The 58,556-nt window shown below is 43.7% G+C and overlaps 2 protein-coding genes across 2 annotated transcripts in view; both read left to right on the forward strand.

Annotated features, from left to right (window-relative positions):
* Positions 1 to 17,234: 17,234 nt before the first annotated feature.
* LOC120301572 (zinc finger protein 420-like) lies at positions 17,235 to 42,657 on the forward strand. Its single transcript, XM_039328982.1, has 7 exons — positions 17,235 to 18,097; positions 18,372 to 18,552; positions 31,907 to 32,338; positions 34,993 to 35,107; positions 35,218 to 35,285; positions 37,445 to 37,574; positions 39,219 to 42,657. The coding sequence occupies exons 1-7, from the start codon at positions 17,235 to 17,237 to the stop codon at positions 41,201 to 41,203; spliced, it is 3,774 nt and encodes a 1,257-aa protein (XP_039184916.1). The 3' UTR covers positions 41,204 to 42,657.
* Positions 42,658 to 46,538: 3,881 nt separating this feature from the next.
* The window catches only part of LOC120301583 (zinc finger protein 595-like), a 15,481-nt gene continuing 3,463 nt past the window's right edge, over positions 46,539 to 58,556 (forward strand). Inside the window, 5 exon segments of the mRNA XM_039328998.1 lie at positions 46,539 to 46,712; positions 49,681 to 50,338; positions 51,024 to 51,141; positions 51,257 to 51,324; positions 51,969 to 52,098. Of these exon segments, the coding sequence (XP_039184932.1) occupies positions 49,853 to 50,338; positions 51,024 to 51,141; positions 51,257 to 51,324; positions 51,969 to 52,098 (802 nt within the window). The 5' untranslated portion in view covers positions 46,539 to 46,712; positions 49,681 to 49,852.

The following is a 58,556-nucleotide window of genomic DNA, read 5'->3' on the forward strand; positions in this document are numbered from 1 at the left end:
TTCCACCCTGTGTCACATTATGTAATGCAAGTAATAGCTGAGAGAGAAAACCTGAAGAAGAATGGGATTATAGTGATGCTGAATTAGAAGATGCAACTCATAGGCTCTGTGTCCTAACAGTTTAGTGATCTTTCCTCACCTCATGTTGGCTCCAAAATAATAGTAAAGAGAACTAAAGTGTGTTGCTGTAAGAGAAACTGAACTATTAGCAAAGGGAAGGTACTTTCGGAAACTGGGCCCAGAAATAAGTTGGGATAAGCACTCCTGCTATGTGTGGGAGACGTCTGCTACATCTCATCATGCTGCCAATCACAAAATAGTTACTGCTTCTTGGACATTAAAATAATGTCAACTCAAGACTTGTTTCTACTGTGTAAAATAGGGATAAGAGATAGGCAATAGAAACAAAGTATTTTTAAGTGGAAAGTTTTTGGCAGGGTTCTGAATGATGAAGCCAACCAAGCAAACACCTTTGAGACATTCTGATCTCTTAATGTAAATATTAAGTATGTCACTTCGTCACAATTGAAAGCAAAACCAGCTATGGCCTGACCCACCCAAACAAGGTGGATGTTATGACCCAGGAGGGCAAGACTAGGCAGGCCTCGACAGTTGTTTATTTGTCTTGGGAAGGTTAAACAAATGGCCCTCCACCGACTATTCAGGCCCCACCTTCAGTCTCCCAAACAACAGCCCATAGATTACCCAGTAAGCCCCCAAGGCAGAAGTCCAGGTATAAGGCAAGGGCAGTCTTTAGAGCAAGGCAATGCTCCAACTCATACTCTTCTGCTTTTTGAGGGGTTACTGATCCTGGTGGCAGTGGAGCCTGTCAATGCAGACTATTGCCCACTGCCAGTAACAGCAATGACTGATGGAACACTGAGTGAATTCTCATAGTACGCGGCAGAATGAGTCAAAAAGCAATCAGATTGATCACTGCTTCAACTAGAAAGAGGCCCAAATAGCACTGATCAAGCTTTTTGGATGGCTGAGATGTCAGCAGGTACCGCGTGGGGAACCAAACACTGTCGCCCAAGTCTGGGAACAACTATGATGCCGATCTGTGAATCTTTTATAGTCTGCCTTGGGTGTCTTTAGCTGGCTTCTCACCACTTGGTGCATGGCTTGCAGCTCTTGGAGGACAGTATCCACAGTTAGCAGGTGCTGGGAAGTCCAACAGAGCCAACGGGAAGAATTGTTAGTGGAACCCGCAATGTCAACGCTGCAAATATTGTATAGTCTTGCTTTTGACAATATGCAGAACTGTCTGGTATTTATGGGGTTAATACAGAGCAGAAGGGGGGGTGGGGGTAAAGCCCAGGAAAGAAAGAGGAAGAAAACCTTTGACCTTCACACTAATTGGATAATGTGATATATGACGGCTAATTTAGGGAGGGAACATGCTGATAATTTAACTGCTCAGAGGAAGAGAACTTAGATCCTAGCATCCCTCCGTTGTGCCTGTGCCAACATTTTGTAACAATAAAAAACTTTTAGGAAAATAAATGCCTGGAAGTTCTTTGAAGTGTTTCCTTATCTGGAACCATAACACGCAGCTCATGAAAAATGGTGACACTGATGGAGGCATGCTGGGTGTTACAAGCAAATTCCACCAATGCCAGCACCTCGGCCCAATTGTCCTGTTGGTTGCTGAAAAATCTGAGGTACTATTCCAGGATGGCATTCACTGTCTCCCATCGATTTCTAAGTGATGGGCAGAAAAGAAACACGCTTGGAACTTCAGTTTCATTAGTAGCATGTGTCAGAAGCGTGCCATGAACTGCACACCCCGGTCGGACTCTACCCAGTTCGGTTGATCTTGAAGCCGGAATACATGGGCAATGAACAGGTGGGCTGTTGCTCAAGTGGTGGCAAGACCTGCACACAGGATAAAATGAGCTATCTTCATTGAGCATGTCCACAACAACCAGTATTGTGGTGGCACCTTTTGATGGGGGCAAATCCGTAATGAAATCCAATGACACCACCTCCCACAGTGTCTGGCATGGGCAACTGCTGCAACAGACTATGGGGCAAATATTAGGCCTGCTGACATTGCACATGCAATGCCCCATACCCCCACACATGCTGTTGTTGCAGTCACCAAAATGTCCTAGCGACCAGGTATAACATCTTGAAGATCTCAAAGTAGTCTGCTGTCACGCTGTCATGACATTGTCTCAAGATGATATCACAGAGGGGTCCCCCAGGAACACAGAAGCAGTCACTAAAATGCAACAGGTTCTCCGTGTACATCCATTCGTCCTGTCACGGTGACGAGCCACCACGAATGGATTCTGTTGCTGTGCCTTGTGAATCCTGGCCCATATGTCCACAGGCTCCTTCGTGGCCATAAACCATTTTAGAATAGAATAGAGCTGGAAGGGACAATGGAAGTCTTCTTGTCCAGCCCTCTCTTCAAGTACGAGAACCAATACCGTTGCAGCCAAGTGACTGTCTAGTCTCTTCTGGACATGATCTTGTCCTCCTTTCAGGTGAACTCTGGCTAGTGGGACAGCGTGTCCATGCGCTGGATCCACCTGCTAGGAACATATGTCACCCAAAAGTCGAACCTTGCGAATAATAGCGACCATTGCCCCTGTTACTGGTTCAGCATCCTAGCAATCTATAGGTACTCTAGGTTCTGATGGTCAGTTCAAACCTCAACTTGGTGGCGGGCTCCCTCCAAGTGCTGTCACATGTCGAAGGCGACTTTCACCACTAACAACTCCTTGTCCCAAATGGTATAATCTCATTCTGGTGCCAACAACTTCCGGGAATAGTCACACAGGAACAAGGTGCCTGCGGGTGCAAAGACCTGCAAAAGCACTGCCCTGAAAGTCATATCCCACACATCTGTGTTCACCACAAATGGCCTAAAGGGAACAGGATGCTTGAGGATGGGCTCAGAGGTGAATGCGGCCTTAATGGCATCAAAGCCTCCCTGCTCCTCAGCACTCCAACACTTTCTTTAACAGATTTGAAAAGACAGCGGTCAGGGCAGCAAAGCAGGAAACAAATGTGTACTAAGCCCCAGAACAAAGTAAGACACACCCACCTTCAGCAGCCTCTGGTTGCAAGTAGTTTCACATAGTTAGAAGAGTAATTTACTCAAGGCCACGTAGATAACAAGGAATGATACATACATCCAAAATTTAACAAGTCTTTGGAAATACAAGCTTGCCTCCAAGAAATCGGCATTTGTTCCCAACAAATGCCCCTCCCCACAGCATCTCCTTAAGTCTCAGTCTCCACGTATACCTTGTGGAGATGGGCAGGGTACTTTCCTGAGTTGTTGAACCTGCCTGCATTGTTTTCTCCTCCTCTCCACTCTCCGTGCTCTAAGGTCAGGAGGGGGTGGCCCTTGCTCATCACCTGATCTGCCTCTTATGGCTCTCCCTCCACTTCCATAGGGTCCTGTTCCAGCTCATTTTCCTCAGCAGTTTCAGGCTCCGATGGAGGCATGACACTGAGCTTATGAAATGGATGCTGTTTATCATGGAAATTGGCTGGAGAAGGACAGGAAATGCCTTCTCCCTGAACACAAATTATGGGCCCTCTTAAGAAAATTGCATGCCAGCATTCATTGGGATTACAAGGCCATGGCTGAATTTCTTATAAAGGACTATATTTGTCCTGGAATCTATGACAAGGCCCTCACAATGATCAAGCAATGTGTGGTTTGTTAACACAATAATCCTGTAAAGGCCATTAAGTTCCCCTTAGGGAGGCTTAGGGCGGGCCAAGCTCCTGTTAGTTTTGGGGAAGTTGATTTTACTGAGTTGCCAAGGAAACAAGGCTTTAGATATTTGCTGGTTTTTGTGGATGCTTTTTCTGGATGGATTGAGGTCTTTCCCTGCTGTACTAACAGGGCACATGAGGTGGTCAAGGCCCTCCTGAAGGAAATTATTCCACATTTTCCCTTCCCGTACCAAGGCATTGGCTCTGACAATGGACCCCACTTTATTTCTAACATTATCCAGCAGTTCGCTCAGGCCCCTAGGTATTGATTGGCAGCTTCATTCGGCCTGCCAGCTCCAATCTTCAGGATGTATAGAGCAGATTAATGGCAGTCTTAAACGTCATCTTGCCAAACTTGCCCAAGAAACGCACCTCATTTGTGTTCAGGTGCTACCCCTCATTCTTTTGCGTATGAGAATCACCCCTAAGCAAGCTCTTGGCTGTCCCCCTTTGAGATCATATATGGATGACTCATTCTTAACTATTTTTCCTTATCCATTTCCTTCCCTGTTTTTGGAGATCAGGCCCTCAGAGAATATATGCACTCTCTTGCTAATAATGTTTCTTCCATTTCGCAAACTGTTCAGGCCCTCCATCATCTGGGATTAAATCATCCATTCAATTCCTTCCTTCCTGGTGATTGGATATTTGTCAAGTCCTGGACTGATTCTGGCCCTTTGGCTGAACACTGGAAACTCCCCTTTGTTGTTCTTCTCACTACTCACACCACAGTCAAGGTTGCTGGAATTTGTACTTGGATTCATCAGACCCACCTTCACTCTTCTTCCCCACCACTTGACGCTGAGGACCCCCAAGTTGCTTGGATTGTAGCCCCTGGTGCTGAGGATGACCATCGGCTTAAGATTTTGTTTCAAGGACAACATTCACCTGTATGCCGGGACGTTTTGGTCATTTGGCTCCAGCCACTCTTAAAAATTTGGGCTCCAACACCCTCATTCAGAATAGAATTAGAATAGAATTGAATTCTGGAGGGGACCTTGGAGGTCTTCTAGTCCAGCCCCTGCTCAAGCAGGAGAACCTATACCATCTCAGACAAGTGGCTGTCTAATCTCTTTTTAAAAATCTGCAGTGATGGACCGCCTACCATTTCTGGAGGCAAGCTGTTCCACTGGTTAATTGTCCTCACTGTTAGGAAGTTTCTCCTTAATTCCAGGTTGCTCCTCTCTTTAATCAGTTTCCAACCATTGTTTCTTATCCTTCCCTCTGGTGCTTTGATGAATAATGTGACACCCTCTTCTTTGTGGCAGCCCCTCAAATACTGGAATACTGCTATCATGTCTCCCCTATTTCTTTTTTTCTTTAGATTAGCCAAACCCAAGTCCTGCAGCCATTCTTCGTATGTTTTAGTCTCCAGGCCTTTGATTACCTTCTCTGAACGTTTTCCAAGGTCTCAACATATTTTTTGTAATATGGTGACCAAAATTGGTTGCAGTATTCCAGGTGTGGTCTTACTAGGGTTTTATAAAGTGGTACTAATATGTCACGTGATCTTGATTCTATGCTTCTTTTTATATAAACCAGGATTGTATTAGCTTTTTTGGCTGCTGCTACCTAGTGTTGGTTCATAGTTGAGTGATCGTCCACTAGGACTCCAAGGTTCCTCTCACAGTTACTGTTTTTGAGCCGGGTCTTGCCTAATCTGTACTTAAATCTTTGATTTTTCCTGCCTAAATGTAAAACTTTGCTTTTCTCCTCATACAAATTGATTTTGTTGGATAGGATCCATTGTTCAAGTTTGTTAAGATCTTTTTGGATTCTGAGCTTGTCTTCTGGGGTGTTGGCTATTTCTGAGTTTGGTGTCATCTGCGAATTTGATGAGTTCCCCTTCTACTCCCTCATCTAAGTCTTTAATGAAGATATTGAAGAGTACTGAGCCTAAGATGGAGCCTTGTGGTACCCCACTGCTTATTTCTCTCCATGTGGATGTAGTATCATTGAGGACTACTCGCTGAGTTCGATGTATCAGTCAGCTACAGATTCATCTGATGAAGTTGTTGTCTATCCCACCTTTTTTTAGCTTACCAAGCAGTAGGATGTGATCTACTTGTCAAATGCCTTACTGAAGTCTAAGTATACTATGTCCACAGCATTTATTATTAGGTTTATTATTTGGTGGTGCAGTGGTTAGAATGCAGTATCGCATGTTACTTCTGCTAACTGTCTGCTGTTCAGCAGTTTGATTCTCACTGGCTCAAGGTTAACTCAGCTTTTCATCTTTCCAAGTTCGGTAAAATGAGGACCCAGATTGTTGGGTCAATAGGCTTAGAAAAGGCTGTAAAGCACTGGGGAACAGTATATAACTCTAAGTGCTATTAGCATAGTAAAAACACACCTAAAGGTGGTAATTACTAACCTACAAGATAATGAGGTAGAATTAGTTAATGGAGCATTTACTTGGTAGCTTTGTATTGTCATAGAACAGTGGTTCTCAACCTTTTTAATGCCGCGACCCCCAACCGGTCGTAAGTCGAGGACTTTCCCTGCCCAGGAGCGCTGCGCATGTGTGGTGCCGCCCCCTGCGCCGGCCGAGGCGTAGCTGGCAAGCGGCAGAGATGGCGCAGGCTGATCACCAGCTGGGCCACCAGCTGGCCTAGCCCAAGGGAGGTAAGGCACCCGCCGGGTCCCACGTGCACCAGCAACCCTCCCTGCGCCTGCTGGCCTCCCACCTCCCATCCCTGGCCCTCTTTTACTTACATCTTTAGTATTTGCTCAGCAGGGATGGGTGGAAACTTCCAGACAGCTCGCCTTTGCTGCAGACAACTTGCAGCACTGTTTGCCGAATGGGACTTTTGGCAGGCTCAGCAGGGCAGAGACAGCCTAGATAATTTCTATTGGCTTTTGAAAGCCAATAGAATTAAACTATATTCAAGAGAGTCTATTCTATTGGCTTTCAAAAGCCAATAGAATAAAAGGGAGTAGCACAGCTAAGGAAAAGGGGGGAAAATGGGGGACTGCATTGTTTGGCGACCCCCGTGAAATAGTCGTTCGACCCCAAATGGGGTCGCGACCCACAGGTTGAGAACCGCTGCCATAGAATGAGACTCATGTAGCTTTCTAACCAATCAGAAATTCTTAAAAAGCGTGGAAAGAAAGAACTTTAGGATGAAAATTTCCTCTCTCACAAAAGGAGGCAGATTGACCAAAAGCTCCTGAAATGCACAAGCGAAAGACTTTTCAAGCTTTATGGCCATATTTTGCCCTTCTATGATGTGCTAAGGACTAGGACAAAGTATAAATTTTACTTCCGTATGATCAATTAAATATCAATGGTGTATATTTTCCAAGCATGTATTAAATCATCTCTGGTTGCATTAAAAATTACTAATATATACAAATATTTGGAGGTCTTTGGTTGGGGGACTGAAGGCCAAATGTAGCTCTTTTAGGCTAGTGCTTCGGCATGTATATTTTCCAATGAAACAACCCAAGACAGGAAGATCATTTTATTACAATTTATCAGAATATTCAGACAAAAGGGATTCCTCTCATTCAAAGAGGAACCTTGATCTTTAGCTTACAACACCTTTTTAAAATTAGCATAACAAAGAAACATCCCAGAGGAAAGTAGATTGGACAGGATAAAAGTAACGTCCCCTTTGCATAGGAAAGCATGTTACACATTTGCATCCCAACATGTTCATTAAAATATGAGAAAATATATCAAATTAAAATAAATTGTGTTAGTTAACAACTTACAAAATCCAGGACAAATGTCAGGGTTTCAGAGGGTCCTGCTAAGTCAGTGGTTCTCAACCTTTCTAATGCCGCGACCCCATAATACAGTTCCCCATGTTGTGACTCCCAAGCACTTATACATCACCGGGTGCCAGGGGCGTGGCCAAAGAAAAGGGGAAAAAATGGCGGACAGCCTTGTTTGGCGACCCCCGTGAAATGGTTGTTCGACCCCAAATGTGGTCCCGACCCACAGGTTGAGAACCTCTGTGCTAAGCTGAGGCTGTTTTTTTCAAATATTGCTCATTAAAGGTTCAGGGTAAACCTGGAAAATAAATAAACAGATATATAAAGAAAAAAAAAACAGGTTAACCTCATTCTTTTTAAATTGACTTTTAACACTTTCCCCTTCATTTAAATTCTTTGTTTTGCCCAGTAAGGCAACTCCTTTTGTGTGTCATTGTCCATTCCAAACATGGTCAAATCCTGTGATGGCGAACCTTTTAGAGACCGAGCACCCAAACTGCAACCCAAAACTCATTTATCACTGGGTGCCAGGTGGACATGGCCCACTGGTGGGCATGGCCCACTGGTGGGCGTGGCCCACCGGTGGGCGTGGTGGTGGTGGTCATGGCAGACTGGGTTGGTGTGGCCAAGATGGGCACGGTCACCTTGATGTTGCTCGTGGGAGGGATGCCTGTGGGGGACAGGCAGGGCTGAGGGAGATCCAGGGGGTCTCTGGCAAGTGGGGCGGTGGGCAGGAAGCTCGTCCTGCAGGGTGAGGTGAGGCAAGGTGAGGTAGGGCAGGGGTGCCATTGTCGCAGGGCAAGGCGAGGCAGGGGCCGGGGCAGCTGCCTGACACCATCGGTCCCTGCACACAGAGGCCAGTGAGCCCATGGGGCCAACAGTGTCCATCAACAGCCACAGCCTGCCAGCCCCTTGAGTGGTGCACTCTGGGCTCTGCAGCCCGTCGCCAGCAGTTCAGAGAAGCTGCCTTTGAGCTAGACGGCTGGCCGACAGCTGAGGAAGCGATGCAGTGGGCCGTGCCTGGGAAAAGGAGAGCATGCAAGGCCAGGAGGGATGGGACGGGGTGGGGAGGGAAACCAGCCGTGCTGGGATGCATCCGGCCATGTGGGACCTTGGCGAGTTAGCAGGCAGCTGGTTGAAGAGGGATGGTTGCCATCTCTGGGGCATGAGTGCCGCCTTTGGCACATATGCCATAGGTTCACCACCACTGGTCAAATATTTTCACCCCAATGGAGTCTTCAGCTCTTCTTATTTTGCTCTTTCCTTTTCTTTTTCTCTCTTTATTCATGACCTAATGAGATCCCCCTTGCCTTCATTCTCCAAAGGTCTTAAGCTTCCTAGTCCCATTTCCTGAGGTAGATTCTCTACTCCATCCCAGTGTAAAAATATCTTTTCATCTCATGATATTTGAGATTCATATTCCTTTTTATCTATTTTCCTTGCTTCGTTTCTGCAACTCCACTTTTTCTCCAGTCACAGAGGAGGCGCGATTTGCCTGCTCTTTCACTTTCCACCAAGCAGTGTCGTTGTGAGGTAAAATTTCAGGATCATCCACCAGTTTGAGCTTTTTCTGCATACTGGGACTGGTTTTCTTTCGATATTTCTTTTTCTTCAGCATTATTCCACGAGCACAACAAGGCCTTTAGCCTACGCCCATGCCCATCGTCCTCCCCTTCCCCTCAGACCAGCGGTTCTCAACCTATGGGTCGCAACCCCATTTGGGGTCAATCGACCATTTGACAGGGGTCACCAAACAAGGCTGTCTGCCATTTTTTCCCCTTTTCCTTAGCTGTGCTACTCCCTCTTATTCTATTGGCTTTTGAAAGCCAATAGAATAGACTCTATTCAAGAGACTCTATTCTATTGGCGTTCGAAATATGGAACCCAGAATGGAATAAAGATTTTCTTTGAATTCTTTATCGTTCCTTCCCAGACTTCTCTGGTGTTCATAGTATGTGGAGATGTCCTACCAGTTTTGTAGAACATTATTCCATTCATTTCTCCCTCAGTCTCATTGATGGATTTGGGGGGGACTTTCAGGTTGTGTTCAGAGAACAAGAATCCACTTTATGTTTTGTGATGTCCATTAATTCTTCTTTCTCCTTCCTCCTATTTCACTGTGGAGATCAGAGATCCCAAGGGAAAGAGGAATCCATCAAATCCCCCTCAGGAGCTGTTTCTCAGGAGGATCTCTCAGGAAAAGGACTCCTCAGGTAAAACAAAGGTCCTCCCATAATCCAGAGAAGTCCCCAGCTACCTTACTTTTTCTATCTCTTCCCTTCTGTAGAATACCTCCTATTTTGTTAATTATGATGCATTTTAAAATTCTGTATTCCCCACAGAGAAACAAAGAATGGGGTTTTCTGGTGTTTATGATGGAGCTGAAACAGTGGTTGTACCTCCAAATCAAGTAAGTTATGGAAATTAATTGATTAGATTTGTATTCTCCCTTTCCTTCAAGAAGAGAAGCTGGTGTGCAGACCACTCTCTCCTTCCATTCCCCCTACCCCATTTAGACTGGATTATTTTTGTGTTCCTGAGCAACATGGGAAAGGGAATAGCGGGTTCAAGTTACAATGTGGAAAACGGGTTGAAGTTGCTCTCAGCCAACTTAGTTCCCTCAGAAGACTGTCGTGACACAATGATTTGTCATTTCTAGCCTCAAATTCTGTTTAGGATTTTTTTTAAAAGACTACTAGTAAATTCGTTCTGCTAGCTAGTCTTCCAAATAGGCTTTTACAAGAAGTATTTTTTTAGAAAAAGTCCTTCAAGAAAAAGGAGTAAACATATCACAGTGGCAGCAAATGCTAAACAAAGACCCATTCTTTTTGTAATTCTTTCCATAGGTAATTTTCTCCTCTTTGTTTTCTCCGGTTCACTTGTTAGCTCCGACTATGGAGATTCTCAGTCATCTAGGTCATGGTTGTTCCAAAGGTGCTTTTTCAATTGGCAACTGGACTTCTTGTTTTTCTTTGAAGAACGTTTTGCTTCTCATTCAAGAATCTTCTTCAGTTCTGAAGAAGCTTCTTGGATGAAAAGCAAAATGTCTTCAAACAAAAACAAGAAAGTCCAGTTACCTCTTGAAAAAGCACCTTTGGGACTCAGACTATTAGTTTGATAGATTATAGACAGTCAGACAGATCCATTGAGCCAGTAGTAGAATTAGTTTACTGAAAGGCATTGAAAGTTCTGCAGAATCAATTGACTTGATAAAAGTTGCCCAAATAGTTCTTCAGTCAGAAGTTTTTGATTGTTTATTTTCTCACATAAACCTTGGAATCCTCCATTTATTGCCATTTAACTTGGTGCATAACTTTACTTTGGGATTTTGTAAACAATGGACCAGATCTTGAGAATCCTCCTTGGGCTGTTCTGTTCCTTTTTCCTTGTTCAGGGTGACCTTCTGTCCTTTGAAGAGGTAGCTGTGTATTTTTCCAAGGAAGAGTGGACTCAGCTGGATCCTGACCAAAAAGTACTACATAATGAAGTCATGCTGGAAAATCATACAAATGTGGCCTCTCTGGGTAAGGATTTGCTACTCATTAATCAGAGAGTTTCAGAAAGTTACCATTAGCTATTTCTTATTAATAATCCCCAACTCATTTCCTGGGAAGGAGAAGGAAAAATATCTGGCTTTCTCCTGCTCCAGGGAAGGAATAGCAACAGCAATAGCACTTAGACTTACATATCACTCCACAGTGCTTTACCACACTCTGTGAGTCATGTACAATATCAGCATATCGCCCCCAACAATCTGGGTCCTCGTTTTACCAAACTCAGAATGGAATGCTGAGTCAAGCCAGTCAGGATTGAACTCCTGGCACTGCGCCACCAGAGCTCCTCTTATAAGATCTTTGGGACAGCTAAAAGGAAAGAGGTCTATGGTTGTTTAGATGCTTCCTCTGCCACTTCTCATCTGCTGAATTTTTCCATTTCTATTTCAATCAATCAGTGATAAACTAACTTCTTGGCTTGAGGAGATGCTCAGCCACATAACACCAATATCAGCTATTTGAGCCCCGATGCTTTTTCGTATCTGTCCTAGAAAGGGTTATCATTTCTTCTGGTTCTTGGGTTAATAACTTTTGTTCCTTTTCATTTCTATCCTGAGTCTTGGGATTAGGGGCTAACCAGTACAGGTAGTCCTCGAGTTACGAATGTAATGGACTCTGTCCATTCCACTCATGAAAACTCACGGGAATCTTGTACCACGAACGAGATCACTCCCTTGCTCATTAAGATGCATGTGGCTCGTTAAGTGAACATAAGGTATCTCAGAGTGGGGAAGGCGATGGACGGCCTAGTGATGGAATAGGTCTCCAAGGCCTCCTCAACCCACTAAGATACCTTATGCTTCCCCTTCCCTTCCTGCCATGCAGAACTCACCTTGAAAAGATCCGTCTCCTCTGCCACGCTTCCTCCTGTTACCTGGCTCTAAGGCCGGGGACTGCTTCCATGTCTCTCCAATAGTCCGATGCGGGCACCGGAGGCCTTCTCCAGATCCAGGCAGCAGCGGCCTGGAAAAGGCCTCTGGCACCCAGATTAGGCCACTGGGGGGCTTGGAAAAGGCCTCCGATGCTCCGATCCAGCCTCCAGAGAGAGGGGGAAGTGTCCCCTGGCCTCAGATCTGGGTGGCAGCGGCCTGGAAAAGGCCTCCAACGTCCTGATCCAGCCTCCGGAGGCACGTGGAAGTGTCCCCGGCTTCGGTTCTGTTCTCTGTTGCAGAGGTCTAAAGTAGTATGCGATCACACAAGATCACTAGAGATAGATCTCGCCCCAGTGATCTCCCGTGATCTTGCATTACTTTAGGCCTTCATTCTCTGTGAACGCATTGAAAGCCTGTAACAGCTAAGAAAGTGAAGGATTTCAATCTTTGCGGGGTGAGTATTAAAGGACTGGTGCCTAGGGAGACCCGGGGTAGAGGTGGGGAGAGAGGGAATAACCAGTGTGAATGTTGCAGAGCCTCTGCAGTTGCTCATAAGGGCAAACGACTGCCGTGCTGCTGCAATATTCGTAATTTTGGGACTTGCTTATAAGCACTAATAGAAGGACCCCTGTTTCTTGCTCTGCAGCTATGTGATTTTGGCAAGACAAAATGAATAGTAAAGGGAAATTAGTTTGGATAGAAAAAAAGGACTTGTTACAAAATTGTTTCAGTTCTCAGAGGTCTCTGCTGAAATTAACACACTCCAATAAATCTTACGTTATCTCCTAATAGCTCCTTGACTGTTTTCCCTGATTATTCCTTAACTGAAAACTGACTTTGAGTGAGATTTGCATTTCGGGGTGTTTCCCTGAAAATAAGCATTAGCTTGATTTTTATCCATGCACTGAATATAAACTGTATGCCAAAAATAACCCCTAGTTAAGCCTCTATCCTACTGTCTGGTTATTTGCGGCTGCAATGGGGCAGGAGTGTGCATAGCACCACCATGAGATTAGGTGAGGCAGATGGCGGGGGAGGTGCCCCATGCATCCCATACCCGCGTACCTCAGGGCCCCCGCAACCAGGCCATTCCCCACTGGTGAGCTCTCCCCGCCTATTCAATGACCTGGCTGCGTACCTGCTTCTTTCCTTTCACTTCTTCCTGAGGTGGAGTGCCATATTACAGAGTATGGGTGGGAGAGAGGCTTAGTCCCCTCACCCGGTCCCCCTCCACTGTTTAGGAGCCAGGAGGGAGTTATGGCAAAAGGCTTCTGTTGCTGCTGAGCATCAGCTACGTCCGCTGCTGGAAGGGCTTTTTTGGATCCCTGCCGCCCTGCCCCTCAGATCATGTGTCTGCTGAAGGCTGTCTCCTCCACCTGCCGCCTCAGGCTTCCTGTCCCTGTTTGTCGTTTCATTTGTGGCAGCTCTGAAGGCCTGCATCTCTGCATCATCCCTGGGGTGGCAGTTTCGACCACCTGGCCCCCTTCGCAGCTCTATCCACACAGCCACCCAAGCAGCAGGCAGAGCCCTGGAGAGTCAGGGAGGGTGCTGAAGCTACCAGGCATCCTGCCTGCAGCACCTGTGCCTGGCTGCCCCTTCTGCATCAAAGCTGGAATGCCACCCCATTTCAGTAGATGCCAGCTTTGCCCTCCAGTGGGCCTGGGCAGTTAGTGGAGAAAGACGTTTCAGCACCTGGAGCAGTTGGGGGTTTACTTGCCACTTGTTTTACAGCTCCGTTGTATTTGTCTGCCACCATGGAGCTGGAGAGCTTGGTGTGCCAATGCCCAACTCCCTTTGCTTCCCCAAAGCATTTGCTAGCCTGCTTTTCAGCTTTGTTGTGTTTCTCTATTGCCGCAGAGCTGGACAGCTTGGCGCACCACTGCCCACCTCCAATCTCTTCCCCAAAGCATTCCTTCACTAACCTGCTTTCCAGCTTGGTTGCATTTCTCCATCGCCGCATGTAGAGAAACAAAAGTTTATGGGGCTAAAAAAAAGTTCAACCAGACCTTCCAACTTTGCGAGATCTTTTTATGTGTGTGTGTCTGAGAAGTTGGAAGGTCTGATTGACCTTTTTTTTTGGTCCCACAAACTTCTTTTGTTTCCCTGCACATGTGGAGAAATGCAACCAAGCTGGAAAATGGGTTATTGAAGGAATGGTTTGGGGAATGTCCCAATATGTCCCGGGCTCGAGATACATGAGGGGGGAAGGTGGCAGACCAGCACAGTGGAGGAAGAGCCAGCACAGGGTCCAAGGCAGCTCACTGTCATAACTCTGGCAGGGCGTTCGGGCCGTCAACCATCTGACAGGTTCCATAAGTCTCGGGAAGCCACACATGCGCAAAAGGAGGCCCCGGGAAGCTGCGCATGCACAGAAGGAGGCCGTGGGAAGCCGTGCATGTGCAGAATGAGTTGGAGCCACCAAACAGCGGTCAGGCGGTGGCCCGCCGAACGGCTGACGGCCAGGCGAACCGGAGCGCATTTGAACGGGCGGACTGAAACAGCTGTTTCTTTTGATTACTGCTGGGCGCTGGTTAGGTGATAGGAGGGTGGGGTTGTAGGATAATTGATGGGTGGGGTTGCTAATTAATTGGGTGGAGGGTGGGGTAGTATTAGTTCAAATGTATTTAAGCAGCGCTGGGAGGCGGTTGCTCCCAGCGCGAACTTTGTATGGCAAAGAGGCTTGTTGCTGAAGGTCTCTGCTGAGTCAACATTTACCTTAAAGTAAACCGGTGCTGCCTGAGTCGAGTTGTCTTTGTGTCCTTCTTTCCTCAAGATCCCGGTAGGATTGTTGACAAGGGGATCTTGACAGTGGTATGCCAAGCTCTCCAGCTCCGCGGTGACGGAGAAATGTGATGGGCATGGAAAGCAGGCTAGCAAATGAATGCTTTGGGAAAGCGAGTGGAGCTGGGCAGTAGTGTGCCAAGATGCCCAGCTCCGCAGGGGCTGAGAAACATGGTGGAGAGTGGAAGGTTACTATGATTTGTGGCCAGTAATAGAAGCTAAGCATGTTTTTGGTAGAAAGTGGGTAACCCACTTTAACTGCTTCTTTTTAGCAACCCAACAGTTTGGTACTAAGCGCCCCATAGGCACCCAAACACTTTTCGCCCAGACAGAGAAATGATGGAGACTGAAAGCTTCGTTTGCTTGCAAATGGGGCAGTTTCCAAGCACCTCTTGCTTGTAAAGTGAAATCCTCTCTTCCTATTTTATTAAAGCCAAAATGGTTACAAGAGCAGCGAAGCTGGATCTGGCATTTTCGCATGCAAAGATGCAATTAACTTTCCCTTTTTCCCCGGCCATTCCCTTGTTATAAGCCAGTGATGGTGAACCTTTTAGAGACCGAGTGCCCAAACTGCAACCCAAAACCCACTTATTTATCGCCGGGTACCAGGTGGACGTGGCCCACTGGGTGGGCGTGGCTGTGGTGGTCATGGCAGATTGGGTGGGAGTGTAGGCCTTGCCCACCTGTCCCGGACCTACCAAAGTCTCTCTTACACTTTGAGGCATCCCTTACTTTATTTCCCACCTTTTTTGACCCCCACATGCTTTGGGACTAATTTCCACCACCCTGCCCCCCCCATTAATCCATTAGGTACTTACCCCTGCCAGGATGCAGCATATGTATCTAGAGATGTGGAGGGACAGAGGCCTGCCCTCCTTTCCCAAGGCATGTGGTGGTCTGGTGGGGAAAGAATGGGGGGCACTGCCGTGCTTGCAACTTTGAAACGGGGTTATAAGAAGTTTTTGGGGGGCTCCTTTGTAACTTCAAATGATTGCTAGGGCCACCTGTAATTGTTTTGAATTTTGGTGCATTTAGATCCTAATGCTGACCATTCAGTCATATATGCTATATAACATATGCATATTCCAAAGTTGCTCAAATCAGAAAATTAACACCCATTGTTGGCTTTTAATATTTCATAGTTGACAATACGTGAACATGATGATATAGCTTCAGTTTTGAAAATCTGAATTCTTTCTCATGATATGGTAGTTGAATTTCCTGTAAAGATATTCTGGGAATCGAAGAACATCTTGAACAAAGAATTTGTTTCCTGAAAATATTTTCCAAATATATGAATTGGAATTCCTCTCAAAATAATAGTCATTATGACAGCGCTCCACTTTAGTCCAACCTATTGATGAGAAACGAACTCCTTGGCTTGAGGAGATGCTCAACTTCTTCACATGTATTTCAACTTTTACGGCCCAGATGCTTTCTTATCTGTGCTAGGAAGCATTGTCGCTTCTTCAGGCTCTTGAATTAATGGCTTTTCTTCCTTTTCATGTCTATCCTGAGTCTTGGGGGCAAAATGATGCCCTTTTTCCATTGCAAACATACACTTTAAGATTGGTTTTCTCCTAATACCTTTTCGAATGCTTGCTCTGATTCTTTCTTAGCTCAAAGCTGATTCTGGGTGACAATATATAGGGATAATTCTAAATGAAAAGGATACTTTATATAATTTCACAGCTTTTGTGGCTCATGAATATAGAAATTATTTCCATACCATACCAAAGTAACCAAGGAAAAATTACAAGATACTGGAATTTGGAAGGACTTCCTACAGTTGGATCTATTAATAATAATAATAATAATAATAATAATAATAATAATAATAATAATAATAAAGTTGGAAGGGACCTTGGAGGTCATCGAGTCCAACCCCCTGCTCAGGCAGGAAAACCTACACCATTTCGGACAAATGGCTGTCCAGTCTCTTCTTAAAAACTTCCAGTGTTGGAGCATTTACTGCTTCTGGAGGCAAGCTGTTCCACTGATTAATTGTTCTCACTGTCAGGAAGTTTCTCCTTAGTTCTAGGTTGCGTCTCTCCTTGATTAGTTTCCACCCGTTGCTTCTTGTCCTGCCTTCAGGTGCTTTGGAAAATAGCTTGATTCCCTCTTCTTTATGGCAGCCCCTGAGATATTGGAATACTGCTTCCCTAACTTCGCTAGCATTTTCATTCTCTTTTCCTTTGAATGTAATTATGAGCAGGAGAATAAAGATTCCGAGGAGCCATTACAAGTGATCGATCCTGGAGACGCAAAGGAGAAGCCAGCGATTCAAATGGAACTAAAAAGCCATGCGAGAAACTAGTCAAATAATTGGAATCGGGAAAGCTCATCTTCCACTGATGCTCCAATGCAAGACTTTGTTGCCCAACAAGCAAAATTAAAGGAAAAAAATATTGGGAAAAGTGTAAAACTCTTCAAAAACAAATTAGATTTTAACAAACATTATTTCACCCAACCCAAGGGAGAAGATGCTATAAGCAGAGACAATGGAAAACTTTACAATTGGACTTCAACTCTTTCTTGTGGCATTGGGTTCCTTCTATTCCATAACATGAAACACAAAAGAGAGAGGCCATATAAATGTATAGAATGTGGAAAGAGCTTCACTCACAGTGGTTCACTTACTTCCCATACAACGATCCACACAGGGGAGACGCCAATTAAGTGTATGGAGTGTGGAAAGACCTTTAGTCGGTACCATCATCTTACTGCCCATCAAAGAATCCACACAGGGGAGAAGCCATTTAAATGCATGGAGTGTGGAAAGACCTTTGCTCGGGCTGATGGTCTTACTTCCCATAAAAGGATCCACACAGGGGAGAAGCCATTTAAATGCAGGAACTGTGGAAAGACCTTTGCTCGGAGCAACATTCTTACTTCCCATAAAAGAATCCACATGGGGGAGAAACCACATAAATGCATAGAATGTGGAAAGACCTTTCTTCATAACAGTAGTCTTGTTTCCCATAAGATGGTCCAAATAGGGGAGAAACCATATAAATGCATGGAGTGTGGGAAGAGCTTTTTTCAGGGGAGTCATCTTACTGCCCATAACAGGATCCACACTGGGGAGAAGCCATTTAAATGCATGGAGTGTGGAAAAAACTTTGCTCGGAGCACTCATCTTTATTCCCATAACAAGATCCACACAGGGCAGAAGCCATATAAATGCATGGAGTGTGGAAAGACCTTTCTTCACAGCAGCCATCTTTCTTCCCATAAAAGAATCCACACAGGGGAGAAGCCATTTAAATGCATGGAGTGTGGAAAGACCTTTGGTCAGAGCAGCCATCTTACTTCCCATAAAAGAATCCACACAGGGGAGAAGCCATTTAAATGCATGGAGTGTGGAAAGACCTTTGCTCAGGCCGGTAGTCTTACTTCCCATAAAAGGAGCCACACGGGAGAAACCATGTAAATGCAACAGTGTGGAAAGACCTTTGCTCACAGCAACATAAAAGGATCCACACGAGAGAAGCTATTTAAATGCATGGAATGGGGAAAGCTTTATTGGAGCAGTCACCTTAATTTCCATAGCAAGATCCACACAGTAGAGTAGCCACATAAATGCATGGAGTGTAGAAAGACCTTTAATCTAAGAGGTCAACTTACTTTCCATAAGATGTTCATGCATGGAGTGTGGAAAGACCTTTACTCAAAGATTTCCCATAAGATGACCCATACAGAGGAGAAACCACACAAATGTATGGCGAATGGAAACACCTTTCCTGACAGAAGTGAACTTACTTTGCACAAAAGGATCCACATGGGAGAAGCCATTTAAATGCATGGAGTGTGGAAAAACCTTTATTTGGAACGATTACCTTAGTCCCTATAGCAAGATCCACAAAGGGCAGCAGCCACATACTGTAAATGCATGGAGTGTAGAAACACCTTTAATTTCAGAGGCCAACTTACTTCCCATAAGATGTTCCATACGGGATAAACCACATAAATGCCTTGGAGTGTGGAAAGTGTTTCAGTGATAATGTTTCCCTTATTTCTCCCACCCTCGGGAGAATCATTACAACTGCACGGAATGCGGAAAGAACTCAGCGGTAGTGTTTCCCTTACCATAATAAGATCCAATTGGGAAAAACAATATGAATGCATCGAGTCCTGGAAGAGTTTTACATGAATGGAATCACACAGGAGTAGCCTTATCAATTCAGTGTGGGAGGAGCCTCAACAGGAATAGTAATCTAAAATCTAGTGCAAGGGTCTGCTTGGATAATAATCCTTATAAATATTAGACGTACTTCGATATGATCCAAAGAAGACTTTGGTAGGCCTGGGACAGGTGGGCAATGCCCAGGACAGGTGGGCAAGGCCTACACTCCCACCCAATCTGCCATGACCACCACAGCCACGCCCGGCAATAAATAAGTGGGTTTTGGGTTGCAGTTTGGGCACTCGGTCTCTAAAAGGTTCGCCATCACTGGCTTATAACAAGGGAATGGCCGGGGGAAAAGGGAAAGTTAATTGCATCTTTGCATGCGAAAATGCCAGATCCAGCTTCGCTGCTCTTGTAACCATTTTGGCTTTAATAAAATAGGAAGAGAGGTGTTGAGTCCTTGGCGAAAAGCAGACACGAGAAGCAGTTGGAGTTCTCAGTTTTCTTTATTCTGCGTTCAGCTTACAAGTAGATGGCTTCATGGCTTCCCAAACGCTCGCAGCCTCTTATATAGGCAACTCCCGGGTAATTGTGTTACTTTTCCCGCGCCAGCACCCGCGCATGTGCATGGCGCTGGCGACAGCCTGTCTGGTCCCGGGCAGCTTTGCACCTGCCCGGGACTGCCTGCAAACGCCCGAGCCGTTTGCAAGGCTCGGGACATAACACCCCTTTCCCCCGGGCTAAAACTATTACCAACATATAATCATTTACTCTATACAATGTTTCGTTCCCCAGTGCTCCCACTGTTTGCTGGCTTTTGCCTTGCCAGCAATGTTATATAATCCTCTAGGTACTTAGGAGATTTCTTTGCTCTCTGTGACCTTCTCAGCTCTGGGTTACTAGCATGAGTTTCCTGACTGGAGGGAGATGTGAGCCTGTTCTCCTTATTTTGTCTTGGTGCCTTCCAAGACTGTGCCCCGATGCCTGGCCTGCTTGCTCGCCCACCGGGCTCGTCAGGCCAGGGCTTCTGTCACTTTGTGACCTGGTTGACCTGCCTAGCTGTAGACCCTCGGGCCCCCTGAAGTGATAGCCACTGCTGGGCGTCTCTGTTGAACCTCCTAGGTCCGTCCAAGACATGTCAGGAGGCTGACCATTCCCTGAACCCCGTTCTGTTTCCGGGCTTGTGTGGGTTTCTGTACTTTCCCAAAACTCAGTTACTCCCTGATTTGGGCTAGAGGTGTTGTAGTCGGGACTTGGTTCCTCGACCACCTCCCTGTATGTTTGACCCCCTGTAGGAGTTGGGGTAAGGTCAGGCCAACTTTGGGGATTGTGTGCCAGCTCTCTTGCGGGAAATGATTTGTTGGGATGCCCCCGGGTATCCTCCGTGACTGGAGTGCTGTGTGATGTGTGTGGAAAGTGAGTATGCCCCCGGGGTGACTCCCTGGCTGGAGTAGGCGTGGATGCCTGGTAGTTGGGTAAGCTCATAGAATTCTTGTTCGGAGCTCTCGCGGAACCCTGGGATGGGCCGTTTGTGACTCCATCAGTGGAGATGGGCAGCAGCTCGTGCCCTTCCCTTTGCTCCAAAGGGTCCCCCTCCCCCCTGGAAAAGACCCAGGAGTCTCAGCTGAAAAATGCCGCCTAGGGCGGAGTTGGTCGATGTGCCTGCGCAGGACACGACCGGTTTCCAAGGCTACCTCGTAGGATAGAGGACCTGTGACCCTGGAAACAGAAGCGGGGACCCATGTATGACCAGGTCCGTAATTACGAGTCCAGACCAGGGCACCCTCAAGTAGTTGTCTAGGTGCCCTAGGGTGTGAGGCAGATGAAGGCAATCTGTCCGGATGCAACCGGTCAAGTTTAGTCGTAAGTTGACGCCCCCAACGAAGTTCAGCTGGACTTCTCCCTGTAGAAGTGGATGGTGTGGTGCGATAAGAAAGGAGAAAGTCAGCCAACCTGTGATGCCAGTCCCCGTAGGTGAGTCTTTTCAATGCGTCCTTTGTGATGCGCACCATACGTTCAGCCATACCGTTGGTGGACGGGTGGAAGGGTGCAGACGGGGCATGACGAATCATGTTTGCCTGTAAGAAAGCTTGGAATTCGGAGGAAGTGAATTGAGGGCCGTTGTCGGACACAATGACATCTGGCAGCCCGTGTGCAGAAAAAATCCCCCTCAGTACCTGAATAGTCTTTGCAGTGGTGGTGGATGAGACAGGTACAACCTCAAGCCATTTCGAATGGCTGTCAACAAGGACCAAGAAGAACTGGCCCTGAAAGGGCCCAGCGTAGTCAATGTGCACCCTAGACCATGGGGACTGTGTTTCCTCCCATCTATGCACGGGAGCTTGGGGCATCTCTGGGCGAGATTGTTGGCACAGGTGGCATGCATGCACCTTAGCCTCAATATCTTTATCTAAACCAGGCCACCACAAGTGGCTGCGTGCAAGAGCCTTCATACGAACAATGCCAGGATGACCCTCGTGGAGGGATTCTAAGACCCTAGTCCTCATTGAGGTGGGAATGACAACTCTGTTTCCCCAAAGCAGACAACCCTGAGAAAGGGAAAGCTCGTTCCTTTTGGACCAGAAACTCTGAAACTCAGGACTAGGGCAGTGCTCAGGCCAACCAGACAAAACCCAGGAACGGACACGTGAAAGGGTGTGATCTGTACCTGTTTCAGCGGCAACATCCCTGGCACTAAGAGGGAGCTCGGGCAAGGCTTGGATTGATAGAATGTTGACAGCTGGCGCAGGGTCAGCTTCTACTACTGGCAGAGGCAATCTACTGAGGCCATCAGGATGGCCCATTTCTTTTCCAGGCTTGTGGAGTAAAGAAAAATCATATGCAGACAAAAAATAGACCACCTAAGCATTCTAGGGGAAATGATTTGGGGAGTCTGCTTACGTGTGGTAAACAGTCCCAGCAGAGGCTTATGGTCAGTGAAGACCGTGAAGTGCCTGCCATATAGAAAGTCATGGAATTTTTTAATTCCAGCAACAACAGCCAGAGCCTCCCTGTCTATTTGAGCGTAGTTGCGCTCAGCAGAAGACAATGTTCTGGAGTAATATGCAACAGGAACCTGAGTTCCATCAGACCTGAGGTGGCTCAGGACAGCTCCAACCCCGTAAGGGGACGCATCACAAGCGATGCACACAGGAAGGGGCTCGTTGAAATGTGCAAGTACACTGTTAGAAGTGAGCAAAGCCTTGACTTTGTTAAAACAACCTTCATGCGTTTGTGACCACTGCCACACTGCTTGCTTGTCTAGTAGCCTGTGAAGAGGCTCAGCTACACTAGCTTTTTGTGGAAGAAAAGAATTGTAGAAATTCAGGAGTCCCAGGAAGGCCTGAAGTTCGGCCTTGGACTTTGGCCTAGGTGCTTCTAAAATAGCAGTTAGTTTGGATTCAGCAGGGTGAATCCCAGCAGCATCAATTTTGAACCCCAGAAATTCAGTAGAAGGCACCCCAATCTTGCATTTGTCTTTTTTGAGCTTGAGGCTTGATTTCCTGAATCTTAACAGAACAGCCCTTAGCCGTTCAGCTAGAATGTGTGTGGAGTCTCCTGCAATCAAAACATCATCAAAGTAGGGGCAAACCCCTGGTATACCTCGTAGTGTGTTTTCCATTACGCTTTGGAAGATCCCAGGAGCGACATTCACTCCAAACTGTAGCCTTTTTACTTTAAAGGCCCCTCTGTGGGTCACAATAGTCTGAGCTATAGCAGCATCATCATCAACAGGCAGCGGTTGATATGCTTGAGCTAGGTCAAGCTTTGCAAAAACACGCACCCCCTTGAGGGAGGCCAGAATGTGACTGACCACAGGAACAGGATAGGCATGTTGCTGCAATGCCTTATTAAGAGTGCATTTGTAATCAGCACAAATGCGAATGTCCCCATTTGCCTTTAGAGGCGTGACAATGGGGGTCTCCCAAGGACGGGAATCAACAGGTTCTAGAATTCCCTGTTGGATCAGTTTGTCTAACTCAGTGTCAATTTTACTCTTTAAAGCAAAAGGGACCCTTCTTGCTTTAATTCTAATGGGTGTGACAGTGGGGTCTAGTTTTAAGGACACAGGAGGTCCCTTGAATGTGCCCAGCTGGGGGCTGAAAACATCTGCAAATTCTTTGCAGACTTCCTGTAGGTCGAGTGTTTGTAAGCTGTTGAGTCCTGGGACGTGTATCCCCAGGGCCTCAAACCAATCGAGTCCTATGAGACTCGTTCGTTCACCCCCTACTACTAATAAGTCTAGTGGATCTTCAAAATTCTTGTATTGCAAGTTAAGGGTGGCCTCCCCCTTAACACACACTCTTGAATTTTGAAAATCTGTTAACACAATGTCAGAAGGCCTTAACTTGGCCTGAGTTCCACTACAGGAACAAATCTTCCTAAATGTATGCAAGGAGATGATTGAAAGGGCAGACCCTGTGTCTAGTTCCATAGTTAATGGAACCCCTTGTAGCTTCACCTTAAGTGACAGCTTTTTCTTAATGGCTTGTGTGTGCCTGTCCTGAAGATGCTTCTTCGCGAAGCGCAAAAACCTACCCTATTCTGGCTGGGGACCCCGGTACCTTTCAGGCGCAGTTCTTCCTGAGGTTGTACCTTTTGTCGGCCCAGACACACAGCTGCAATGTGTCCTTGTTTGCCGCATGCCCGGCAGGTAGCGGAGCGGAACTTGCAGTCGGTTCTCCTGTGGCGACCTCCACAGCCGATGTACTTGAGCGGAGCTGAAGAGCTTCCCTTCTGTTTTTCTTCCTTCGTGGGGTGGAGACGGTCGACTTCCTCATCTGGATCCTCCTCGGAGTTTCTTTGGACGTCTTCCTGGTGCACGGATGCAACCTCTGGACTGTTTCTGATCGGCCGCATGTTCTTGACAGCGCCGCCTGCTGCTTCTTCTGCGGTGACTTCCCTTAAGGCATCTTGGTAGGACAAATCTTCTTTAGCGAAAAGTCTCTGTTGTAGATCTCGATGCCTTAACCCGCACACGAATCGATCCCTCAGTCGTTCTTCGAGGTCTTTGAACTCGCAGTGCTTGGCAGCCTTCCGTAATGCGGCGATGTATTCTTTGGCCGACTCGCCGGACCGTTGATCCCTCTGCTCGAAGGGGTGGCGCCATGCGATGACGGACATCTTGGGGTGGAAGTGCTCCTTCAGTAGCTTCTTCAGATCTGCGTAGCTGACAGACTCTACTGGAACAGGTGCTGCAAGGTTTTCTGCGAGGTCGAAGGCGTCTTGACCGCAAACACAAAGCAGGGTGGCAGCCTTCAAGCTCTCTTCCCTCACTTGGTTTGCCTTGAAGTAGTTCTCCACCCTGGCTACGTATGACTCCCACCGCTCTGGATGTGAGACGTCGAACTCCGAAAGCCTTCCAATTTTCGCCATCTTCAGGAGATGGGTCTATCAGCCAGCCTACCCCCGAATGCGCACTGGATTGGCGGGCAGCTGCCGAGTCGACGCCGTTCCGCCGCTCAGGACTCACTTGGGTAAGCTTACACTTCTTCCTTTCCAGGCGGTGTAAGGTATCCCACCTTCGTCGCCAGTGTTGAGTCCTTGGCGAAAAGCAGACACGAGAAGCAGTTGGAGTTCTCAGTTTTCTTTATTCTGCGTTCAGCTTACAAGTAGATGGCTTCATGGCTTCCCAAACGCTCGCAGCCTCTTATATAGGCAACTCCCGGGTAATTGTGTTACTTTTCCCGCGCCAGCACCCGCGCATGCGCATGGCGCTGGCGACAGCCTGTTTGGTCCCGGGCAGCTTTGCACCTGCCCGGGACTGCCTGCAAACGCCCAAGCCGTTTGCAAGGCTCGGGACATAACAAGAGGGTTTCACTTTACAAGCAAGAGCTGCTTGGAAACTGCCCCATTTGCAAGCAGACGAAGCTTTCAGTCTCCATCATTTCTCTGTTTGGCGAAAAGTGTTTGGGTGCCTATGGGGCGCTTAGTACCAAACTGTTGGGTTGCTAAAAAGAAGCAGTTAAGGTGGGTTACCCACTTTCTACCAAAAACATACTTAGCTTCTATTACTGGCCGCAAATCATAGTAACCTTCCACTCTCCACCATGTTTCTCTGCCCCTGCGGAGCTGGGCATCTTGGCACACTACTGCCCAGCTCCACTCGCTTTCCCAAAGCATTCATTTGCTAGCCTGCTTTCCATGTCCATCACATTTCTCCATCACCGCGGAGCTGGAAATCTTGGCATACCACTGTCAAGAAGGCTCAGTCCTTTCTTATTCTTTTAGATAAGTAGGAGGTTTTAAGGCAAAAATGAGAACCAGTGGAGATTAAGTGCATTAATAGGCCTGAAAGTGATGCGTAGATGTCAACATTTAAGTGATGCAGGTTCCCAAACCATTTCAAGAAATGATGAATATATTCACTAGAGTAGGGTTGCATGTAAAAATGCAATTGGTTCTGAATCCCCTATTATAGTTGGAGCTTTCCTTTCCTTAATCTTGTCACTATTCGCCTTTCCAACCTGCTTCACTTTATGTAAGTAATAGCTGAGAAAGAAAATCATAAGGAGACTGGGGTTATAGTGATGCTGAAACAGAAGATGCAACTCGTAGGTTCTGTGTCCTAACTATGTTGTGATCTTTCCTTACTTTCTCTCATGTTGGCTCCAAAATAAGAGTAAAGAGAGAACTTAAAGTGTGCTACCATGAAACATACTAAAGTATCAGCAAAGGAAAGGGAATTTTGGAAATAGTTAGGATAAGCACTCCAGGGATGCATGGGAGACATTTTCTACATCTGACTGTGCTGCAAAACACAAAACTGTTACTTCTTTTTGGACATGAAAATAATTGAACTTGACTTGTTTCTACTGTGTAAAATAGGGATAAGAGATGAGCAATAGGAACAAGAAAGTATTTTTCAATCAAAGTGTCTTTATGCCACAGAATCCTCACCAAAAATCCATGTATATGTTGTTCATAGTATGTTTAGGTGTGTGTCATGTATGTGTTTCACTTTGAGAGCGGGCAACTAAATTTCATTTTTGATGTGTGCCATTGTGCCCACAGTATAAAAATGACAATAAAGGCTATCTTATGTAAATGTATATAGCATGGAAAGAGCTTCAGAGGGAGAGTTTCCTTTTTATCAAAAGAGCCACAGTGGTGAGAAGGCTTATAAATGTACAAGCTTTTCTCCCAAGAAGCTGCCAAATTCTGCTTTGCTGTGGGGTGAATAGGGGCTGGGAAAAAGTAAAACAAATTGTATTACGTTTTCCTGTAAACCTTAGATTAAATTAATAAAATACAATTGGTATGTATTTTTTTCTCTTCTATAGTTAATGATCTTAGGGCACATTACAAATTACAAATCTGATTGTTTTTGGAGGGGCCATAGTTGAGGGTTTTAGAGTCCAGTTTGAAGTCGTTTACTCAAGTGACTTAGTGATAATAATAATAATAAGAAGAAGAAGAGGAAGAGGAAGAGGAAGAAGAAGAAGAAGAAGAAGAAGAAGAAGAAGAAGAAGAAGAAGAAGAAGAAGAAGAAGAAGAAGAAGAAGAAGAAGAAGAAGAAGAAGAAGAAGAAGAAGAAGAAGAAGAAGAAGGAAGAAGAAGAAGAAGAAGAAGAAGAAGAAGAAGAAGAAGAAGAAGAAGAAGAAGAAGAAGAAGAAGAAGAAGAAACAGTGGACCACTTGGTAAGCTGTTGCAAGAAGATTGCACAGACTGATTACAAGCAGCGGCATGACAAAGTAGCAACAATGGTGCATTGGAAGATCTGCAAAAATATCATTTGCCTGTAAGCAAAAACTGGTGGGATCATAAAATAGAGAAAGTCATAGAAAAATGATAAAATTAAACTGCTCTGGGACTTCAGAATTCAAACAGACAAGCACCTGCAACATAACACCCCAGACTTAACAATTGTCGATAAGAAAGACAAAAAAGTCTGGATAGTGGACGTGGCAGTGCCTGGAGATAGCAGAATAGAAGAGAAAGAACTGGAGAAGATAACAAAATACAAGACCTACAAATAGAAATAGAAAGACTGTGGCAAAAGCAAGCAAGGGTAGTACCAATAGTCATAGGCGCCTTGGGTGCAATCCAAAAACAACTGGAGCACCACTTGAACACCATTGGCATTGACAAATTCGCTATTAGTCAATTGCAAAAGGCAGCCTTACTAGGAACTGCTTCCATCCTGCGACGATACCTGTAATACCATCAAACATCCACATCTGCCTATCCCTGGTCCTGGGTAAGGACTCGATAGGTAGACAAAATGCCAAATCCAGTCTTGAACATCTGGCTGACTGTGCGATGATTAATAATAATAATAATAATAATAATAATAATAATAATAATAATAATAAAGTTGGAAGGGATCTTGGAGGTCATCGAGTCCAACCCCCTGCTCAGGCAGGAACCCTACACCATTTCAGACAAATGGCTGTCTAGTTTCTTCTTAAAAACTTCCTGTGTTGGAGCATTCACCACTAATAACCATCCCTTTCAGTCTGTTCTGAGCCACATCCACACATGGAGCACTTAAAACAAGTAGCTTTAGGAGGATCTGTGCCTCACCTTTAGTAATGCCAATGATGCACTTGTCACCATGATGTCCATCCATCTTGCTGCTGTTGTCTAATTTAACATCTCAGCATTAGAGCTTTTTCCCTTTGCAAGCAGGTTTAGGATGAGTAGAAATTTGCCTAGTTGTTACTTCAAAGCTATGACACTCTTCCAGTTTGAGGATCTGCTAGCTTATTAATAAATATTAGAGGATTTTGTAAGCTTTGAGTTAACTTCAGCCAGAATTATTAATTGTGCCTTTGTCTGCTTGAAGTAGAATCTTTTAATGATTTTCTGCACAAAGGAGAAGGAGGAGTCAACAGCTGTGTGTCTCTGGATATTGATGGCCCCACACTTAAATCCTTGACTGCAGCACATTTATGAAGGTGTTGTGCATGGACAGAATTGGTCCTTCAGATCATTTTTCACACGACCATTGCAGCATCCCAGTGGTCGCATGATCATATTTGTGATGGCAGCAGTGTCCTCCAGTCATAAGGTCACCTTTTGCAACGTTCTGATAAACTCAGTGGAGAAGCCGTGTTACTAACTTAACTGCAATGATTCACTTAACTGTGGCAAGAAAGTTCGTAAAGTTCCTCTTCACTTTCTGCCAGTAAAGTGGTATCATCTGCATATCTTAGGTTGTTGATATTTCTCTTCTCATCTGGAGAAGCTGTTTAGAGGAATCGTCCTAACATCCATGATTTCTGCCTCTTCATGGAACATAAAATCCTAGGGCTGGAAGGGACTTAGTTGGTCTTCTAGTCCAACCACCCCACCCCACCCCCATCCACCCCGCTCAAGGTAAGGAGTTCTTATACCATCTCGATCAAACGGTTGTCCGGTCTATCAGTCTGTGACTGTCTGTACAAGGGGAAAGTAAGTATTGCAAATGAACCACAAGACCATGTAAGTTAAATCATGAAATCATTAAAACATTCAATAAAGGTCATCTATATCGTGCATGTCTTGTTAGATATATTGGGGGTGGGATGCTATGTACAATGGCTGCAGCTCAGAAGGAAGAGTAAGGTCTAAATTTGAGGGAGGGGGGAAGGAAGGAAGGAAGGAAGGAAGGAAGGAAGGAAGGAAGGAAGGAAGGAAGGAAGGAAGGAAGGAAGGATCACCAACAACAATCATCCAACAATCATCCAGGTCAACATTATCCTGAAGGTGCATTTTCCAAAAGGCCGCTCATAAAGCTAACGATCAGATAACTGCAAAGAATATAAATCCTTGCGTTCCCCACCAATCATTTAGAACTGAAGAAACTTCTTGGATGAGAAACGAAAACTTTTCAAAGTTCAATTGCCTTTTGGGAAAAGCACCTTTGGGGAGGGAGGACGGAAGGAATTTGAGGATGGAAGGAAGGAAGGATCACCGATTACTATCACCCTATAAGTGATTTCTACTTTTCAGTGGTATTTTTCCAGTTAATGTGTGCATCTCTCTTTGTATGTTGGCTTGCTTTACAAGACACTAGCATATCAATTGAAGGAAAAGGACTTTTGACAAGGAGAAATTGTTAAGAAAATGTCCTGAAATAGTAATAGTAGTAAAGTTGAAAGGGACCTTGGAGGTCATCTACTCCAACCCCCTGCTCAGGCAGGAAACCCTACACCATTTCGGACAAATGGCTGTCCAGTCTCTTCTTAAAAACTTCCAGTGTTGGAGCATTTGCTGCTTCTGGAGGCAGGTTGTTCCACTGATTAACTGTTCTCACTGTGAGGAAGTTTCTCCTTAGTTCTAGGTTGCTTCTCTCCTTGATTAGTTTCCATCCGTTGCTTCTTGTCCTGCCTTCAGGTGCTTTTGAAAATAGCTTAATTCCCTCTTCTTTATGGCAGCCCCTGAGATATTGGAATACTGCTATCATGTTCCCCCTTGTCCTTCTCTTCGTTAAACTAGACATACCCAATTGTAGCAATTGTTCCTTATATGTTTTAGCCTCCAGTCCCCTAATCATCTTTGTTGCTCTTCTCTGTACTCTTTCTAGAGTCTCAACATCTTTTTTACATTGTGGTGACCCAAACTGGATGCAGTATTCCAAGTGTGGCCTTACCAAGGCATTGTAAAGTGGTATTAACACTTTACCTGTTCTTGATCCCTCTGTTAATGCCGCCTAGCTCTGTGTTGGCCTTTTTGGCAGCTGCAGCACACTGCTGGCTCATATTTAGGTGATTGTCTACTAGGACTCCGAGGTCCCTCTCACAATTACTACTATTGAGCATAGTACCACCTATGCTGTACTTGTGCATTTGGTTTTTCTTGCCTAAATGTAGAACCTTGCTTTTTTCACCATTGAATTTCATTTTGTTAGTTAGTGCCCAGTGTTCAAGTCTGTCCAGATCCTTCTGTATCTTAAACCTGTCTTCTGGAGTGTTGGCTATTCCTGCCAGCTTAGTGTCGTACAAGCTAGCCCACCTACACCAGATCCCCATCTGTAAACCCTGGCTGGCTTTTGCCTCCAGGACCTTCTGGAGGAGCCCTTCAGATGAGCTTCACGATTAAGGAACAAAAAGATGATGAGACAGGACATTCCTCTTTTCTTCCCCCATGGAAAATGCTCCTTTTCTGCCCTCTTGGCATGAGAAGCTGCATTGCACAGGGGATCCTCCAGGGGGTGCGCTTGGCCAAGAAAAGGAACAACTGGAGGTCTGGCTTGTTTTGAGATTGTGAAGGAAATGACATCCCTGACCCTTGCCTCTGTAGGACGCCACACTCGCTTGCCTTAACCCCTGGAGCTCCGCGGGAGGCAAAGAGGCCGCGGGAGCAGGTGGAGAGATTCACAAGTGCCTTAGGTGCGGAGGGAGGCTCTTCCTGTGGAAAGGGAGGCGGGTGAGGAGGCTGAGACCCGTGCCCGGCCCTTCTTACCCTACTTGGAGGGTAAGGTTTTTAAAAGGAAGCTGTTTTTAAGAAAATGCATTTATTGAGCAATCAAGTTCGTGATAGAAATCTATATCATATTTGCAACACAGAAAATGCACCCACAGTAAAAGAAACAGACACACGCGCGCGCACACACACACACACACACAGAAACACACGTCTGCTGAAAGTTTCTTCAAATATACATTCTTTAATCAAGTGACAAAATTAATGGACCAGAGGAATGCTGTGGTTATAATTTATTTGGACTTCAGCAAGGTATTTGATAAAGTAGATCATAACCTACTACTTGATAAGAGAAAAATGTGGGTTAGACAGCATCACTACCAGATGGATTCGTAGCTGGCTGACGGGACTAACCGTACTCAGCTACTCAGCGAGTGGTCCTCAATGGAACTGCATCTATATGGAGGGAGGTGTGTAATGGGGTGCCCCAGGGCTCTGTTCTGGGCCCAGTGCTCTTCATCAACGATTTAGAAGAGGGGATAGATGGGGAAATCATCAAATTTGCAGATGACACCAAGCTGGCAGGAATAGCCAACACTCCAGAAGACAGGCTTAAGATACAGAAGGATCTGGACAGACTTGAACATTGGGCCCTATCTAACAAAATGAAATTCAGTGGTGAAAAAAGTAAGGTTCTACATTTAGGCAAGAAAAACCAAATGTTGTTCTTGTTGTTGTTAATTGCGAAGTCGTGTCCGACTAGTATAGGGGGTACCTTGTTCAATAGTAGTAACTGTGAGAGGGACCTCGGAGTCCTAGTGGACAATCACTTAAATATGAGCCAGCTGTGTGCTGCAGCTGCCAAAAAAGCCAACACAGTGCTAGGCTGCATTAATAGAGGGATAGAATCAAGATCATGTGAAGTATTAATACCACTTTACAATGCCTTGGTAAGGCCACACTTGGAATACTGTATCCAGTTTTGGTCGCCACAATGTAAAAAAGATGTTGAGACTCTAAAAAGAATACAGAGAAGAGCAACAAAGATGATTAGGGGACTGGAGGCTAAAACTTACAAGGAACCATTGCTGGAATTGGGTATGTCTAGTTCAATGACGAGAAGGATGAGGGGGGACATGATAGCAGGGTTCCAATATCTCAGGGGCTGCCACAAAGAAGAGGGAGTCAAGCTATTCTTCAAAGTGCCTGAAGGCAAACAAGAAGCAATAGATAGAAACTAACCAAAGAGAGAAGCAACCTACAACTAAGGAGAAACTTCCTGACAGTGAGAACAATTAATCAGTGGAACAACCTGTCTCCAGAAGCTGTGAATGTTCCAACACTGGAAGTCTTTAAGAAGAGATTGCACAGCTATTTGTCTGAAATGGTATAGGGTTTCCTACCTGAGCAGGGGGTTGGACTCGATGACCTCCAAGGTCCCTTCCAACTTTATTATTATTATTATTATCATCATCATCATCATTATTATTACATCAGATCAGAAAAATGTTTCATTCTACTCTGGTTAGTTTTGTTTCAATGGTTAAATCTACACTTTCTAATTCTTGGAATTCGTTTTCTTTTCCATCTCAGATACATAAAGTGGATTCATTTGAACTTTTTGGCATGTAAAAATTATCTCTTGCAGGAAAAAAGAACTGAATGGTCTTCTGCTGTCATTCCAGTTGATACAGGATCGGTCCTACAAATGAAAAAGCATTTGGAGATCCACAAGATTTCCTTTTGGAGTTCTGTTTTAGGACAGAGAAAGAATGGAGACACAATCTTTAGTAAATGAGGAAACTGGAAAGGTCTGTTCTGCTATTCAGCCTGGAAACTGTGGGGAGATCTGGGTAAGAACTGGGCAGAAGGTCCTGGAGGAGGAAACCATGATCCATTCAGATGTTCAGCCCTGGAACTTCAGAAGCCTCCAATACCAGGAGGCTGAGGGTCCCCGAGAACTTTGCAGCCGACTCCACAATTGTTGTAGGCAATGGCTGAGACCAGAAAAGCACACCAAAGCCCAGATGCTGGACTTGGTTGTTCTGGAGCAGTTCCTGGCCCTTCTGCCCCTGAAAATGGAAAGCTGGGTGTGGGAGTGTGGAGCAGAGACCAGCTCCCAGGCAGTGGCCTTGGCTGAAGGCTTCCTCCTGAGTCAGGCAGAGGAGCAGAAGAAGCAGGTTCAGTTGCAGGTGAGACACATTCATCTAGACAAGAACCCAGGGAATAAAGAACATGTTTGAATTCTCCACTCCCTCCTTCCCAGACTTCTCTGGCCTTCATAATATGTGGAGATATTTTGATATAAGCATCTTCATCATATTTTACATAATATCATACAAATAACAATATCAATTCATAAATCAGTAATGTCAATCCATAAATCAATATCCTGTTTTTCGTGGTCTTGTTAGCGTTTGATTTCCCATCCGTATTTGAAATATCTTTGTCAATTATAATTTTCTCAGTATTAATTACATTTATATAGCTAAAAGTTTTATTCATATCAATCCTCTTATTTTCTTATTTCCCATATCAAAGAAAGAAAGAAAAGAAAAAAATGCTATTTTAGTTCTAAATCATATCTATCATTATAAAAGTCTAATCACATCTAAGGATCATCCATTCTTTTAATCTTATTCAAACAAGTATTTAAACATATAATGCCCCCTCCTAAAGGTCAAATCTTCTGTTTTTTAAATCTGACTCTTGCTTTCTTTCTTTGCCAAGTAGCTTTCCAAGGCAGGGCAATTAGATCACCCAGGAATTTTCTTTCTATTTTTGTGAAAATTGCTTGGCAATTTAGGAAGTGTATTTTTTTGGGGGGGGGGGAGAATTCTGTGCATTTATATTCCTTAAACAACTCCCAGTTTCTTTCTCCCTCAATTTCTCTTTTCATTCCCTGTCTTCCAAATTGTGATATTTCCCCTAACAGCTCTATATTCCATTTTTTAAAATCTTCTTCCTTGCCATCAGATGTATTTTGCAGACCTAAGGGGTAAAGGGTCTTTTGCATTTTCATTATTATAGCTAAGTCTTGCAGTATTTTGTTTGTATATAGTCTTTTATATTTCACTTCTTTTATCTCTTCCACCTCTAAATCCATTTTCTCTGTTTCGTCTTCTGATTTCTGGTTTATTTGTTCATGCTTTGTAGTCGTTATCTGGGAATTTTCCAGTTGTAGATTTAATTTGGAGATTTTCTCATTTAATAATAATAATAGTAGTAGTAGTAAAGTTGAAAGGGATCTTGGAGGTCATCTAGTCCAACCCCCTGCTCAGGCAGGAACCCTACACCATTTCGGACAAATGGCTGTCCAGTCTCTTCTTAAAAACTTCCAGTGTTGGAGCATTTACTGCTTCTGGAGGCAGGCAGGCTGTTCCACTGATTAATTGTTCTCACTGTCAGGAAGTTTCTCCTTAGTTCTAGGTTGCTTCTCTCCTTGATTAGTTTCCACCCGTTGCTTCTTGTCCTGTCTTCAGGTGCTTTGGAAAATAGCTTGATTCCCTCTTCTTTAATTTATATTGTCTAAATTGTTTTAGTCTCATTATGATTTCTTTTTATGTCCTCTTTGTATGCAACAATTGTTTGGTGAATTAGTTGTAGCATAGAATATATTTCCTTCTGAAAAGTGTTGTTTTTTCTTGAGGCATCATTCCTGGAGATCCTCTAGAATCACCAGTCTCAGTAAGAGTAGATCAAAGTTTAGTTTTTGGTCTTTATATGTATCCTTTATAATCCAATAGATTCCAGTTTACAGATTCAGTCATGAAGGTAATATTTTATAGTGATCCTTTGTCTCAAGTATCCAAAAGTTGACAATCAGGCAAGATTGTAATCCACAATGTTCATAGTGTTCAAAATGTTCAACCTCTCTGAAAACAGCTCAAAAGTCTCTCCCAGCCAGGTGTAGTCCAAGGTCAATTTTTTCTCTCCCACTAGCTGTTGAGGTTAGAAATCCAAGCTCAGTAGGTATTTATAATCCAAGAAGGTCAGAGTGATAAGTATGCCAAAATATTTTCCTTTATTGCCAGCTGTTCTCCCAAACTAGGAATCACCTAGTAGCCAGGAAGCAAATTATAGTGCTATACACAAATCCACCACGATGTCATTCAAAATCCATTTTCCACTCTTAAAACAAAGGATTGATTTCTTATATTTCACTTCGATGTTTTTTATTTTTTTTTTCAAAGAGGAAATCTTAACAGTTATCTCAGTTCTCAAATTTATCAAAAACTGTCGCTTTATGTTACTTCCACTTCAGTATTGTATGCTTTTGTCCTCCATAAAATTAAAACGCTGCTTCCGTTTACATTCGGAGGTTTTTAGCTTCTTGGGAGCCTTTCCCAGGAAATTCAATTGTAAAATAGTAAAGAAAGGATCAATATTCTCACTCAGCTACAAACATGCTCTTTACGATGTATTAACTGGTGCTTTTTCTTCTTCGGTTGTCAGCAGCTAATGGCTGGCCACAGGAATGTAGCAGGACTTTCCCCTACCGGTTTCCGGGGCTTTCCTTGGATCAAACGGAAAGACCCCCATCCCTCCGTGATCAACAAGGCATCCCTCCTCTTCATTGCTTCTTCGGGGTGACTTTAGGCCCTTTTTAGGGCCCCCAGAGAGTGTAATTGGGCAAAGATCCCTGCCTTCCTGCACCCCATTCCACTGCAAGGCAAACTGGAAGTCCGATATCCCACAACTTCTTTTAGAATATTGTACAATTTACTTCTCACTCAGCCTCACTGATGGATATTGGGAACTTTCAGGTTGCGTTTGGAGAACAAGAGTCCACTTCACATTGTGTGACGTCCATTAATTCTTCTTTTCTCTTGCCTCCTATTTCAAGTCCTTTGCTGTGGAGATCAGAGATCCTGAGAGAAGGAGGAATCCATCAAATCCTTTCCAGGAGATGTTGTTCAGGAGGATCTCTCAGGAAGATCCAAGCCAGGATACCTCAGGAGGTAATCAAGGGTCATTCCATTCCCCAGAGAAATTCCTGCTATCTCCTCTTCTGTAGAATACCTTTTCCTATTTTGTTAATTTTACATGTTAAACTTCTGTCTCCTCACAGTGAAGAATAAAATGAAGATAACTCCTGCTTGTGATGGAACTAAAACAATTGTTCAACCAACAACTCAAGTAAGAGAAGGATAATAAAAAATAAGGCTATCACAGCATTAGCATCTGCTACGGAGCGTGATCCTTTTAGTAATTCTTTGACGTGCCACTATGCAAGATTGCTCATTAGTAACTGAAATAATCACATTAGCACAGAACCATTTTTAAAAGGCCTTATTTTTACTAGTGTTGAGAAGAATAATCACACCACATTAGAAGATAAAGCAGATCATTAAATTTGAAAGTGGCTGGCTTGATAGAGCATATAATCAAGGCAATTTTTGCCTGCAAAATAATTTCCAGCACTGATGATGTTACCTAGTTGGGGTAATGAAACATCTGCAAGAAAAGAACCAAGCTTAGAGAACACCAAGGACCCCTCAACATAATTTTTAATCCTTCAATTTGTGCCTGGATTTGAGGTCCAAAGCATCCAGCTTTGCAAAGGATGAGAAATGCTCTTCCCAGGCAATTTCTCCTCTTTAGTTTCTCCTGTTAAGCCAGTGATTTAGACTGTTAGCTATGGCTACCTTGCAATTCTGAGGAGAAGCAGAAATAGGGTTGTGTGTCTCTGGATATTGATGACACCCGACTTAAATCCCTGGCTGCCTCTTGCAGCACTTTGATGAAGGTGTTGAGCATGAAGAAGACTGTTCCTTTTGGGGACACCACAAGACTTTTAATTAAATGGTAAAAAGAATCCCACCCACCCATTTTTTTCTGCGAACACAGAATGGATTGAAGTTTGCAACAGTGGCAAATATCTGTAGCTTGGGTGTAGGATGAGAGTAAAAGTTCGTTCACCGAGCTTGTGGGTTGGTTTCTGAATGTTTCATTACCAGGCTAGGTAATATCTTCAGCAGCATTTAGGGGAGGTCTGTGTCAGTGTTCTATTTATAAGGGCTTCAGGTATGGATGTGTCAAGTGTGGATCTTGTGATGAGTCATCAGAGAGAGGTTTGTGATCGATCTTGTGATGGGGAGGTTACTTCAGGAGGTGAATTATCAGTGGGTCAAGAGTGAGTCATCAGTGAGAGGTTGGTGATGGGTTTTATGATAGGGAGATTACATAAGGTCAGGATCATTGGAAGGTGAACTGCTAGGGGTTCACTCAAAGTCACTGATAGGTGAGGTTTCTGAGGCCCATCTGCCAGTTGATTCCCTTCAGATGGTGAAAATCTGGATGGATGGATGGAAGCAAAGTAGGTTGGTAGCTAGATAGACAGACAGATAGATAGAAGTCCAGTAGGAAGCTGGTGTTTTTTTCATCAAATGGTACTGAAAGTGCATATCTGTGCTTGGGATAATTTTGTATTTTTTTATTATTGATTTTTTAATATAATTCAAAGATACTTATTCAACAAACCTGTTGTCTCAGTTATCATTCACTAATACAAATTGAATTCCCAATCCCTTGTTCTTTTCTCCAGCCATTGATCAAGTAAGTCCCAAGTTTGAAAATATTCTGTTTCTTCTTTTTCTTTCAACCTCAGAGTAAGTCTGTCCATTTCCGCACAATTTTTCCGCAGTATTTTTTTAATTATTTCTTCCTGTGGTGGTATTCCTTCATTTTTCCAATATGATTCTTGCCGCTGTTATCACATGTAAAATCAAATATATACTTTGTTTATCAAGCTTTTCTGGCATTATATCTAGTAAAAAAAAGTTCAGGTTTAAAATCTACATGTTTTCCCAACATCTTTTGTAGCCAAGTATGTATTTTGTCCAATATCTCCTTGCTTTAACACATGTCCACCATACATAATAGGTACTTGACTTATGATTACATTTCCAACATCTATCTGACATATTTTTAAACATTTTTGCTAGTCTTACTGATGGCAAGTGCCATCTATAAAACATTTTATATAAGTGTGTATTTACAGGCACACTTTCTTCCTTCCATTTGAAGAGGTTCCTCGGTTCATTTGGGCCGACTGCCGTTGGCTCCAAGCTCCCAAGGCTTCTCTTCCTTTTTGTCACCTCCCCAGGGCAACTTTCTGACCCTCTGGGGTCTCCAGATGGAGCAAAACCAGACTAGGAAACTGGTCCCCTGATTTCTTTCGCCTATCTCGTCATGACACCAAACTGGAAGTTTCTGTGCTTGGGATAATTTAAATGGTCAGACAGATCTTGTAAATCTTCCTGGTCTTATTGTGTTTTTTTTTTCCCCTTGTTCAGGAGAGTCTTGTATCCTTCAAGGAGGTGACTGTGTATTTCTCCAAGGAGGAGTGGTCTCAGCTGAATCCTGACCAAAAAGCGCTGCATTGGGAAGTCATGCTAGAAAATCATAGAAACATAGCTTCTCTGGGTAAGGGTTTGCTACTGTCCACTCACAAAATTTGGGAAGACAGTTTTAAATTAGATGAAATCAGCTATTTCCTTTTTTATAAGTTTATTAAAGAAATTTTATCAGAATAAAAGCAATAAAAGTTCTGAAAAAGAAATAAAGAAGATAGTGTAAGTGATAAATGAATAAGAAAAAAATACAATGAAATTAAAAAAGGAAAGGGGAGAAAAGACAAAGTAATAAAGAAGTTATAATTTAGCCCCTCTAAGGTTAGTTCAGTTTTCTCCTTTACATAGTTTATCCTTTCTAATCTTCAAACGTTACACATTTCAGCAAAAATTCCTTCGGGGTTTTTCCAATCACTAATCAATATAGATACTATCCTTTCTGTAATCAAAGAAGTCAATTTAGTCATCTTTGATCATTTTGTCATCTTCGCCAACCATTCCATCATTATTGTAGAACCCTTCCAGCTTTGGGGATATAATAGTTTCACTATGGTTATCATACTCAGAAACAATCTTTTATGACTGTTTTCCATCTGCCTGTTAATTAGTCCCAATATAAAGTGTTCTGATTTCAGTTGGATATTGATATTGATCTTTAAAATTTTATTACTTTATGTCTTTGAATCCAAAACAAAATGAGCTTTCAGGTTGTCCACATTTCCAATATATGTTTGAGTCACCTATACATTTTTGAACATTTTTCTATACCAATGGTATATCACTTTATAAAAGTTGCCTTTTAAATTATAACTTAATGTAAATATCAGTATTTTCAATCATATATTTTCCCGCTGTTACAGCTACTGTATATATTACGACACAACATCTGTGCTCATTTTATCATACATTAACCTGTTTATAGCTTTTAGCTATTACATGTCCAACGAAGGAGAATATTTGTAGCTCATGGTTGAAATTACATGTCCATTCTTTCTCCTTCACTAAGATTCAATTTCTGTTTTATGTTGTTGAATACCGTAGATGCTTTTTCCCCACCTTGAATTTTCCAGTAACAATATGAAAGTCAGGGAGAATTGTTATCTTTCTGCCATCAGTTGCTCTTGATTTCATTTGGTACTCAGTTTGCTCAAGTTCTGATGGCTCCCAACATGTTATCTATTGACTTTGCCTGCTGCTACTCTTCTGTAAAATGCTTCTTGTGCTGAGAGCTATGAAGTTATTTTGGAGCACAGTCTGGGTTTATGTCTGTTTCATGTGCTCAGTGTGGCACTTCTAACATTATGGCTTTTAAAATCTAGATTAATCCTAACTTTATCGTATCACAAATATCCATGCCATCCAAATCTTAGGTCCTGCTCCTCTAGTTCTAAAATTCTCTTATTTCTCACCAAACCCCATTCTTTCATCCAAAACAAACAGCAGGCTGCAATGCAATGCACAGTTTCAAACTGAGCAGACCATATCCTCCCTTTTCTTCTGATTCTTGGAAAATTTGATATTTAACCTGTGTTTTTTCCATACAAACTTAGATTTATCTTCCAAAAGTTTAATCAAGAAAGTCCAAGTCAATTTTTCAAAAGCTACCTTTGCATCTAAGAAGATTGATGGGGTTTGTTTTTCATTATATTCAAACTTCTTACAGTTTGCACTTTTTCCCTAACCTTGCTTTATTTCCATTTTTTCTTTTCCTGTGAAGGTAATAATGGGGAAGAAAATGAGGACTCTGGGGAACTATTCCAAACAATCAATTCTGGAGACAGCATGGAGAACCCTGCAATTCAAATGGAAGTAGAAAGCCATGGGAGAAACCAGTCAAATAATTGGAATCAGGAAAGCTCATTGTCTGTTCATGGTCCAATGCAAGATTTTATTGCCCAACAAGGAAAAGCAAATAAAAAATATATTGGGAAAAGTGTAAAACTCTTCAAAGACAAATTAGATATAAATAAACACTTGGAAACTCAAACCAAAGGAGATTATGTATGCAGAAACAATCGAAAAAATGACAAACAGACGTTCTTTTTTTTCCATGAAAATGGGTCCCGTACATCTCAAAAAAGAACTCCCACAGGAGAGAAGCCATATAAATGCATGGAGTGTGGAAAGAGCTTTACTAAAAACAATCACCTTACAAATCATAAGAGGATCCACTCAGGAGAGAAGCCCTATGAATGCACAGAGTGTGAAAAGACCTTTGCTCAGAATAGCCAACTTACTTCCCATAAAAGGATGCACACAGAAAAGAAGACGTATAAATGCATAGAGTGTGGAAAGAGCTTTACTAAGAACTGTCAATTTATTTACCATAGTAGGATCCATACAGGGGAGAAGCCTTATAAATGCATGGAGTGTGGTAAGGCTTTTACTAGAAACAGTTCTCTTAACATCCATAAAAGAACCCACACAGGGGAGAAGCCTTATAAATGCATAGAATGTGGAAAGGGCTTTATTAGCAGCAAATATCTGAATTCCCATAAAATGATCCACACAGGAGAGAAGCCACATAAATGCATGGAATGTGGAAAGAGCTTCACTCATCGGAGAATTCTTACCATCCATAAAATGATCCACACAGTAGAGAAGCCACATAAATGCATGGAATGTGGAAAGAGCTTCACTCATCGGAGAATTCTTACCATGCATAAAATGATCCACACAGGGGAGAAGCCGTATAAATGCATGGAGTGTGGAAAGAGCTTTACTAAAAACAATCACCTTACAAATCATAAGAGGATCCACTCAGGAGAGAAGCCCTATGAATGCACGGAGTGTGAAAAGACCTTTGCTCAGAATAGCCAACTTACTTCCCATAAAAGGATGCACACAGAAAAGAAGACGTATAAATGCATAGAGTGTGGAAAGAGCTTTACTAAGAACTGTCAATTTATTTACCATAGTAGGATCCATACAGGGGAGAAGCCTTATAAATGCATAGAGTGTGGTAAGGCTTTTACTAGAAACAGTTCTCTTAACATCCATAAAAGAACCCACACAGGGGAGAAGCCTTATAAATGCATAGAATGTGGAAAGGGCTTTATTAGCAGCAATTATCTGAATTCCCATAAAATGATCCACACAGGAGAAAAGCCACATAAATGCATGGAATGTGGAAAGAGCTTCACTCATCGGAGAATTCTTACCATCCATAAAATGATCCACACAGTAGAGAAGCTACATAAATGCATGGAATGTGGAAAGAGCTTCACTCATCGGAGAATTCTTACCATCCATAAAATGATCCACACAGGGGAGAAGCCACATAAGTGCATAGAGTGTGGAAAGAGCTTTACTAAGAACTGTCAACTTATTTACCATAGTAGGATCCACTCAGGAGAGAAGCCCTATGAATGCATGGAGTGTGGTAAGGCTTTTACTAGAAACAGTTCTCTTAACATCCATAAAAGAACCCATATAGGGGAGAAGCCTTATAAATGCATAGAATGTGGAAAGGGCTTTATTAGCAGCAAATATCTGAATTCCCATAAAATGATCCACACAGGAGAGAAGCCACATAAATGCGTAGAATGTGGAAAGAGCTTTACTAAGAACTGTCAACTGATTTACCATAGTAGGATCCATACAGGGGAGAAGCCTTATAAATGCATGGAGTGTGGTAAAGCTTTTATTACAAACAGTTCTCTTAACTTCCATAAAAAAACCCACAGGGGAAAAGCCTTATAAATGCATGGAATGTGGAAAGACCTTTTCTCGGGGCCATTATCTTAATTCCGATAACAATATCCACATAGGAGAAGCCATTTAAATTTGTGAAATATGGAGGGGGGAGGAAAACTTCAAGAGGAGCAAAGATGCTTTTTCACTAGGCAGCTGGACTTTCTTGTTTTTCTTTGAAGACATTTCGCTTCTCATCCAAGAAGCTTCTTCAGCTCTTCAGGTGGAGCAATGACTGAATGTTCCATATACAGACCATTTGAGTACAGTATGAATCCATGTAAATTGTACGTTTAGTTTTTGAAATATAAGCATTTTCTATTTACATATGCTGAATTAGGAGAAGTTTTTTTTAAATCTGATCTTCACAAGTGGCAGTCCCAGAAAGCTGAATTTACCAATTGAAACCAAATAATGGGCATGTGTTTTAATTATGAAAAGTGGGTTTTTAAAGCTGCCATCATTTGAATGTATTCAATGCTATTTCACATAAATAAGAGAAAATCTTTTTTTCCTCCCATTTAGACCATTTTCCATCTGATTATGATAGAGAAGGCCCAAATCCCTCCAAAAAGTTCTATAAATGTTTAATTTTTGAGAGCAAGCTTAGGGATTAGCTAACAAGATGCAACTCCAGGCATATTAGGACAAGGCACAAATCAGGAAATACTTGGAGAAATTATAGCTGAATATGTATTGCTGAAATAATATTTGTGCTCAGGACGTTATCTAATGAATAGTTTAATTAAGCAAATATTTCACATTTAAACTTTTATATATAATTCTTGGGGTGAACGGGGAACGTTTTCCATTTTCTGTACCCTTTTAACTTTTAAGAAAAAATTTCTGCGTTATGTAGTTGTATTAGTTTAATTTGTACATTGGGGAAAATGCTAATAAACTATATTTCTGTGTGTGTGTGTGTGTGTGAGAGAGAGAGAGAGAGAGAGAGCTAGGTACAGCTATTGCTACATTGAAGTTAGCTAAGAGTTTTTGCATAAAGAGATATGGACACAATTTGGCTTGCTAAATCATCTGTTAAGGCTTGCTAAAAACAGAACCCCAAATGTAGACATGGGAGAAGGCAATTGCGTGAACATGAAGCCTGGGAAATGGATGTGCTTAAAATACATTTTGAGCTGGATGATTATATGCTGGAATATAAATATTTTGGCTTGAATCCATAAAATAATGCATGAGAAAAGGGGAATTTAGAAGGGGGGGGCTGCTGTCTTACTGGAAATTGGCGGTAAATGTTCTGATCATTGCTAAATATTGTACCTGCAAACCAAGCAATATTAATAAACATTAATGGGGTCTTAGGATGATCAAAGAGGGGATGGCTTAAAGTGGGAGTATCTGTAAAAATGTATTATGGAAGGAGTGGTCTTTGCACAGGCCTATTTGAGAATGATCCCCCTGTATCTTTCCTCTACTCAGAATAAAGCTTTTGCAAATCTCCACCTCGGTGTGTTTATTGGGTATCGCACATCGGGCAGAACCAGTTTTCTGGGATAACACTATACCAGTGGTTCTCAACCTTTTTATACGGCGACCCCAGGTCACACGGACGTGCCGCGCATGCGTGGCGTGGTGCGCATGCGCGGGCCCGCCCCCGAGGGGGAAAAATGGCGGATTGCATTGTTTGGCGACCCCCGTAAAATGGTCATTCGACCCCAAATGGGGTCGCGACCCATAGGTTGAGAACCGCTGCACTATACAGATTGAGAAAAAGGCAAGATTATTTTAAATCCCTGGAATAAGAAGAATACTGAATGCTATTTCCAGTCTTTTCTTTCGCTTCCTCTATAGGGAGGTGACTTTCCCCAGAAATCCTCCTGAAGATGGAAGGCTGGAGACACTACGAAGTTGTCAAAAGGACCTGAATTGAGAAGGTTCCTGATGGTGGGGAGGGAAACATGCCAGCTCCTTTCTTTTGCCCGGCCCTGTTTGGGGCGGACCTCAGCCCTGTGCTTGGCTGACACAGTTGGGCTCGGGGCCAGTTGTGTGAAAGTTATTCAATGGCTAAATTCTCCACTTTGTAATTCTTGGAATTTAGTTTTCTTTTCCATCTCAGATACACAAACCCGAAGCCATTTGGGGAGAATAACTTGCAGTGATCAGTCCTATGGCAACACAAATGGTCCTATGAATGAAAAGGAGTTTAGAGATCCACAAGATTCCTGGAAACCATTTGGAGTTATGTTAGAGGTCAGAGATGGAATTAAAACACAACCTTTAGTAAATGAGGGAACTGGAAAAGACCCTTCTGCTGTTCAGCCTGGGAACTGTGGGGAAGTCTGGGCAAGAACTGGGCAGAAGATCCCAGAGGAGGAAACCATCATCTGTTCAGAAGTTCAGCCCTGGAACTTCAGAAGCCTCTAATACCAGGAGGCTGAGGGTCCCCGAGGACTTGGCAGCCAACTCCATGACTTTTGTAGGCGATGGCTGAAACCAGAAAAACACACCAAAACTCAGATGCTGGCCCTTCTGCCCCCCAGAGAGCTGGGTGTGGGAGTGTGGATGGCTTCCTCCTGAGCCAGGTGGAGAAGCAGGTTCAGTTGCAGATGAGACACTTTCATCTAGAGCAGGGATAGGAAACCTTGGCTCTTTTATGACTCGTGGACTTCAATCCCCAGAATTCCTGAGCCAGCATGGCTCAGCTTGGAAACCTCTCCCTTTCCCCTCAGCATGGCTGGCTCAGGAATTCTGGGAGTTGAAGTCCATGAGTCATAAAAGAGCCAAGGTTGCCTACCTCTGATCTAGAGAGCTCAGAAGGGAATAAAGAATGTGTTTGAATTCTTCACCCTCCTTCCCCTTACTCAACCTCACAGGTGGATATTGTGTACCAAATATAATATTCCGATATTGTGTTCCAAATATAAAAATCCACTTTATGTTGTGGGATGTACTTAATTCTGTTTCTTTTTTTCCTTCCTCCTATTTGAAATCCTTCATTGTGGAGATCAAAGATCCTGAGGGAAGGAGGAATCAATCAAATCCCCCTCAGGAGCTGTTTTACAGGAGAATCCCTCAGGAAGACCTAAGTCAGGATGCCTCTTGAGGTAATTTAAAGTCTTCCCATTCTCTATACCATCTCAGACAAATGACTGTCCAGTCTCTTCTTAAAAACCTCCAGTGATGGAGCACCCACATCTGAAGGCAAGCTGTTCCACTGGTTAATTGTCCTCAGTTAGGAAATTTCTCCTTAACTCCAGGTTGCTTCTCTCTTTGGTCAGTTTCCAACCATTGTTTCTTGTCCTGCCATCGGTGCTTTGGAGAATAATTTGACCTCCTCTTCTTTGTGGCAGCCTCTCAAATACTGGAATACTGCTATCATGTCACCCCTATTTCTTCTTTTCTTTAGACTAGCCAAACCCAGGTCCTGCAGCTATTCTTCATATGTTTTAGTTTACAGGCATTTGATCATTTTAGTTGCTCTTCTCTGAACTTTTTCCAAGATCTCAACATCTTTTTTGTAGCATGGTGACTAAAATTGGTTGCAGTATTCCAGGTGTGGTCTCACTACGGTTTTATAAAGCAGTACTAATACATTGCGTGATCTTGATTCTATGCCTATGTTTATACAACCCAGGATTGTGTTAGCTGTTTTGGCTGCTACTGCGCACTCCTGGCTCATATTCAAGTAATCGTCCACTAGGACTCCAAGGTCCTTCTCAGTTACTGTTTTTGAGCCAAGTCTCGCCTAATCTGTACTTATACCTTTTATTTTTCCTGCCTAAATGTAAAACTTTTCTTTTCTCCACATTAAATTTCACTTTGTTGGATAGGGCCCATTGTTCAAGTTGTCAAGATCTTTTTGGACCCTGAGCTTGTCTTCTGGGGTGTTGGCTATTTCTACCAGCTTATGATGTGCAAATTTGACAAATTCTCCTTCTATTCTCTCATCTAAGTCATTGATGAAAATATTGAAGAGTACTGGGCTTAAGATGGAACCTTGTGGTACCCTACTGCTTACTTCCCTCCATGTAGATATGGTACCATTAAGGACTACTCGTTGACTGTGGTTTGTCAGCCAGTTACAAATCCATCTGTGGTGATGCTGTCTATCCACATTTTTCTAGCTTACCAAGAAGTAGGTTGTGGTCTACTTTGTCAAATGCCTTGCTGAAATCTAAATATACTATGTCCACAGCATTTCGCTGATCTACTAGTCACTTTGTCAAAGAATGAAATATTTGTTTGGCATGATCTGTTTTTAACACACCTGTGCTGGCTACTAGATAAAACTTTGTTTCTAGATGTTCATAGATCCGTTTTTTTATTATCTTTTCCAGGATCTTCCCAGGTATTGATGTTAGACTGATTGGTCTGTAGTTTCCTGGGTCTGTTTTTTTCTTTCCTTTCTTGAAGATGGGAACCATATCAGCCCTTTGCTGGTACTTTTTTGGTGCTCCAGGATTTTTGAAAGATATGGTACAATGGTTCTGAGATGACATCTGCCAACTCCTTCCAAACTCTGGGATGTAATCTGTCAGGTCCCAATGATTTATATTCATCAAGGTCGAATAGGTTTTCACTTACCATTTTCTTGCTTATTTTAATGTTTATTTCTAGTCTGTCTTATAGTTATGTTTTTGATAGGTTGGGCTATAGTTTTTGTCGGATAGTGAAACACTTGCAAGAAAACAAGCGAGTCTTCATGTCAACCGTGAGCTACAAATATTCTCCTGGTATTTGTGGTATCCGAAGCAGAACATCAAGATTGTCAGTTTTGTTCCACACAGTATTAGCCTTGTGAACTCTCAAGCTTCCTCTTTCGGCTCTGTGTTCAAGATGGGACAGTGATTAATATTTATATGTAAGGGTGTAGGTATATACATATGTATGTATATAGCATGTCTATATGTGTGTTATGTATGTGTACACTTCTGAGAGCAAGCAACAAACTTCCATTTTTAATGTGTGCCAATGTGCCCGCAGTAAAAAATGACAAGAAAGGTTATCTTATCTCTATTAGCCTCCTCCAGTCTCTACGGAGCCTTCAGGGCGGCTGTGCTTCAGGGAAGAGAGTTCAAATCCTCCAGAGAGATTTTTCTCCATCTCCACAGACGGTTCCCGGAGAGGAAGAGGGCGAAACTGCCGCCGCCGGAGAGGACGAAGCCATTCTCGGGCAGAGAACTTTTCCTCCTACTCCCATGCCCATCATCCCTGCCCTCCCCCTTTCCCCTCAGACGCTCTTTCTCTTTCCCGCGCTTTCGGGGAGTCCTGGCACTTCGCGCAGAGCCCACCAGGGGGCGCGCTCAGCCTCAGGAAGGAACTGAGCATGCGCGGGGCTCTTCAGCGCGCATAAGGCGCGTGTTGTTCGGGGCGTTCGTAGCAAGAGGTTGTTCTTTCTGTTCCTCCCCTTCCCCCCCCCATCTGCGAGGCGGGGGCGGGGCCTTGGGGGGGAGGCGCAGGGGTTGCCGGTAAGACTTGGGGGCACTCGAATCCCGACGAGACTGCTGAGTTCCGTTGAATGGCGGCTCTGCCCGTGCAAAGGGGTCCCGAGCTGGAGGTGAGCACAGAGACGGGCCAAGTCTTCCCCCGGGATGGGAGTCCAGATCCCATGTTCCCCTGCCGCCCTTTCCCAGGCTGGGAGGAGGGGGGAAGCAAAGGAGAGAAATGGGGGTCGCCAGAGGGGAGGGGCCGTTTCCTGCATTTCCTGGGGGAGCCTTTGCATGGGGGGGGGAGGCTGGTCCGAAGCCCCCCAGCCGGTTCTGGATGCAAGGCTGGAAGTCTGAACTTCTGGAACTGGCAAGTTTTGACCAAGGCTGGATTAGGTTAAGAAGTGGGAAACGTGTTCGTAGGAATTGCATGATTCAGAATAAACCATGTACAGTTTAACCATGTTAATCATGCACCTGGTTTATTAATTCGGGTATTAGTCCAATATGCAACGCATGATGGTTTGTTAATCTGGAGTTCCCACAGGGGGTTAGGAAAATAATGGGGTTCAGCTGGGTCAAAGCTAAGAAGCGGAACACATGTTTGTAGGAGTTGCATGAATCAAAAGATCATGTTAAGTCATAGGTGCATTATTAATTCGGCTATTCTATATATATCTAGATATCTATGTATCTATATCTATCTAGTCTGATGAGTTAATTTGTGCTTCTGGAGTTCCCATAGGTTAGGAAGATAATGGGGTTCAGCTGGGTCAGGCTAAGAAGGGGAACATGTGTTTGTAAGAGTTGCATGAATCAAAAGATCATGTTAAGTCATAGGTGCATTATTAATTCGGGTATTCTAGATATATATCTAGATATCTCTATATATAGGATGGTGGATTGTTAATTTGGGCTTCTGGAGTTCCCATAGGGAGTTAGGAAGATAATGGGGTTCAGCTGGGTTAGGCTAAGAAGCGGAACATGTAAAAGTTGCATGAATCAAAAGATCATGTTAAGTCATAGTTGCATTATTAATTTGGATATTCTATATCGGATAGTGGTATGGGAGGACAGCACCTCCCTCCCCCAGAGAAAGAGATATTGTGGGGAATATTAAAAAGGCATAATGTTATATTTCCCTAAAGGAATACAGTAATGGAGAAAGGAAAATCTTAGACAAAAACCAGCCCCCTCTCCCTGCCCCAAACAGAAATCAGGTCTGTAAAAATGCAGATTTAGTGATTCATTCAGGAAGATTAGGGCCAGGAAGTTTGGAGTTGATGAGATTAGAAAGACTGTGGAAAGAAAAATCTTCCTCAGGCTCCAGTCCAAGCTGAGAACAAACAAGATGGAGACTGCTTTAGAAAGACGGTTGCAATTCATTGAAGAGGAGAGCCAGACAGAAAGATGGCGCTGGAAAAACTGACCAAGTGTAGTAGTAGTAGGGAGTGGTGGGTTTTTATACCTTCTTGAGCTTTTGTTTTGGAGTTGTTCCTGTGGCGTGAACTTTGACCTGAGTCTTAGTGTGCCTTTCTGGTATTCTGATGGTGGTGGATTAATCCTATTATGTCTCAAAGGTCAAATCCTGCTTCCCTGGGCTATGGTTGACGACTGTTGGATTTTTTTGGTGTGTGGGATTGTTGATTCTAGAGATCTTTGTCTTTGTAATCCAAGATCCAAGCTTTCTGACAAGATTATCACATCTGCATTTCTGCAGACATGGTTTCTGTTTGGGGCAGAGAGACTTGTGGGGGGGGGGGTTCTGCCTTCAAGATCCTTTGGGGAAATATAATATTCTGCCTTTTAATATTCCCAAAAATATTTCTTTTTCGGAGGCTGCTGACTTCCCACAAGACAAAAGACCCCTGAAACCTACATCCCCCCCCCCCAAACTCTAAGGACAGGAAACATGAACTTTAGGACATAATGGGATTAACTCACCAATACCAAAAAGGAAGCACTCAAAGGCTCAGGTCAAAGTTCATGCCACAGGAACAGGAAACAACTCCAAACAAAAAAGCCCAAGAAGGTATAAAAACCCACCACTCCCAGGTACACGTGGTCAGCTTTCCCAGAGCCTCATTTCTGTCTGGCTCTGCTCTTCAATAAACGACAACCTTCTTTCTAAAGCAGTCTCCATTTCGTTTATTCCCGTCTTGGACTGGACCCTGATGAAGATTTTTCTTTCAACAGTGTTTTGTTAATTTGGGATTCTGGAGTTCCTACAGGGGGTTTGGGCCAGGAGAATAATGGGGTTCTGGTGGCTAGTTCTCATCTTGACTGCTGTTTGTACAAATGTTGATTTATTTTCCTATGAAGTTGATTTCTATAGTGCTCATCTTGATTCCTGTTTGTGACCTCAGACATCTATTTTTTAAAGGATTGTTCTTCACACTATGCGTCCATAGAGATTAGAACAAATAAGTAGGAAATAGAAATGCAAAACATGTTTTAAATGCATTGCTCCAGTATTTTGAATCCTTGGTAGAAAGTTGATCAAGAAGGGTTCTCCTCATTTCCCCCCAGAGACAGAGAATTCATTTTAAGATTTTTCTCTTTCTTCCCTGACATCTGTCGCTTCATAAGATTCTCTTTGTTTGATTTTTCACTTGGGGAAGGATGATTAGGAGCTAAATTAGTTACTCTGTGTTTCTCGATGTTTGTTAGATTTTCTGTTTTAGGTACGTAAAATGAAATTTTTTCGTACGCCCCCTGGAGACTAAAAACTAAACTAGGTTTAAATCCTCCAGAGTTCATCCTCCTATTTTAGGAAGAGGAGGAGTGAAGCAGGACAGCATCTTCACTCATCTCCTTCCAAACCCTGTTCGATGTGAACATGGTTGGCTGACCTGTTTGGGCACAGGGTCGCCTGCCTGCGTGTAAAAATGTGACTTGGCTTTCCCAAGGCCAATCCTGAAAAAGGAAATGGAGCATCCTAAGACAGGGTTATTTCATTGATCTCTCTCTCTCTCTCCCCCTCCCTCTCCCTCTCTCTCTCTCTCTCTCTCTCTCTCTCTCTCTCTCTCTCTCTCTCTCTCTCTCTCTCTCTCACACACACACACACACACACACACACACACACACACACACACACAGGATCCTATCTGCTCAAAGCCCTTCAATCCTACACCAGTTCAGAAAAACACTTCCCACCATGGGGAAGAGTGTGTTTCAATGGTTAATTCTTGGAATTTCATCCCATCACAGAAACAAAAATTGGGAGCTATTCGTACATCTTCAAAATTATATCTCTGCTAAAGAGTGTTGAATGGCATTTGGAGATCCACAAGATTCCTTGGACCCATTTGGACTTGCATTACAGAACAGAGATAGAATGGAGACACAACCTTTAGCAAATGAGGGAACTGGAAAAGGCCCTTCAGCTATTCAGCCTGGGAACTGTGGGGAGATATGGGCAAGACCTGGGCAGAAGATCCTGGAGGAGGAAACCATCGTCTGTTCAGAAGTTCAGCCCTGGAAATTCAGGAGCCTCCAATACCAGGCGGCTGAGGGTCCCCGAAGACTTTGCAGCCGACTCCACGACTTTTGTAGGCGATGGCTGAGACCAGAAAAGCACACCAAAGCCCAGATACTGGACCTGGTTGTTCTGGAGCAGCTCCTGGCTATCCTGCCCCCAGAGATGGAGAGCTGGGTACGAGAGTGTGGAGCAGAGACCAGCTCCCAGGCGGTGGCCCTGGTTGAAGGCTTCCTGCTGAGCCAGGCTGAGGAGCAGAAGGAGCAGATCAACTTGCAGGTGGGAGACCTTTGAATTGGGAGCCTAGGAATTTGAAGGGAATAAAGAATATGTTTGATTTCTTCCCCCCTCTCTACCAAGATCCTTTACCTTTCATAATATGTGAAGATGTTTCACTTATTCATGTAGGATGTTCTTCTGTTATTTCTTCTAAAGCAGTGGTTCTCAACCTTTTTAATGCTGCGACCCCCAACCGGTCGTAAGTCGAGGACTACTCAACCGATTGTAAGTCGAGGACTACTCAACTGGTGCAGCACCGTTTGCAGAATGGGACTTTTGGCGGGCTCAGCAGGGCAGAGACAGCCTGGACAATTCCTATTGGCTTTTGAAAGCCAATAGAATTAGACTCTATTCAAGAGAGTCTATTCTATTGGCTTTCAAAAGCCAATAGAATAAAAGGGAGTAGCACAGCTAAGGAAAAGGGGGAAAAAATGGCAGACTGCGTTGTTTGGCGACCCCCATGAAATGGTCGTTCGACCCCAAATGGGGTCCCGACCCACAGGTTGAGAACCACTGTTCTAAAGAATAGGTTTGGGACAGCTGTTTTTTTTTTTTTTTTAACCTAGTTTCAACGGCCCACTGGGAGGGCTTTGAAGTTGTATTCAGAGAATAAGAATCTTAATTCATGTTGTGTGATGTCCATTAATTAATTAATTAATTCTTTTCTCCTTTCGCCTATTTCAAGTCCGTCACTGTGGGGATCAAGGATCCTGAGGGAGAGAGAACTCCATCAAATCCCCCTCAGAAGGATGTGTTTTTCAGAAGGCGCCTTCAGAAAAATCCAAGTCGCCAGACCTTTGGAGGTAGTTGAAAGTCTTTCATTCCGCAGAGAGATCCCAGCTATCTCATCTTCTGTACGTATTCCATTATTCCAGATTCAATTAATTAAGCATTTTTAAAATTCTGTGTCCCTTACAGCGAAACAAAGGATGGAGTTTCCCGATCTTTGCGGTGGAGCTGAAAGAATGGTTGAACCTCCAAATCAAGTAAGAGGGGGAAATTAATTTATTAGATTTGTATTCTCCCTTCAGAAAGTCAAGCTGATGTACAGAACACTCTCCCCTTCCATTTCTCCTCTTGTTTGGTGGTTTATTATTGCATTCCTGAGCAACATACAGATTCACTTCAATCCCTGAGGCAGCACATTCATGCACGTGTTGAGGGTGGACCAGACTGATCTTTCAGGGGACACCGAAAGCCATTCGCTGGAATGATAGATAAAATCCTTCTCCGCATTTCCATCTGCAAACACAGGAAGGATTGGACTCATTGTGAAGTGGGGATTCCAAGGCCCATCTGCAAGTTGATTCTCCCCAAATGCTGAGAATCTCTGATGGTGTATGGATGGGTGGGTGGGTGGATAGATGGACGGACAGATTGAATAAATGGATCCAGAATGAAACAGGTTACTTTCACTGGAAGGCAGTGAAGGTCCTGCAGAACCAATGGAGTCGATAAAACCTGCCCAGAATATTTCTTTAGTCAAAGACTTTTGGCTCTGTCCATTTTCCCAGTAAAACTTCAGAGTCCTATGGAGCTCAACCATTCAATGTAGTGAATATCTTTGCTTTGGGAATTTGTGGACAATGGAACAAATCCTCTTTGGCCTTTTCTGTTTTTCCTTGTTTAGGAGGGCCTTGTGTCCTTCGAGGAGGTGGCTTTGTATTTCTCCGAGGAGGAGTGGTCTCAGCTGGACCCTGACCAAAAAACGCTGCATTGGGAAGTCATGCGGGAAAATCACAGGAATGCGGCCTCTCTGGGTAAGGATTTGATAATCCCCAGTCAAAGAGTTGGGGGTAATTTGTATAGTTAGAGAGCTATAGCCATTTCTTTTTTTTTTTTTTTGTTACAATTTTATCAGCGTAAAACCAGCACTTAGTTTGGGAGAGAAAATAAAGAAGATCAAGTAGTAAACGAATAAGAAAAACATACGAAGAAAGAGAAATGGAAGAAAAAAGGGGGGGGTAATATAAAGCAACTTGGAATCTTCTTAACAGCAGTTATAATTGCAATGATAGTTTAGCTTCTCTCTGTCTCTAAGGCAGGCATGTCAAACTGCCGGCCCGTGGGCCGGACGCGTCATCCTAAAACCGCGCCCACCCCCTTGCCGGCAATGGAGAAAAAGCTCCGATACGTCGCGCGACGTCACATAACGTCGAAAGTTTGACATGCCTGGAGAGTTACATCATTTCATTCTTCCCCAAATTCGTTCTTTCTAATCTTCAAACCCTGAAGTTCATTTGTTTTCACAAGTTCATTTTTTCCTTCCCTGCCCCCCAAAAGTCCATAGTTGAGTTTCCAATCCCTAATAAATGTAGTTGTGGTCTATGGGAGGTTCTCAGTCATCCAAGTCATGGTTATCTCAAAGGTGCTTTTTCAAAAGGCAAGTGGACTATTCCCCCCCCCCCCTTGAGGACGATGTTTTGCAAAACTTCACAACAACACTGTCCTTTCAGCAGTTCCAGGCAGATTCCACGTCCATTTGCACTCTTGATTCAGGAGACTCCGAGGGCACAGAGAAACCCCCAAATGGCCTCAGCAGGGAGAATACTAAGACCAGAAATATAAATCCTGGGCTACAAAGAAATATAAATCCTTCCATTTCCCCCCCCCCACACACACACACCTTTCAATCAGAACTGAAGAATCTTGTTGGATGAGAATTGAAATGTCCTGCTCAAGGGGGGGGGGGAAACCTAGTCCAGTTGCCTTTTGAAAAAGCCCCTTTGTAGTAGTTGTCCTTTCTCTAATGATCAAATAAGTCAATTTAGCCATCTCTGGTGAATTCTGTCATCTTCGCCACCCATTTCTCAATTGTGGGAATTTCAGAGTGGTTCCATCTTTGTGCATATAATAGTCTCACGGTTATCGTTAGACAAAAGCAATATTGCCGAGATCTGAATTCCCCTCCCCTGAGCACATATTATGCCAGCATATTTCCCTCCCCTGATTTGCTGTCATAAATCATGTTCTCCAATCAGTTTGAAGGGCAAAGGTTCCCTTCTGTTCTGTAGCCAGAGGTTTTCTTATCATAATTGATCCCCACACACATTCTTTCTCCTCCCCTCCCAGCATCATCTAATTTAATTCTAAAAATACCACAACATATACAGAGAGTGACTACCTCTTCATACTTTGGCAAAGCAAGAACATCCAATGTTAGCAGCGTTGACAAATATTTTATGTTCTAATTTCAGCTGGATATAGATTTTTAAAATTCTGTGATGGTGAAGAAGCCTGTTGGTTACAGTTGCAAGTCTTGATGGTTATTAAATGAGGCGACCATGTAAAAGCCTCATTTAACTACCCCCACCCTCTCTCTCCAATGTGTTTGTTAATCGGCAGAGTTTTTAGTACAGGGGTCTCCAACTTGTGGGCCGTGGTCCACTACTAAGCCGGGGCCTGTTGACCACTGGGCTGTGAGAGTGGCTGGCCAGTGCGCGCATGTGTGTGCGTGCGCGCCCACTCACCTCCCACTTGTGCTAACGTCGCAAGTTTCACGCGGGTGCTAGCATTGCTATGAGTGGCGCTCGTGACCCCATTTACACCGCTCGCCACCCCCTTTTTGGCGCGTTCATGCTCACAGCCCAGTTTGTGATGCGCAGGCTCACAGCCCCTTTCACGCACATCCTTGTGGCCCATTTGCATGTGTGCATAAAGGCGCCTGCCCCTCCCTTTCCCTCCAGGCTGTCAACCCAGAAAGATTGGGGAACTCTGTTTTAATACACACAGTTTCTTGAGTGGGGTGGTCCTGGACTACCTGCTCCAGGCCTCCCCCATCTCCTGAGGTACCCCGTGCTCCACTTCCTGCCCCTTAGGGACACAACATGCTTTTGGCCTGATTTTTACCACAAGGCCCCACCTCCCATTACCCATTGGGTATTTACCACTCAAAGTTCTCCAGAGCTCTTGAGCCTGCATTACGGAAGCAGAGCAGACTATTCCATTCCTAGGTCATATCTCTGCATCCTAGAGGTGGTTACCATTTTTAGAGCAGCCACAATTTCTTCTGGTTTTTTTTTCAAAAATGATGGCCACTGCTATGATGCAGCCATGTAGCCCAGGACATGGAGGAACAGAGTAGCCTGCCCTGCTTCCCCAAGGCCTGTGATGATCTGAAAGATGGGGGGACACTGCAACGGTCTCAACTTTAAAATTGGGTCATAAAAAGCTGGGCAGGTCATTGTAATTTCAAATGATTGCTAGGCCAAGGACCAGCTGTGACACTGGAAGTTAGGTGTAATTTAGTTCCTGATGCTGTCCATCCAACCAAAACTGCTGTACGATATAGGAATATTCCAGAGTTGCCCAAATCAGAAAAACTAAGGTTGAGGCAGCATTGTTGGAATCCTTTCTCAATAATTCATAATTGAATTTTCTCTAAAGATATTCAGAATCAAGGAACATGGTAGAAATTTTCTAAGCAATTTATTTTCTGAAAATATTTTCCAAATATATGAATTGGAATTCATCTCCGGATATAAATTAATCTGGGGATAATAAATCATTTTGAGCACCCCTTTATCAATGTCTGAAGAAACCTCTCCATATATTTTAATCATATGTTACCAATTGTTGGGTAGCCAATATTCACCTATTAGCATTAATTACTATTTTCTCATTTCTATTTCACACTTGGTGAGAAACGAATTCTATGACTTGACGAGATGCTCAGTTCCATCACACCAATTTCAGCTTTTGGGCATTTATTCATCATATGATTTAGCCTCCAGACCTCTTATCTTTGTTGTACTTCTCTGCATTCTTTCTAGAGCAGTGGCCCCCAATTCTGGGCACCAGGGACTGCTTCCATGGAGAAAGGTTTTCCATGTACCGGAGGGGGTGTGGTTTTGCATGCTGCCTGCATCGCCTGGCTGGGGCTTCCCTTGTTGGCATGGCCCAATTGCTGGCATGCGATGGACTGCTGCTGGTCCTTGGACTGGGAGTTGGAGACATCTGGTCTAGACTAGAGCATCAACATCCTTTTTGTATTGTGGTGACCAAAATTGGACTTGGTATTCCAAGTGTGGTCTTACCAGTGCAGTATAAAGTGGTAATATCCCTTCATGTGATCTTGAAACTGTCCCTCTGTTGATGCAACCTAGGACTGCATTAGCTTTTTGGGCAGCTGCAACACACTGCTAGCTCCCACTGAAGTGGTTGTTGGGTAGGGCTCCTAGATCCCTCTCACAGTTACTGCTGTTGAGCCAGGTACCACCTGTTCTATACCTGCGCATTTGATTTTTCTTGCCTAAGTGTGAAACCTTACTTTTGTACTCACTGAATTGCATTTTGTAGGATAGAGCCCAATGTCCAATTCTGTCAAGATCCTTCTGGATCTTGAACCTACCTTCTGAAGTGTTAGCTGTTCCCCCCAGCTTGATGCCATCTACAAATTTGATGAGTTTCTCTTCTATCTCTTTACCTAGATTATTCATGAAGATCTTGTAGAATACCGAGCCCAAGACAGAAACTTGAGTACCCCACTGTATGCTTCCCTCCATTTAGATGTTCCTTTGAGGACTGCTTCCTGAGTGTGGTTGTTCAGCCAGTTGTGAATCTGTCTGGTGGTGGTATTGCCTGTCCCTCTTTCCATTTTTTATAATTGTACTTTTTTTCTTTCAGTTTGTTAGGGACTTCTTTGTCAACCATGTTTTTGTTTGGGGAATCTTGTTTTTCTTTCTCTGTGGTATTGTGTTATATTGGGCTTTTATAATCTCAATTTTCAGAGTTTCCCAAGCTCTTGAGTTGTTTTCCCCTTTAGGGATTTCCATTCATGGAATACTTCCTAAACAGGTTTGTTGAAATTAGCTTTCTTAAGGTTTAAAACAGTAGTTTGACTTTGCTCAATTACTTGTGTCTGCATTATGAAAAATTCCAATATGAGATGGTCACTCTCCCTGAAAGAGTGATGGGCATCATGGGCACTCAGGGCCTCATGCAAGCATCATGGACGCTCGCAGCCTCACTCGTGCAATCATCACGGGTGCTTGGGGCCTCAAGCGAGCGCTCAGGGCCTCGCACAAGCATCACAGGTGCTCTCTGATGTGGTTCTGGCTAATGAAACATTCCAAAGAACTTCCAGGCATTTATTTTCCTAAAAGTCTTTTATTGTTACAATATGTCGGCACAGGCACAACGGAGGGATGGTAGGATCTAAGTTCTCTTCCTCTGAGCAGTTAAATTATCACCATGTTCCCTCCCTAAATTAGCCTTTCTTTCCCAGGCTTTACCCCCAACGCCCCTTCTGCTCTTTATTAACCCCATAGTTACCAGACAATTCTGCATATTGTCAAAAGCAAGAATATACAATATTTGCAGTGTTGACACTCTCAGCCCCACTCATATGAGCAACAGCTGCTCCTGCACGCTCCTGCGAATGCATGCGTGCCAACATGAACCTGCCCCTCCCACAAAACCATCCCCTCTTTTCCCCCTTCTGGGCCACAAACCCGGAAAGGTTGGGGAAGTCTGCAAAGTTTGTCTCCCAGATAATTTCAGGATAAAGTCCTCCATTACTCCTGTGGCATGTTTCCTGCACACCTTAGCTAACTGATCAGTAAAAGGCTCATCTATTTTCTCTGCTTGCTTGGGTGGCCTGTAATATACACCTGTGGTGTTGATGATGACGACGATGATGATGATGATGATGGAAGGGGCCTTGGAGGTCATCTAGTCCAACCCCCTGCTCAGGCAGGAAACCTATACCATTTCGGACAAATGGCTGTCCAGTCTCTTCTTGAAAACTTCCAGTGTTGGAGCATTCACCGCTTCTGGAGGCAGGTTGTTCCACTGGTTAATTGTTGTGTCAGGAAGTTTCTCCTTAGTTCTAGGTTGCTTCTCTCCTTGATTAGTTTCCATCCGTTGCTTCTTGTCCTGCCTTCAGGCGCTTTGGAGAATAGCTTGAGTCCCTCTTCTTTGGGGCAGCCCCTGAAATATTGGAATACTGCTATCATGTCCCCCTTGTCCTTCGTTAAACTAGACATACCCAATCCAGCAACAATTCCTTATATGTTTTAGCCTCCAGTCCCCTAATCATCTTTGTTGCTCTTCTCTGCACTCTTTCCAGAGTCTCATGCAGATGATGTTATCCATTCTGTTGTGCCCAACTCTTAGCAATTCTGAGAGTGAAGTCTTTACACATCTTCCATGCTCTGGCTGGTGTCAGCTTTGTAGTGCCCAGCCTCCATGTTCCTTGGCGGCCTGGTTTCCTTTTACCACTAACTCTTCCAAACATAATTGCTTTCTCCCGTGAATTTCCCCATAGTAAGAGAGATGAAGTTTTGTGGGTTTTTTTTTTTCCTTCCAGAGACATGTTTGATGTTATGCGCTCCAGTACTTGCTTGTTAGCCACCTTTGCTGTCCAAAGAATACGCAGGAGCCTTCTCCAGCACCACAACTCAAATGAGTCACTTCCTGTCTTGCTTTTTTAAGGTCCAACTTTCACAATCATAGGTGGCTATGGGCAACCCAATAGAGCTGACTAATCTATATTTGGTTGCAAGACTGATGTCCTTGCTTTTCCATATTCAGCTCATGTTCATTATTGCTGTGCAACCCAGTGCTAGCCAATGTTTTATTTCTGTTCACTGCTTTGAGCTACCGTATTTTCCGGCCATAGGACGACTTGGCATATAAGACGACCCCCGACTTCGGCGCCGATTTACATGCCTAGAAAGTCGTCTTATATGCTGGAAACTACCGTAATTTCCGGCGTATAAGACGACCCCCAACTCCGGCGCCAATTTCAATGCTTTAGAAAGTCGTCTTATACACCAGAAAATATGGTATCAGTGAGGAAACTGATTTTTTCCATCTATTGTATCTCTTCACTGTCAATTTCTGTTTTGATGTTTCTGTTTTGATGTCTTTGCAGTGATCATGAGCTAGCTTGTTCTTTTTGATGTTCAGAAAGAGGCCAAAATTCTCACATCCTTCTTTGATTTTCTTGATCAGATGATCAGGCCTTTAGTTTCTGAGAGAAGAGTTGTTTCGTCAGCACATCGAACGAATCCAACTTAAATTAACTCTTAAAGCTGATTCTGGGTCAGATGTGGATATATAAGAATATTTCTAAACAAAAATGAAGCTTTAGGTATTTTTTTATAGTTCAAGAATATAGAAGTTAGCATTTCTATACTATACATAACCAATCAAAACTGCAGGATGTTGGAATTTATCCCAAAGATGCTTTTTCACAAGGCAACTGGACGTTCTT

Source organism: Crotalus tigris, unplaced genomic scaffold (assembly GCF_016545835.1).
Source record: "Crotalus tigris isolate CLP2741 ecotype Arizona unplaced genomic scaffold, ASM1654583v1 scf7180000024386.1433019, whole genome shotgun sequence".
NCBI lineage: Eukaryota > Metazoa > Chordata > Lepidosauria > Squamata > Viperidae > Crotalus > Crotalus tigris.

What these genes read in the sequence shown, in the direction of transcription:
- LOC120301572 (XM_039328982.1), top strand. Translation starts at nt 17,235, where the DNA reads ATGAAACACAAAAGAGAGAGGCCATATAAATGTATAGAATGTGGAAAG. An exon ending in AGCCACACGGGAGAAACCAT is followed by an intron (nt 18,098 to 18,371) that starts GTAAATGCAACA and finishes ACCCATACAGAG; the next exon opens with GAGAAACCACACAAATGTAT. An exon ending in TTGTTCAACCAACAACTCAA is followed by an intron (nt 35,286 to 37,444) that starts GTAAGAGAAGGA and finishes CCCCTTGTTCAG; the next exon opens with GAGAGTCTTGTATCCTTCAA.